This window comes from Semicossyphus pulcher, unplaced genomic scaffold, assembly GCF_022749685.1.
Source record: "Semicossyphus pulcher isolate SPU_LCO1_2020_fin unplaced genomic scaffold, fSemPul1.0.p SCAF_12, whole genome shotgun sequence".
NCBI lineage: Eukaryota > Metazoa > Chordata > Actinopteri > Labriformes > Labridae > Semicossyphus > Semicossyphus pulcher.
Window position 1 is genome coordinate 6081988 of NW_027211626.1, and position 72089 is coordinate 6154076.

The 72089-nt window shown below is 40.9% G+C and overlaps 1 protein-coding gene across 1 annotated transcript; it reads left to right on the top strand.

The window, feature by feature from the left end:
• The first annotated feature begins 28636 nt into the window (after positions 1–28636).
• On the top strand, positions 28637–36429 carry cxcl12a (chemokine (C-X-C motif) ligand 12a (stromal cell-derived factor 1)). The gene is made up of 4 exons (XM_069658490.1): positions 28637–28741; positions 30290–30407; positions 31463–31549; positions 35038–36429. Exons 1-4 carry the CDS (start codon positions 28675–28677, stop codon positions 35063–35065), a joined length of 300 nt encoding a protein of 99 aa, XP_069514591.1. The 5' UTR covers positions 28637–28674; the 3' UTR covers positions 35066–36429.
• Positions 36430–72089: the final 35660 nt, after the last annotated feature.

Sequence of the window (72089 nt, forward strand, 5' to 3'; positions counted from 1 at the left end):
TAAAAAAAATAACATGATGGCATATTAAAGAAGACTTAAAACTAGCAGTGGAGACCATAAACTCATTGTGGAAATGATGAGGAAATAAGTCCACTGAAAAACAGGCTCATTCAGAGTCGCCCCCTGCTGGCCACTTCAGAAACCACAGGCTACATTCACCTCTTTTCTACAGTCTATGGTTTACACTCGGGCTCAGGGTTAAGGTTAGACATGACGACAGGGATGAATGTTATGTTTTAACTAAAAGTCAGATTTTCAGGGCATACAACAAATAATGTAACAACCTCGGTGTGACTTTATCACATATTAAAATACTGCTGCAAATATGAGTATGATCAGATGCAGTTAACAACATTTCTCTGATAGAAAAGTCTTTACAGTGCAACATAAGAAGACTCCCACAGGCCCAAATTGAGGTGAGAAAGGCGATCCTATTGTGTCTGTTTAAGCATCTATTTAAGCATCTGATGAGCATGATATGCACTAACAGATCAACACGCATTTAAGCGAAATTAAAAGGCTTGGTTAGAAAATGTAAGGAGTAGAAAGTTCAGATATTTGTGTAAAAAATTAGGGAGAAAAAGTCAAAGTTTCCAGAAAAAATTAATACTCAAGTGATGTACAGAAACCTAAAAGCTGTACTCATTTAATAACAAAGTATTTGTCCCTTGTTATCTCCCAGCCCTGTTTGAGGTGAACTCTTCAAAATATATTTAACAAAATAAATCAAAAGCAAACGAACAATTAAACATGTCGAGGAAGTCATGAGACACAAAAAAACTTGAAAACAGACAAATTGTTTTAGCAAGAACATTGATGAGTTAAACTTCACCTACAGGAATACAGTGGACATATACAGAGCACAGTACACATAAAGACATAAAGACACCTGGCATGTACATCCTCATTTATTACGATTTAATAAGTATTTAAGCATCTACGTTTGTCTACTTCTGTGTATCTCTGAAGGCCAAAAATCAGGAGTTAATTTATCAACCTCAAAGGTCCAAACAGAGATCAGTTCTTTTGTCTCTCTGTTTTTGGGCCACTGGAGACCAGACGGGAGAAAGTGCAGCTCCCGTTTGTCTGGCCTTCACAGATTTGGATAAAAACATGATTAGGGAAGGTAAGGAATCCAAAAAATGACATATTTTGGCCTCTTTTTTGTCCTTCAGGAGGGAAAAAATACCGCTGCAAAAACACACAATCTCATCTTGGTCCAAAGACAGCTGATAAATTGGACGATTAACTTCAAGATCAGTTTAAGAGATGGAATTATGTCTCATTATAAACACCGTGTCATTAGTCGGGCCTAGTACTCTCATACTGGATATCAGAGGAGAAGCCATCATCCTCCGATCCTTTACATGTGGTTGTGTTTAATGAGTGTGTGGTGGTCAGGGTGAGGGTCGTCCTCCAGCCCGTTAAATGTTTCCATAAAGAAGCGCCTTGCTAACAGCAGCTGGTTGCCCAAAATGAGGAGGCTCCGATCAAGGACAGCCTGCGAGGAAGATCTCTACGGCTGATAGTCTGCAAGTTTGCCTTAACATTCTTCGTGCATACGTGCAAATTGAATATTTTTGTTCAATTTTAAAGTGGATTCAAACATCATAACGAGACAGATTTGTTAACTTCATTATAAGATCAGTAAAAACAAAGAAGAAAATTGGGCTGCAGTTCAACCGAACCCTCTGAGGGTACTGTGAAATTCGGCCAACATTTGAATTCCCGTAACATGAATTTAAATGACTTCATAACAAAAGTAATTTTCTGCAGTGTTATGAGAAAAGACAGATTTCATGGCAGGAATTCAAAAAGTGTTTATTTTGGCATCCAAAAACTTGTTGGCCTAATGAGAGGAGAGCGAAGGTTTTTTTTGGTTTGAATATGACTTTCACTTTATGGTAATAAAATCTACAGCCCGTCCTGAGTGTGTGTGAACACCTGTCACACACACAAATCACATCAGACTCATGAAAGGACACACAGGAAGAGCGATCTCTAATTACTCTGTTTCCAAAGATCGGTCTGCTAACATGAGTGACAACAGATGGACCCTTAAAGTGCAAGAACATTATGCATTATTAATATCATGTATCATTTATGTCGTTTTTTTGTCTTATTCAAAGATTAAATTCCACAAATCCAAATAAAAATAGATAAATGATACTTAATATATTTCATGTGTCTTAATGTGGCTGTAACAGGATCATTTGTACTGTTATCTCTTATCTGTCTTGTTCTTAAAATTACACCAAATATACCTGCTAATAGTTTATGTCAGCTCCTCTTCAATTTCTTCTTCTATGGTACCTTCTATAAATCCCTTGCTGATAGCTTAAAGATACAGCGAAGTTACGTTTTGTGTATTTATAAATCCCTACAGGATTTAACAGATTTTTTCTTTTTTGGATTGTTGCAACTTAAAGTAATAATCTCGAAGACTTTCATTTAAATAAACATCTGTTAAGTCACTATCTATCACCTAATGAGGCAACACAATAGTGATTGAGTGAGTGAGTAAACAGTAATCTACTATGGCTGAACAAACAAAGAAAAGATGGATGACTACAGATACAACTTCAACAATAAGTGAAAATCCAAAGAAAAAGAAACAAACTCGACGCTCAGATGAAGGCAAACAGTCTGAAAGGAAAGCGACCGTCAGCGAGGAAAATCAAGAGTTACAACCGGAGCCAACCGTGGACGTCACACATGCAGCACTGTCTGGATATCTGGGAAGTGTGCTCCTGTAATTACCGTTTATCCCCACAGGTGCCGCCAAAGAGAACGAAACTGAGATCTTCAAGATTACAACTTTCAAACGCTTCTTTTGCAGCAGCTTGATTCAAAAGTTGCAATACAAGTTGCCCTGTTTTTGCAATGAAACTGTTTCATCATATAAATACAGCAAAAGTAGTTGCAACAGCTGGGAATGTTTATAGTGACCTTGCCAAAAATATGTTTTATTTGTAGATAAAGAAGTGCCCCTTGGAGGGATTCCTCAAATCCTTTAGAAGATCCAAATGTGCAAAGAGAATCTACATGTTATTTGTTACATTAACGTGTTCTACTAGTTATTTGGGTGCCATGCTAGTGCAAAACAGTTGGACAATTCCTGTGTCTGAGAAGAGTTGGAACAGGCAGCAGAATTAATTGTTTTACTTTGTGTTTATCAGAATAACTGATGGTCAACCACAGAGGTGTCACGCTGTCTTCCCCACCTAACAAACACAACACAGAACTCCATCAGCTGCATGCCCACTGAGCTAAAACGAAACAGGAAGTGGGGAATAAAAGGAACAACAAAGAGAAGATGATAAGTGGGAGTTTGAGAAAAGATGGATGCTTGAAGATTGACGTGTTTTGCTCTGGCATCAGATGGATGTCCTGCCTGTATGCTGGCATCCTGTCACTCCTGTTTAACCTTTCACTACCCCTCTGTGAACCCTGTGACCCTATTCGACCACACAGAAGCCCACCATCAGCAGGGTCATGGCCGCACTTTAACCCCCTCTGCTGCTGTGTTTGTAAGACATGCGTGGAAGTGCAAGGATGTCCAAACAGGCTCCTGGTGACCCTGACATCACGGGTCAAACTTGCTTGGGCCGGTTGCGATGGCATTAAGAGTTCACGGAGGAGGTCGATGGTTGTAACAGATGATTTAAATATTAGATTCTCTAATGCAGACATTTGTAAATTAAAATTCTGCTGCAGACTTTGGAATACAAACATCTGGGGCTGACCAAACTCAGATCAATACGTGAGCACCAAGGGGCTGCGGGCCACACTTTGGGAAACCCTGCTCTGATGTTAAAAGTGCAGCAGAAAAGGGAGGACAAGATGTAAAGAGAAAAATCGAAGACGGAAATGGAACTAAGGATCAATTTTAGTGATTGGTGGAGGGTTAACGGCGAGGTCAGGAGGATTTAATAAAGCAGAGTGTGAAAAAGGCAAAGTGCTAAATTTGAGGTTTGAGTAAAAGTGGTGAATATGAGGTGCCAGATCCCAGGAGTCTCTTTCCAGCCGGGTCATTTGTCTACATGGAGAAACTAGAAACAGTAATAAGTCATATGTGAAATGTGTTTATACTTAAGAAGACACAGCAACAAAACACAAGAGTTTAACGTGTCCTCAGTGCAAGGAGTTATATAAATATGAAGAAAGACGATTCTGTTGCTGTATAAACAAAAGTATAATGACTTTAATTGCTTCAGTTTGTCCCTTGGAAGTGAAAGTTGGTAAGTGTTATGCACAGGGGGTGGATGACATAACCTGAAAGCAAAAGTGGTTTCACTTTAAAGAAAACAAAAGAAAACATTATATGAATCTTCAGAGCAGAAACATCAGCGCCTGATTAGAGCAGCTCTGCTTTCTGTCCAGGCAAACTGTTGCGACTTCGTCACCTCTGGGCTCCACCTGCACTGAAATATCCTCCTTCTTCCCGAAAGCAAGAGGCTGTATTTCAAGGTGCACGAACACCTGATGACTTTATAGTTTGCCCTCTTCCCAACCTGCTCGGTCCAGGGTCGGGGTCAGAGGTCGGCATGTGATTCAGCAGAGCCGTTAACCCTCGCATCTGCTGGAGTACACATCAACCTGACTCAAAGCTGCAGGAGCAATAAACATGCCTGAAGGCCAACAGGTATATGAAGCCTGAAATCTACTTAAAGGCAGTGTTTCAGCTGAGCTCCAACAGTGCTTTTACAAAATGAAACATGGGGGTTGTTATATCCTCTGATAATACAGCATCTCAGCATTTGGGGCAAACAAAAGTGTAACATTTGGTATGCATGCAGTGAGCTATAACACTTTTTAGGTACTTTTAGATAACCTAAGTAATATTTTATTCTACTTTATACTTATATTTCATTCACTATATTGAGATGAAAATACTTATTCGGTCATAGGAGTGAGGAGTGTCTGAGATAAACACAGCCGTGCTGATATGCGGTATAACTGCACGGCCTTGAGTGTAATATTGCTTTTATACAACAGTTCTAAAAACAGCATAAAATAGTTAGTAACTGATAGTATAAGTAGTTGGTAGTAATAGTAATGTAATAAGCAACAACAGATTATTATTTTTTGAGTATCTAATCATTCATTCAGGTCCACCAACAAATCTGGTTCAACAACTTGACTGGAACTGGACTGTTACCAAGCAACACATAGACATTGATGTCTACATGTTACCGCTGACCAGCTACTTTCTACACATTTATCTGTATTTCTATTTAAAATGCAACAAGGGGAGTGACAGTTTGGGCAGCCTGTGATTGATCTAGACAAACACTGTTTGCTTTAATGTTAATTGACCATATGCAGAACACCTGCACGTTTCAGTGCTGTTATACTCTATATCAGCACTCTTAGACTGTCTCTTGACCAATCAGATTACTTGGTCGAAACTTACTGTTGTATAATGAACTTTTGACTCCACTACATGAACTAACAGTTGGTTAAAGGTTCCCATTCAGATTTAATCAAACAAATATATGTTCAGTTTATAAAATATAGAGCTTATTGTTCGATAAAGATACTCAACTGTCAAGTAGCTACAATGTAACTATTTTACAAAATGATGTAATGCCATTAATTATGATACAATTGCATACTGACAGGTGCCATTCTGCACAGGCGTAGTTTAACTTTTGATACTTTAGATACATTTTGTTGCTTCTTATGCACTTTAATTTAAGTCCAATTTTTAATGTATGACTTTGACTTGTAATGGAGTGCTTTCAGTGCTTTATACTCTTACGTCAGTACATGAATTGAATACTTGTGCCACCTTTCCATCTAGCTTAATCTAAGGGTTTGACAAAAAACAGAGCCGGTTTTTCAAAATACAGAGAAAAAATAAACATAATTAAATCAAACTTACAGCAGAGCTCTAGTTTAGGTATTCGACCTAAACAGCGAAGAATTCCTCGACATGCTCGGGAAAATACTTCCCATGACCTCAGCAAAATCCAGCGCGCTTCATTCAATCTCCACATACCACACTCAAGGAAAAATTTGTCGATTAGCTGAGCAGCGATGCCTGACATGCACCTTGTCCAGATTTCATGGTCACTTTATCTGATGGAGGTCGCACAATGATAGATCCCCACAGTCCTGACCTTTAGCACCGCGGCCTCTGGCGACCGCACACAATCTCCCAACACGATGCGGGTTTACAGCTGGAGGCTCGCTGTCGACAGCCACAGGCTTCACATCATGACTCACTCTGCTGTGTAACACCGCAGGAGGTCTGACTGTAATAGGGAATAATGCAATATATACCATACCTGATACGTGTAGAATTGCAATACAAACATCACAAATACATACATTATGTGAGTCAGGTCGACCCTGAGGGGAAAAAAGAGATTGCACTTTTATCAGCACTAATTTCCACATACAAGACACACGTAGAGCCCCCCTCTTTCCTCATGCACACACCAACATGTGCCAGAGGTGTGCTAACTGATGCGGGGGTCATGGTTTCTCTTGTAAAAACACACGTGCTAATTGGTGCATGCATCATAGCATTTGTCACACATGGGGGAAAAACACAGATTATAACAAATTGATGTTTTAAAGCCCTGGAAAAACAAATCCACAATAGTTTTCTAACTATGTAAGGTTTTTATACATAACAGTTAGTATTGAAAAACTGTTGTCATTTAAATTCCAATGATATCGTGTTGAAGTGGGCATGGTTATGCTCGGGTGTTGATTACAAAAACTATTCAATCTGTTCTGAAAACTTTTCTGATGTTCGGTTATTATTGACTGTGGTAAAACTCCGATTTCTTCTACTAAAATTCTGCAGCAAGTTCCACGACCCACTCGTACAAAAAGTCACATGACAGCTAATCGGCTGTTAACAACCAGCATTAGCGTCGTCTGTGGGAAAATTGTTAATTAGCCGAGGTTGCTGAGTGTCTGTTTCGGCTGCGAGAAGTTCAGTCACAAGTGTTGATGATCTAATTTGTTTTGCAACGGCACAGGGAGTTTATCTCTGTAGTAATTACAGAGCCATCATTTAGCATTGCATTCATAGCTTTCAAAACAAATTGCATGTGTTTGTTAACTGCCAACTATTATACGGACAGGATAGCATTTGCATAGCACCATTCAGTTTCCAGTTGAAATCAATAATTTTCAGATGTCAGAGCTTCTGCTTCCTCCTCCAAAAACTATTTAGGGCTGAGCTACACCAACGGTCACATGTGCTTGCTGCAGGTGAGTCAGGCGGATGCAGATGTCAATCAAAATGTGACAAGCCACGCCTCCAGTCTTGAGAAATCTAAACAGCAAAAGTCAACTGTTTTTTTCCAGAGGCTTTTAGGTTTCTGGCCTTAACGAGAAAAAAAATACCACTTTGTTATCTACATCGTAACACAAACAACTTTTGCAAGCCTGATAGAAACCGACCGAGCTCACTGTCTGACGTCATCATCATAAACAGGGGTTGCTTTGTTAAAGGTTCTGTGTAAGTTAATTTTCTGTTGAATGTACGCCATGCACCAACTGCAGCTGGCATTAACCGAGCTGCTGAACAAGTAAGATAAGTCAAAGACATCAGACTGCTTATGAATACATTTCTAATCTGCTCCTGGTGTGTTCCTGCCCTGAGTGTTTACACCCGTGTTTTCTTCATAAGTCTGCACGCCTGATGGAGACCGTCGCCCACGCCTGACAAAGACCAAACACTCAGAGAGGCAAACAATTCTCCTTTATGTGAAAAAGAGCAGGATTGCTTCACAAATTGAGTCTGTGTTTGAGATGTTTCCCCGAGGAGCCTCAGAAACGAGCCCGACCACAGTCTAAACAAAAGCCAGACAGATAAACCTGCAGCGAGCATCTCTCTCTCACACACACACACACTGTACACACATGTAGAAGTAATATATAACACATAATTACATAAAGGCTACACAAAAACACACAATACCACAAGTAAATTGCACAATGAACAAAATAACACTGTTAATAATAGAGGCAATAATAGAGACTTTCACAGTTAACAAAAGAGACAAAAGAGTCGGTCCTCTTTTTGTTTGAAATTTCAGCTGATTTTTAACTTTGTGTCAACAATATAAAACACATTTTATTTGTATTTTTATGCTGCACTTGTTTTTAATCCAATTTGTAGGCATTTCATTTTAAACAGTTAATCAGTGGATGCAAATAAAAAATGCTCAGGATTATAATGGATAAATAAATAGCACTGATTACGACATCGTTGTATAATCATTAATGTCAGATGTACAGTATCTCTAAGTGAGGCTGTTTTTTCAGGCCTTTTAGACAAAAAGTTTAAATGTTCTTGTCATTCAGACCGCTTAATGCTGCTACGTTCATTTCCTGCACTGCTACGTCCACTAATAATAATAATAACCTTTATTTATAGCGCACTTTTCAAAATAAAAGCTACAAAGTGCTTCTCAAGGCAGCAAAATAAAAGAGGCAGATCATAAAATCAGGTAACAGAAAATAGATAATTGGCAAAACAAATATTTTAGAAAAATATGAAAATTAAACTCAAGTAAAATCGGGAAAGACTCTCGAATAAAAGTTTGTTCAAAGAGGAGACTTAAAGGGACCAAGGTGACAGGAGCATTCGCTGTCAGTTCATGCAGAGACTCCCCCGTTTCCTTCAGGACGCTCGTCATAAATGATACAGGAGGGGACGGAGCTGTGGCCCTGAGCTGTGGCCGTGAGGCCGGGGTGTGATCCCAGAGGCCCCAAACTGCTGCACGTGTGTGAAAGCTGGGTTTGACAGCGCTGGTCCTAAAGGACATGTTGGATTATGGCACGAAAAAATGTCCTCGGGCCGTCTTAACAAGTCATAACTGCTCGAGTGGAGCGCTTACAAGCGTGTGTGTTTCTTTAGGGGGGCAGGAAACCGGCCTAATCCATCAGGATCAGATCATTAAGCCCCAGACAGATTCAATTAAAGGAAAAAATAATCACATGTGCCACAATAACATAACACAGCAGAAAAACAATACGGTGACACTTAACCTCCCGCAGCCTCAAACACAAGCAAATATTTAGCTTCTCTCCACAGTTCTTCCTGCTGCATGCGGTGGGGTCCTGCATGGCGATTGCGATTTCACGCATGAAAATGTAAAGCCCGTCTCCTCAACAGAAAACAAATGCTGCTCTCTGCGCCTGTTAAGCGTTGAAAACATCTTCCTCAACCCGAACCGAAGCAGAATGTTAATAGGTTTCAAATTAACGTTGTTTAGTTGTCCAAATACTTCTTAAGTCTTTCCACGCTGCTCCGGCCAGCTGAGAAAATATGAGCGATTTCCCCACAGGGAGTATAGTTTTCATTTCATACAAGAGCCCTGTGGCAGACACAGACAGCCAGCCAACGCAGATAGAGTTCAGACCGTAGAAATAAAATATGTTAGAGGGGACACCTAATACATCAGCACAATAGAAAGTGCCAAGTAGAGCCTCGACCGCAGAGATGGAACCAGTAAAGACTCTGTAATCTGTTCCAGAGCGAGCTGACAGGCCGCCACATGAAATCATTTCAGCTTATGTTGGAGGGAGATAAAAGAGATGCAGATATGATAATGAGGTTTAATGTCATAGGATTTTGAACGTACTGATAACTGGATCTCTTTAATGGAGATCATTCTGGACGATAAGCGCTTATTTGATGCGTCATTGAAATTTCTTAAAGTAATATTTCAAGATTTTGCAAAATACGCCAAGAGTTAGATAAGAAGATTGAAACCACTCTAAGTCTGCTAGCAGTTAGCTTAGCTTTGCATAAAGACTGATGACTGGAAATGTTCTGCACCAGATATAACACATCCAAAATGGAAATTTTGGGGCGCCGGTTTAGTTCAGCTGTTAAATCGCACGTCCCCTGTGCAGAAGCTACAGTCTGAAATGCGGCGGCCCCAATGTTCGATTCCCACCCTTGGCTTTTGCCGCGTGTCATCCCCACTCTCTCTTCCCCTGTTTCCGACACTATCCACTGTCCTCTCTCTCATTAAAGGCACTAAACGATTCAAAATGTTGCTGCAAGGCTTTTAACAAACACCAAGAGAAGCGACCACATCACACCAGTCCTGCTGCCCTTCACTGGCTACCTGTGAGTTTTAGAATGGATTTTATTGCTTGTTTTTAAAGCTTTCATTTTAAATATCTGTGAGCTGCTAACTCCCTATGAGCCTGACCACTGCAGCCTGACACTTCTGGCATAGTGGTAACTAAATCTCGAGCCTTGTTTTTATGGATGTATGGGATTTTGTCAGTATTTATTTGTTTCATTGCTTTTATTATTAGCCTTATTTTAATTGTAAAGCACTTTGTAACTTGTTTTTGAAAAGTGCTACATAAATAAAGTTATTATTATTATTATTAAAGGCCCCAAAAAATGAGAAAAAAAAGGAAATTTGTCTCATTTTTACACTTCTGTCCAACGTGTTAATTTGTGAGATTCAAAGTAGCTGGTTTGTAGATATTGTAACCTTTAGAGAGAGCCATGCTAGCTGTTTCCAGCTTTATGCTAACCTAAGCTAACTGGCTTCTAGCTTCATAGCTTGTTGATTGGTGTATGTGGTATTAATGACTTATCTTACTTTTTTTGCTAGAATGAGAAACAGTAAAATTTCAAAATATATATTCTACATGTACGTAATTATACTGTACATACTCTTTAAAAAGGATTAATCAAAATCTGATTCAGATGCATAACCATCACAGACTTCAGCAAACAGCAGAGATCTCTTTGTGATGTGTCGGCAGCAAACAAGTCGTTTCTATGAGCCGTTTGTTTTAATTAAAACAAGACAGAGTAACGATGGATAAGGATAAGGATAAGGATGAGCCTTTCTTTATGCCAAATGTGTTTAAGAATTGTCTCACTTTGGTTTTTAATCTCATTTACAAATAAAGACAAGGACATAAGGCAACAAATCACCCAGACTGTGTTTTACTTGCCAGTAGGGAAATTTGCAATTTGTTTCCTTGACATTTTTATCGGAAATCATATCACACATGAAATCAACTACATGCAGCCTTGATTTTATTCCCACCAAGTGTCTTAAAGAGGTTTTTAACACCAGTCATAAATCCACACATTGTTGAATTAGGCTGAATTATATAAGACATACCGGTACTAAATGAAGAGCTATTTTAGGGCCTAAAGAGAAGGCTCCAGGTGAGTCAAGCCAAATGATCTGTCTCAACTTAAGAGCCTGACTTCCCATCACTAGCCTAATTGTCTTGTATCTTTATTTAAAAAGCCCCAGCAGACATCACAGCCTACAAACCGTTCAGCCGTGCTTCCTCTGTATCCTCTCATTACCCGGCACACAGAGGGTCACAGAGTCAGCCCCGCTCCACAATGCTTAATCATCCCTTTTATCTCCCTTTAACCCTTTTATAGCTTCTAAAAGTGTGAAACTGTCTTCCTCTGCCCTCTCCCTCTTGTTATCAGCTTTTATAAGGTTCGAGATAGCGCCTCAAAAGCTCAGAGGTTTCCCAGAAGCCCCCTGTGGGTGCTGAGGTCTGGTTAGAGGCAGATTGACAGCAGGCGGCCAATCAAAGGTTACCTGCATGGAGCTTCTCCGTGCAGGCCTGGGAACAAGACATGTCTTATCAAAATCACAGCGCGACACGGACCTGCTAACCAGCCTCACCTGATAACAGAGATACAGGACGAGCAGAGGAGGAGAAGAGGGGATGTAAAATATGGAAAGGAAGAGACGCATCAAAGAGGAGGATTAACACCGAGGGTTTTATCTGGGTGCTAGATTCTTCATTTGATTATTAGGTGTTAAAATGCAGGTAGAATGTTTTCGTCACTACACCTTGCCCAGTGAAACAAAAACAGTGGTAATGGCGGCATACGAAGGCCTGCTGCGATTGTTAGACATGTCTGGAAAGCAGATGGTTTTAATGTGTGCATGCTCACTGCGGGGTGCCTTGCAGTAAAGCCTTAACATCATCCCCGGCCCATTACAGCCTAGTTAGGATTTACACAAAAACCCCTGTTAGGATGTCGTCCATGCAGCTCTACGCCTTATATTTTGTACTGAATTGTGTGTGTGAGTCTTATAATTGAAGAAAATATGGTGTTTTCCAGTTCTGTATCATTGTCACATAATAAATGTAGAAACGGTTGTTGCATGTTTGACCGTTATTAAGTGTTATGACTAAAAAAAGGGGTGAAAAGTAGAGGTACGCGTCACTGATTGGTCTCTGTGCTTTTATTCTGAAAGTCCTCTTTAATGGGACTGAAGTGAAAGCGACAGTAGCTGAATAGCTGCCACACAGACCCACATTCAGACAGACGTACAGTTCCAGTCAAAGCTCCGATTTCAGCCAACATGTGAACAGCGGATTACCGCAGCTTCTTGACCATTATACACCTCCTGAATAGTCCTGATTCCTTGTTAATGGCATCCAGCGAGGAGGTGAAAGAAATGGTTGCTAAAAAAAAGAAGAAAAGAGAGAGAACCTTATTTCACATTCACCTCCTGAAAACCTTTTCAGGGCACACACAGACCTCAGACACAAAGGTGCTTTTGTGTGGGGAGTCTGGGGTTAACAGAGGCAGGGACACTGGGAACCTCCGCGGCTTCTCACACACACTGAGAGGAAAACTTAAAAATATTTTTCTTTTTAATTCTCTGCTTTGAAATTTAGATAACTTACTGAACCGTCTCCAGACATGTTCATGTACATCTTTGTTATCTGTCTTTTTCAGGGTGCATATTTCAGTATAAGATGTGTATTGTTGAAGAAGAGAGGGATACTGAGAAGCAAAGGGCATCAAGACGTGGAATTCACTGCAGACTCCATATGCTCTCTGTAACTGCACAGTTATAAATAAAGAATTAAAGAAAAAAAGGTGATATCAAAGCTTAAAACAGATCCATTAAAACATATATAACTATTGTTTAAATATAACCTAAATATCAGTTTTTCCTTTACTGTTTGGTTACTGTTTAAGACCATACTATATGACCACTCTTCTTATTTAGGTTTCCTACTGACTCCTCAGCTGCAGCCTTAAAGTTGTAATCTTGATCTTTCTCTTTGGCGGCACCTTTGGTGATAAACGGTAATTGTGGCAGCACACTTCCCAGATATCCAGACAGTGCTGCATGTGTGACGTCCACGGTTGGCTCCGGTTGTAACTCTTGATTTTCCTCGCTGACGGTCGCTTTCCTTTTTAGACTGTTTGCTTCATCTGAGCGTCGAGTTTGTTTCTTTATCTTTGGATTGTCACTTATTGTTGAAGTTGTATCTGTAGTCATCGATCTTTTCTTTGTTGGTTCAGCCATAGTAAATTACTGTTTACTTGCAACACTTGCAGAGAGGGGAAAAGTAGCCACTTAGCTCCGCCTACCCTCTCTGCCAGACCAACCACTGCTGGCTGATGGAAAACGCGTCACTAACTGGGCTCCGCTTGTGATTTTTATCACGAAAGTCGCCACAGACACCCAGTCTGTAATACTGCAAATGCAAAGGCTTTCATCAGTGGGCCATAGACTTAACAGACATTTATTTACATGAGAATCTTCAAGATTATATCTTTAAGTGAGGTGGACACATCAGGTTTGTCATTCCTTAAACCTGCACTTTCTTTCTCATTCCTATGACTGAATTAATTAATTAAGTGAATGGAATATATACAGTACATGTAGAGTAGCAGAAAATATTGAAGTTAAGTAGCAGTATCTGAAATGTACGGCACAGCACATGAATGAATTGGTCTTTGGTAAAATGCTTTGAATGTTTCGTTCCTCTTTCTTGGTATAAAATACAGACACACTTTAAAGCTCCTGTGAGGAACTTTCGGTTTGTGTTGATTTTGGCGCCCCCTGTGGACAAAGCCGTACCTCTTATCTCTTCGCTGAGTTTGTCCTGTACATGCTTAAGTGGTGTTTTTTAAAAAGTAAGATAAATCATTAATACCACATCCATCAGTCAACTAACTATGAAGCTAGAAGCCAGTTAGCTTAGGTTAGCATAAAGACAGGAAACCGCTAGCATGGCTCTCTATAAAGATTACAATATCTACAAACCAGCTACTTTGAATCTCACAAATTACCACGTTGGACAGAAGTGTAAAAATAAGACAAATGTCATTTTTTTCTCCTTTTTTGGGGCCTTTAATAATAATAATAATAATAATAATAACTTTAAAAATCTCATCCTGCTTTCTTTAACAGTCATATGTATCACTCACTTAAACTCAAACAAAGGCAGCTTGCAGTTTAACACTTCATCTGATACCTACCCCCCCGCCAGCAGCTTCAGGCATTAAAAATAACTATATAGAAATAATCAATCTTGTCGCTGATGGTCTGCTTTGCTTTTGTAGGTCATAAAGAGTCATCAGAATTAATTTCAGTCTGTTTCATAACCAGCGAAAAACTCCTCACAGGAGCTTTAAACTAGATTATTCTATTAACAGGGAGGAAGATTAGACAGAAAAGGGATTATGACCTGTGAATGAAAAGCTGCTAATTCAGTGTTTAATGTCATTTCTGCTTGTTATAATGTTTGTTCCTTTTCATGCTGCTGTCTTGACCCGGACGCCTTGCAAAAGAGATTTTTTTTTATCTTGATGTGATTTCTGTTAAAATAAAGGTTTAATAAACAAATATAAGAGGGTGTTAATGTGTTAGAAGTTTTGTTTTCACATTAGCCTTTTTACATTGTTTTCCAAGCCATTGCCATCCCCACAAACTGAAAGCACAAAAGAAATGTTGTACTCTTTCTTCTTTCAGTTCATGCGGTTGGAAAATGCCTAGATGGGGAATTATAAGTAAGAAATGGAAAGAACCATGACCAAACGGATTGGACGTGTGACAAATAGGAACTGATCTTTAAACCTTCGGCCTGGATGAAAGCTCTGTTTTCTGTCTGTATGTCTGCAAACGTATATAAACGTATCAATTAAAAAAAGACCTGAACGTCAAGGCTTACAATGTTTTAATCTATACCAAATTTACTCTTCATGTTATCATAATATAATTATGTTGTTGTTGTCAATAGAAATAACTCTTCACAGAGAGACCCTGAAGCTAAAGAAAGTTGGCCTTCTTACAGGTACAGAGGCCAAACTGGAGAGAGAAAAAAATCTCCACATTAATAATATCATGATCTGGAACTAATTACAATTAAACCTTAACCCCCAAAAATCAGATCAGAACAAAACAGACTGTCCTGATTTGAATTTTAAACTCCAGTGGTCTTCAACAGTGCAGAAAATGCAACAATAAAAACGAGTAAACACAAAGCGCGTGCACGTTTTACAGAGAAAAACACTGTGAATGCTGTTAGCACAGTAATACTTTACTTCTGTGTAGCCATGAGGACATGACAGGAGTGTGAAGTCATTGTTGCAGGAAGATGGATGAGGAGGGAGAGGAGGTAAGCTCGTGAATAAGCTTCTAAACCCTGTAAAGCCTCACTATACTGGTTCTGTTTCTTCCCCTGTGTGAAAAAACACCCCCTTATTGTTGTTTGGCAAAGAGAACGCAGAACACCAAAGACTTCAGAGCGTTTTAACATCGACCCTCTGTGGGTTTGGGAAGTTAAAAGCAGAAATCTGACTATTTTTCATCCGTCATTTTGTCGTCTGAAGTGTAGAGGGAACTGATCTTATTTCACCACCAGACAGAGGAACTATTCATCTGTTTCTATTCCAAAGATGTGTACCAACCTTTCGAGTATGGACTTCATTCTGACGCTTTTCCTGCCACAACAGAAGCAAATGAGCTCCCAATTAAAGTGTAATAACTACGTAAAGCACAGTTTGCCAACACCTGCTGATTCGAGCAGACCACTGACTCCTTGGTGTGTCAGCCAGGGCAGGCAGGCTGAGAATAGGTGTGAGGGTGTGACATGTTAGCAGTTTATGACCTTTAAAGCATAAAACTTGTGGTCAGTGTTGCTCAAGTGGTCAGGCCACATGTGGAGAAAGTTGAAAAGAGCAGTTGTGGTTGACTACTTCAAAGACCACCCTGGACTAAACCCTCACCATGAACTTTCTTACTCTCATTTTTGACAATTTAAAGACTTCCTTTTTCTTATAAATAAGAAATATTCTTCCGCTAAAGCATGACATCAATCCCAAGTTGCGCTTCGCAGTGATTCTTTGCTGCTGGACGATGATTTGGATCCTCTGTTCCTGCAGGAAAGAATCCCCTGACTTGTTTTCGGCTTGACGGTAATTTGTTTCTTCATGGCTGCAGAAGATGTTACATGAGCCGTATGAAACTCCTGTAGGTTAAACATGGGCTTACTTATCTTACACTATAAAGAAGCAACATTAATGCTTAAAACATTCCCATAATGCAACAGCATCCATTGGTCCTGCTGGTTTCTCTAGATTCAAAAATAATATCTGACATTGTGGATTTTTCTAGTTTCTTAAATGATAAAACAGCCCACAGTTGTTCAAAACTATTTCCAGAACAAACATGAGTCATATTTTGGACATCATTGTGTGTATTTATCAGAGTGCGTGTCTGTGAGCACCAAGGACCAGAGATCATTCCCCTGTTGAGCATTAACTTTCTGTAAACTACCCAGCAAATATCGTACCTCAAGCCAATATTTCCTAATGCAATTATATCATATTTAATAACAGTAAAATAATCCGATCCAGTCTGATTGCAGTCCTACCTGGAAACAATACTGAGTTCACATATTTAAAGCCATAACAGGCATCAGGGCCTGTGTCCACTTATAAGGTTTTTAGCGCTGGCAGCGCTCACGACCTCAACTTCAGAGCGCTTCTTACCGGTTGCTTACTGTTGCTAGGTTACAAAAGTTTTCTTGTGGCACTTCCGCTTCCCTCGGTAGTGACAGTTGGACTGCTTTAAATCTCTCTGTATGCTTAATACTAATTCAAGGAAATTTTACAAAGAAGACAAAAACAATAGAGGAATCGTGTCCTGGCATCAGCAGCAGCTCTACACCTGGAAATTGCATCTTCGATAGAACAAAAGGATTAGCTTCTCCTCCACCATTGTTGTTGACAAAGTTGATATCGGAAGACCCGCCCCTTCTTTATTTTGATTGTTCAGTGAGGGAGAAGTGACACTGACGAGCGTAGTATTTTCAACTGAGAGCGCAGCGAGCACAGCGACAAATAACAGCTGACACCGAGGGCGTTTTTGAGCTGAGGTTGAGCTGGTTTAGAGAAAATAGGTGCTGCCAGCTCAAAAAACACAGTTAGTGGACACAGGCCCTGATATTTAGACGCAGCAGTGCTTTGAGCTAAATGCTAGCCTGAAAACAGCCGAGGATGATGGGAGTGTGAGTACATTTTTTTGTTTTTTGGTCATAAATCAACTGGTTCAACTCGCATTTTAATGTCATTATGACACTAGAGGAAATTTGTTTTTTTGGCTTTTTATATTTTATATCAACATTTTTATGGAAAATGGAGAATGTTTTTTTTTTTTCAATAGCTTCCATGTCATGTGACCCAGTGTCCTCAAATCAATGTCTGATGTTAATACTCACCTGGACAAAAAAGACACCTCATCACAAGGTATTTAAATTCCTCCTCGGGGGAACATGAAAGCCTTTGCTAAATGTAGTGGAAATCAATTCTATAGTTGTTACGATATTTCACACACAATCACAGATGTCAGCCTCATAACAGCTCTACAGGAAGTCAGGCGATCGCCAAAGTCATTAGAAGTTATCCTCTGGAGACCATGAATGTCTGATAAACCCTGTAAACGTCTTTAAATTGGTCGTCTTACCGACTCATGTGAAAAATATCCTATTATTGTAGTGTGGTGAACAGAGAGCAGAACACAAAAGAAATTAAAACCTTAATAGCGTAAATAAATCTCAATATTTCTCTACAAATGGAGCACAGAGGAGAAAATAAAGACGTCTTCGTTCCAGCCGTTTTGCCTCATTGATGAAGATACCAACACATCTTACAGCAGGTGAGGCCTTTTAGCTCCCCGGTGAAGATCGCTTTATTCTAACACACATATTTTACACCAGTAAAGGCCGTGAATCCCACAGTGGATACACCAATCAGATCAGAAGCTGTTGCTGAATTATGGTAACCTTAGTTTGAAGGATGAATTTAAAGCAGGACAGGTCTCTGATTCACTCCCAGAAAGAGCCCCCCCTCCCCCGTCTCTCTGCTTCACCTCCACGCTGCGGCGTCTTAACGAGGACCAGAGCCGGTTACAGCCACTAATCAAATCCAGCTCTGGAAACAAACCTTTAGCTGGCTGCTCGTTTCTCTCCCTCACCTCTTGTTACTTTGTCTTTCCTCTGCATCATCCGTCCCTCTGCCGTCCTCTCTCCTCACCTGTCACCGACTCTGCTTCCTGTTTTTGTCCCTCCTCTGACATGTCTTCTCCTTCACGTCCTGCACTCATTAGTCATCCTCTCCGCTCCTTGTTGGAACATTAATGACGTACGTATGTTGCTATCAGCGAGCCCACAAGAGGCCTCCAGGATCACACGGCCCATTAAGAATGAAGGGGGCAGAGGCAAATAACTGCAGGCCAACAAACCACCATGTCAACACACGTCACACAAACACACATTAACAGTTTCTAACGCCACAATTAGTTTTTCATAAAACAAATACAGATTTATCTTTATCTTTAAGTATTTGCCAATTTGGAAAATAATTCACTCAAAGTCTGTTACAAGTTAAAACGCAGCACAAACTCTTGGTATGTGTGATAAACATGTTCATGAAAACGGGTTCAATCATGAACTGTAAGACTACACGTTAAAAATGGTTTAAAGTGTGTTCATCAATGTTTAATTGATTCTTTATTGTTTAGTTTAAACTGCAACAGAGTCTGTCTGAGCTTGTTAAAGTGGTCTGATAGCTTCTGATCGATTGCTTTTGTCTGCACACGTAAAAAGGTGAAATCATGTTTTTCTTCATTTGACTTCTGATGTTACTCACAAAACATCGCCTGTCACTTCTTCCTTTTTTCAGGTATGTTGTCGAATTTTACTAGTTTGTAATAACTGCTAACATCTTAAAAGTGTGAGGAGAGTGCCAAGGTAACACTTTGAGTATGTTAAAGTTCAGTATAAGCAGAGAGTTGTAGCCTAAAGCATGCGTGTGCTAGCAGAGCCCTTGCGCAGTCAAAGAGGAAACCCTGTACTTGGGTCGAATGCAGCTACTTTTGAAATAAAGATCACAATTTACTGTAATAAACTGTGCATGGAGATCACAGTAGGAAAACGAAAACAGTGCTCGTTTCTAATACAGCAGCATTTGTTAGAGTGTACATTTTGTTTTTAGACAGAATTCACATTCACTCAGATAGTAGTATAATTTGCACAATCTGTAAAACGTGTCATACAGAGTTGAAGCTACTTTGAGCTACAGGTATGTAAAAGTGAGATTCATGTTTCAGGCATTTTCTTTGTGTGCTCTTTTTGCTCACCACCCTCCTGTGTTATTTTTTAAACGATGTGCTTGTATACGTACATTAGACTCTGAGGAAACATCATCCATCAATCTTGTGATATGATGTCATTTTAAACACTTTGACAGTTGTAACATTTTGAGTAAGTTAAAGTTGCAATGATGCAATCAATGATGAGCCAAAAGTTAGAAGGCATGTACATGTGTGCGAGTAGAGCCCCTGCACGGTTGCAGAGGAAAACCTGTAGCTGAGCTGAGTGCAGCTACATTTTATTATTGACTGTTAATTTCCATTCCTGCATATTGAAATATAATTTGCACTGTTATCTGTAAAATGTGTTCATGCAGTTTGGTGTTTAGTGAGTATTTACTGAGTTTACTGTAGAGAGAAAGTGAGACTATGTTTGAGGTAAATTCTTTATAAATTATAACTGGAATTGGATTTGTTTTTTCTGCCCTCAATCTTCCTGTACATGTGTTTTTTTTGTCACCATCTTCTATCACATTTTTCAGGGGTGTAAAATAAACATCCCTTACTTTTTTTTAGTCTTTGTGTGTTTGCCTGCACGTGTACGTGTGACTGAAAATCAGTGCACATGCAAGCTGATCCGTACACATAATCCCTTTCATGTTCATTTACGCCTTAATGAAAAATCACCTTCTACATCCCAGCTGGGGGAATCACTTCAAAGGCGCCGTGCAAGATGAATAGCATGTAACAATATCTCGTATTTGTCCGCGTGAAAGGGGACAAGATACTCTGTCTTCGCTCCTCTGCCGGTGCCGTTTCCGCGCTCTGATTAATAGACCTTTGATTGCAGCGTCAGACCTGTGCCCGAGCACACTGAGCTGCTGTAAAAGCCTGCTAAGTTACAAAGAGTGCACGTAAAAGTGACAGTCACGTTAAGCTGCTCTGACATTCTGATTGACAGCTGTAGCTTTAACTCTCTCTTTAAAGGCTCTTTAGGTGTTTTATGTAATGACCTGGGCATGGAGAGCAGTAAAGAGACAGCAGCTGTGGTGTTACGGCTCAGCGGACGACTGAGAATAGAAAGACGTGGGGGGTTGTCTTAAAGAGGGGGTGGCAAAGGGAAAGGGGAAAGATGAAGCTACAACTGAGGGAAAGGGCTTTTTTTTACAATTACACCACGAGTCCAAGATAATTGATCCGTCTACGGAACATGAGATGAACAGTGTATTTGGTAAATTCATTAAGTAATGATTGATTGAACGATCGATTCACGCTAAGCTTTCGTTAGTCTAAGTAGATTCAGGATGGATTATTTGCAGGTTCGGCTGGGAGGAGAATTGTGTTCTTTTTTTCAGCAAACATCATTTTTCTCGACCTTTTCTTGAGCCTTTATGAGTTTCTGATCTTTAGTCCAAAATGTAAATACATCTCTCTGTAGGAGTACGAACATTTGGATAGCTTTAGACGGCGTGTTAGTGTCACAGAATACGGCTAAATTTAAATGGCTGAATGTGGTTATGGCCAGGGAACGTGTTCTTTGTATTTCCAAATATTTACTGCGAGTTTCTTCTGCCAAAAAACAGCCAAGACGCTTTATTTTTGGAAAAATAAACAGGAAAAAAAGCTGAGGTTAAAGAGCCGAAAACTCACGGGTTCAGTTGCACGTGCAGAAATATTTGTGTGCGAATGAAACGACATATCAAACGGTATCAAACTAATGGCGCCGCTGTAGACGGCCTCTCTCTGATGCTGCAATTACTAGAAATGACTTGCATTGACAGACATGTTAAATATCTCCAGGACTCATCAAACTATGTTGAATGAAATTTCTATTAAATGGTTTTTCTTTCATGCAGCGATGGTTGGTATTCACTTAGCACATGGTGATTTATGTCTGCGTTGGTTTCAGCTGTTTCTGGCACTCGCTCACCTGTCGCAGCATCTCTCCCAGCGCTGAGAAACCAAACGTTTCCACAAACCAGTCGATGACAGACACGATCACTGCAGTGGAAAACACTTGTGCAGTTTGACACATGAGCGAACGATTGATGAAATATTAACAAGCTCCATGTGTCTTTAACGCGTATTTTTATCGCACAAATGGATCGGGGGTTTAAGGACAAGCCAAGAACATTGACTGTGTGCGGACGCTTCGATTAATGTTCGAGCCAAAGAGGCTAAAAAAAGAAAAGAGGGATAAACGGAGAAAAAGGAGGTATTGTGTGTCACTGCCTTTGTCGAAGATTAAACATGTGGTTGGGACTGAAGCCCGAGGCATATTGTTTGTGTTGTGGTTTTCAGTTTCAGTGACAAAATAAACTGCAGGAGCTTTAGCTTGTGAGAAAAAGTGTGTTTGCATATGTGCATCTGTCCTGGTATTTAGAGCGTGTTTATGTACCATCGCAAACTGCTACAACACTCACGTGGAGAGAGACGTGTAAGTAAACAGGTTCACGGTTCGCTGCGTCCAGCTTATGCAGAATTGAGAAACGACAATAAAGGAACAAAACCAAACGAGCGTGCTTTTTAGTTCAGACTACACTCGAGACACTTGAACTCAAATTTTATGTCCTGTGTCTTCTAAATGTTGTCAGAGTGACTCATGTGTCTCTATGACCCAACGAAAAAGCTTCTCCGGAGAATCACGATGATATACCGCAAAAGCATTCCTTGGATTTACTGAACCCGTAACTGCATGACAACAGTATATCATCAGTCCTGACTTCAAAAAGACGATTCAGCAGAATCTTAACATGTCTCCGGGCTGCTCCTCGCCTCCTCCTGGGCAACACCACAGAAGCAGCTGTAGCGTTTTTGTTCCCGTGGTCGGACAGCACCAGGTGTCAAACTCTGCGGACCCATCGACAACCTCCCCAGCTCCTGCAGCTCCACACCAGCTGTGTTTCATGTGGCTCATTCTGGTATAAAATCACAGCTGAAACCATAAAAAACTTGCACAACTGACGTTAAAATTGGACTTTATGGTGAAATATAAAGCCGATTTTTTTAAGAGAACCTGGGAAAACTATTTTTTATGCTCCGTATCTCCGGGATCTTCTGACTGCACAAAGCCGCTCTGCTGTTTGTTATTAAAATGACTTCAGAACAAGCTTCTTGCCTGCAGTAACATTGTTATATTTTGGTGCCAAACAAGTATAAAAACAGGACACTTTGAGTCATGTGTGATTAAAAAAGATGATTTAACTGTTTTTATGACGACAAGACAAGATTCTTGTGGTTCACAAACTATTTTAAAAGGACAAAAGAGCAGATCAGACTTGACATGATTTAGTTCTTGTTTAAAATAAGAAAGAAAGAGCAGTAACTGGAGACGATAGTGAGGAAAACTCTATAAACAGTAGCTTAGACTGCAGGAGGATAGGACGATTTTTACCCGACTCACCCCTCCTGACATGCGGGGAGGAATCCAGTTTGGCCCCCGGTCGGTTATGATGTTAGGCCCAGATGATCTGGGAATGTGAGGGATCCAATTTTAAACCTCCCGCAAGGTTTCGTGACTCGTCCCGATAACACTAAACAGAGTTCATAGTTAAGTCTTATAAGTCTTAAAATCTAGATGATTACTGTCTGAGCTGGACCACGACAGCCAATGAGAGAAAAGAAAGCGCGGCAGAGAAGGATATGGAGCTGCTGACTGTTTCATAGCAGCTGTAAACATTCTAGCCCTGAGGCTAACGCTAGGGCTGTGACGGTAACTGCATGACCGCAGTACCACGGTTATGTGACGCCAACCGCGGGGTGGACCCAGTGACTGTCATCACCACTTTTTTATTTTTAAACCCAGTGATGTTGCGAGGTACCCGTCCAGCGTCTCTGGCGCATTCAAATCTAAAGGGACGCAGTAAACTCTCCATCCATACGTCCCAGGGATGCACCTCATCTTTTCCAGGATGGATAGATGGATGGATGGTTGGATTTTATTGATCCCTAACTGGGAAATTGATACTGTTCATAATGATACATTATGAACAACAAACTTGTTTTAAAAATCACAGTAATTAGCAAAAGAAACCTGGCGGTCAGAGGCCACTGTTTCAACCCTCTGCACATCTAATCGGTGCAGACGAGCTGTGCGCAGACAAGCCGTGTGCAGTCTCACGGCATGCTTGTTTCGCTGCTTCAACAACAACTAACGTGTGAACCACCGATTTCATTTCAACAATTAAGGACACAAACTTAGTAGTGATAATAAACCTGCGTTGCCACCACTCATGCTGTGTTCACTCATGTGGAATTATGTTGTACCGTCTGGGGGATACGCTGTGGTGAAAAAAACAAAACATACTCCAGCAGCGGGCTGAGGAGGCGGTTAGTGTTAGCGCTAGTGTTTCACTGCAGCAAGAAAAATTCAGTACCGTCACAGCCCTTGCTAACGCTAGCTAGAATGCTACTGTTGAAAGAAAACTAACTGGTACAATCTCACCTCCAGTTCTTGCTAGAGAAAAGACAAACTGTGTTAAACGTGTCTCCTGGACATTTTCTCATCCAGACATCCAGAAGTGGGTTGCAGTTCTATCTGCTTCTTTGTGAAGTCACGTGTGACCATACAAGATCATGTGAGGTGGTACGATGCTCCCGCTTCACGATTATCTTAAATATATCCAGCAGTGAGTGACATGCCATACGCTCATATCTTGTAGCATTTTTGAGATTAAGGAGAAGAATACCTGTAAAGTTTCTCCTTATGTGCATCATTAAAACTGGATTTTAAAATTGCTGTAGTCTGAGTCTGTCCTTATCTAATGTGGGGACTCTGCCCAGAAACAAATAGGGAAAATATGCCGTGTAATTTGACCTGGAAGCTTTATTAGATGTAAATTAAGACACAAAAAGTCTTTGTTTTTCTGCCATATTTGAAGGATCTTGAAACCTCCAAGTGATTCTAAAGCCATTATCCAGCTCATTGTTCCTCCCTTGATTCAACATCTTCTCCTAAAGACTCTGTGGACAGGCCATTGAGGTGGTCCATATGGTGCAGAGCTCGTGACTCTCTGGAGGATGTAGAGGAGAGCAGACAAAGCCTGAACCAGCAGGCTCTCAGCCTCACAGAGCCACAATGCAGCAGAGGCGGATACCCCACTGGGACCAGCTCCCTGTACGCTTTCAAACCAGTCCGATCTATGGAAACTGGCCACTCCGACATAATACGCCCAGCCATCCATACGCCGGCCTCCTGGGTCACGAGCTCTCTCTTTAAAGGTGAATAGTCCTAAAGGAATGTCTAACAATCTATAGTCATGTGACAGATTCAACTCATCAGTGACAGCTTCAGCAACATTAATGTATTTAAATATCAAACCAATAAAGAAAAGTGAAAGACAGAAAACAGAAAAGAGAGTTGATCAAAGCTGTAGACGAATGTGTTCTTAAAAAAACCTTGAGGACACCTGCTACGCCTTCAGATCTTCAGAGAACAACCTGACCTGTGATTTACACCCTCTGTCAAAAAAGCACTTACCACGTTCTTTAAAGTGTGGTAAGAAATGAGTCTGCAGAGGGAGAAGATGGACCCCCGGTGTGAGACCTCCCAAAACAGAGAGACAGACAGATGGGCTGCAGAACACGATACCACAACTCTCGTCAGCGCAGACGGATAAACTGGAGACAGAGCAGGTGTGGGGAACACGCAACAGGTAGCACCCAAACGCCTTTACACCACCATTAAGCTTCATGTACACACGCATATTTATTAAAGCCAACAGAAGCTAATTAAGGGTAATTTAGGGTTTTTTTACTGACAGGACAGATGAAGACAGACAGGAAATACTGGGAGGGGAGAGTGGGGAATGACATGCAGCAAAGGGCTGCGGGTGGGAGTCGAACCTGCGACTGCTGGGGGGAGGACTTTAGCGCCTGTAAATGAGGCGCCTGCTGTACTGACTGAGCTAGATCAGCCCCTCCTCAGAGATGTACTATGTAATTATTTCTGCGATTCCAATAATAGGAAAGGTCACACTGCAAAAATAGGGCTTTTATATCTCACCATTAGCATCGTCCTTAAGCAAAGTAGGCTATTTAAAGCTGGTATTTTTATGTATAAATGTTTCTATGTCCAGTGTAAGATGTGGTGTCTTGACTGTGATTGAAGCTGCTGTGACAATTTCCTGTAAAGGGTTAAAGTAATAAATTAATAATCTATATCTATTGAGTGGCCTCAGGTGTAGAGTGTCGACCGCCGTTGTCTATTTTTGGCGGTGGGAATTTAGTGCAGGCCGTTTATTGATTTATTTTCACCAGTGGGAGTTGAGCAGGAGTTCAGCTTGTTGTCATAGCATTGACAACGAATAGAAGCATCTCAGCTAATGTTGCGCGTGTATGCTAACTGCTAACTCTTAGCATTTTGTCACCCAACATTAAAAGACCAATTGGATGAATATTTTAAGGCTAGTGGACTTCTACTTTCTTCTCTGATTCGGATTCAGACGACTCTTAAACTTGTCACATGCTCCACTGTGCACGGAGCCAGGCAGATGTCAATCTTAACGTGATTGGCCACGCCGCCACAGATTTGAGAAAATGGTATTAACAGCTGACTGAGCTGTTTTTTTCTTATAATTATGTAGGTTTACTTAAACTCAGATGTTTGTGGATGCTTAATGAGAGTCTCAACTTGGGTATCATTTATATTTATATCATCATAGCTTTTTTGCAGGGCACCGGTTTAGCTCAGCGGCTAAATCGGCGGACCATGTACAGAGGTAATAGTCCTTGATGCAGCAGCCCCGGGCTTGACTCCCACCCTCAGCCGTTTGTCGCGTGTCATACCCCATTTTCTCTTCCCTGGTTTCCAACACTATCCACTGTCCTCTCTATAAATAAAGACATAAAAGGCCCAAATAAATTATCTTAAACTATCACTATACGACCCTGAAACACCGTAGAATCTCCTTCTTTCACTTCCTATTTAAAGGAATACTTTTTAAATAAACGATTCCTTCTGAGAAAAGAAGTGATGCCTTTATTGTGGGAAAATAGGGACCCAAAACTTGTTGATGCAACAAAGAATAAAACAATTGGGCAAGAAAACGTTCTGCCAAATCTACTTATGAAAGCACACAACAACAGTCCATTCACCTCAGTGTGAGAAAATAAATCTTAATAATTGTTGCAGAAATGTTGAAATACTTGGATGTTCTCCGACCTTTTTTCTCCCACGACAAGTCACAGATTGCCCCTATTTACAATTTATGTGGGTGTGTGTGTTTGAGACAAATTAGTTCAAGTTGTATATCACTGCACTGCACACGTTTGTTGTTTGTGCAGGCTGGTGCAGGTTAGGAAAGGGATAGAGTGTAGTGTGAGCGCGGTGGTCCATGAGCTGTTGTGATCGCGGCACTTTGATCTGAAACCCTCTGAAGTCACATTTCACTCCAATCTGAGAGAAACTTCCTCAAATACTTTCATACTGCGCTTCTTCTTTCTCTGCTTGTTCTTCCTTTCTCTTTCTTACGTTCACACACACACACACACGGACACACACACTTACCGAAGCCTTTGTTGCCTGTGAGAGAAGTCAATATGTGTCCATTCAGCTGTCGGCGGATTCTGCTCCGTGTGTCCTCTCCTGTCTGTCTGGTCTCCATGGAATCATCTAGAAAGATTAACATGAAGACGTATCGGTTGTTATTGAACCCCATAATCTCACATGTACAATATACAGATTCTTGAGACTGATATTGCCTATTTAACTGACACAAAGGAGGACTTGTATGTAACTTATGCTACTCGCTAGATGATGTAAAAGACAAGCAAAACACTGTTATCCTCCTGGAGCGACTATTCTCTCCCCCTCACTCATTTCATGATAAAGCCGGTTGTCAGCAGGTGGTTTGCTTTCCCACAGCTGTGCGATGAGAGAATATGTCTCCAATAAATGGAAAAAAATAAGAATCAAAAACACTAAACCAGCCACATATGCACATTATTCATGTTGTCTGTGAAAATGTGGCAAAACACTTCCTCGGGTGTGTAAATACAAGCTTTTGTTTTCCGCCTAGTAAATGATTTCAGGATATATTTATGCTGTGGGAATGTATTTGGTTCATATGTGTGCATTCATCTTAAACAACTTTGAAGAAGTATTTGAGGTATGAAATCATTGGAGTAATCGTGTGTGTGATCAGTGCGGAGGAAAAGGCTTATGCACACTCACTGAAAGCACACGTTTAGTCATATAATCACCACACACACATGCACTCGAGTGTTTGCTCTGGAAGAAGATGAAGGATTCATTTCTGCACACTGACTTCACATCTGCTTTCTGTTAAATATGTTAATAATTCCACCAAACACAACAGTGAGGATTTGCACGTACACGCACACACTCACACATGCATTTGAGGGTTTCAGCCGGCTGTATAAAGACAACTGTTTGGAGAGTCACTTAAACTGAGAAGATTTTACTCCTCTCCAAACACACGCTGGGAGGTGTGTGTGTGCGTGTGTGTTTCTGCGTCCCTCTGGTCTATTTATCTGAACCATAAACGTAACAGCAAACTTTACACTCATGTGGACCGTCTCCAGTTACTCCTTTAATTAATTTGGGTCCCTGAAAAGACAAACCATGACTAAAAACAAACACGTGCAAAAATGTCTCCTGTTTCTTTTCTGCCAGGCAAATTTTGTGTGTCTTAATAAATTACCTAAATATCTTTAAAGCAAATAAACCTCTTATGAAATTTTTCTAATATAACAATTCTATAAAAATAATAATAATAATATACATTCTTATTTAATAAGACAGTTTTGCTAGATTACACCTCATTATATGACTTTTTAAATGACACGAATGATTAAGGAAGGCTTTGAGTGAATGTGCCGCATATGTGTGTGTTTGTGTGACTGTGTGTGTGTGTGTGTGTGTGTGTAGTGGGGGTCGAGATGGTCAGTAGATGAACGCGTCTCCATTGGGCGCTGTGCGTAATTTGGCGGCCAACAGGAAACAGGGACGCATCCTTTCAAAATAAGAGCAAAAACAATAAAGCATTATGAAGATCGCGTGGTCAATCCTTTTCACAGGCTACTTTTTTAATATATCCCTCGTCGTATATTTTTCGTTACAATGTTATTCGGTTACATTACACGATAAACTTAAAATCAACATACACAGACTGTCGGTTTTATTCTCCTATTCACGACCGGAAGTGTCATATGTTCTTCCCGCTGGCTTGACATTGGTGCGTAATTTAACACTCCACCACCGTGCCGTCTGTCACAGCTCCTCTGGACTTTACTCTGAGCAGCATCAAACCTCGGACACTCAAACCGCAGAATGGATGTGAAGCTGCTGGCGGTCGTGGCTGCGCTCGCGGTGCTGATGCACGCGCCTCCATCACAAGGTAGGAAGATATTTTCTGATTAGCAGCGTGTTGTTTTTAGCTTTATTTAAACTTTTTTTTGCAACAGAAAAATGAGTGCCAAGATTTTAGAGGTTATTAGCAAGATATTAGAGATTATTGACAGGATGAATGATATGGATTTATTTAAATTATTGTTATTTAAAAGGATAAAAAACATCTGTATCGTTGGATAGGTTTTAAATAACTGTACAGTGCATAAGTCTGTCCAGCTGTTTTCTTTTACTTACATATAGAATGACACATGTATACGCTTGAAGCCAACCGAATTATGTTATGTTTATATTAATCCTAATTTCCATGAATGGTGAGGTAAAATATCGACGTATCAAATCTATCTAAATGATTGACAGTTTTATTCATATGCTTAATTCAAATTTAAACGCAAATAAATGTCAGCTCCTTCATTTAATATCAAGATAATATATTCCTTCCACAAATGGTATTTCAGTTTATGCATGAGCTTGATCTGCAGTTGGGATAAACACTACCCGCCGTGCGTAAAGCACCAACAGGCTGCACATATGGCTCCCTGCGATAAGGCGCTCCGTGTCTGATCACCGATCAACGTGTGTATTTGTTCCGCGCTTTGTTTTCATTGAATCGCGCGCACGGAGCTTTAAGACAAAGCCACAGCTAGTCTACATGGCGACATCACGCACCCAACTTGAAGGTGTTGCTTCTTTTCTCATGGTAATATCATGTGTAAAAATAATTAGCATAAAGTTAAATCTATAGCGGTGCTTCTCACCATGGTGTTTTTTTTTACGTTTCCCTTTTAAATAGTGAGTGACAAGAAAATAAAATAACACGGTTTTGTCCCTTTTCTCTTTTATTTGTTCTTAAACACTTCAAATCAACCGACAGTAGACCGATTCATGCATTTTAAACACTGTTAGCCCCGAGTGTTGTCTCACAGGATTCACGAGAAAAATAGAAAACACGCTGTGTTTATTTTCCACAATAATCAACCGTGATAATCTGGGGGAACGAGCATTAAAGCTGTGGTTGTAACGGAAAGTATTCACAGCCATCATGAAGTTTTAGGGACCACACAGTCCACAGTTGTGTTTGACTGAAAGAGCTCAGTGTCTGTGAGTCTTTGTCCTGATGTAAATGACAATATGTGAATTCTTTGGGATAAGAAACAAATCTTAAAATCTTAATTATGCTTAAATATGTATTTGATTTAATGGTGGTCCATGTTGGCTCCATCCAGTGAGACTTTGTAAAAGATAATTAGTGGACGGATAAAAAATGCACCTGCAAATAATGAATTAAATTGTTAAAGGCTATGTGTGCCTGCTTCAAGTGATTGATCTGTCAGAGAGGATGTTGAATAAGGATTTATTTGTTTTCTTCCAACTCATTTGGCTGTCGTAATAATGTTCAATCTTTTTCATATTCAACAATAAATCTATCTGTATCCCAGTTTCCACAGGAGATCATTATCATTCTTTAATCTATAGCTTTCTTTTAAGTCATACTTTGCCACCAGTGTCTTACATACACTCATGTCTTCTCTCTCAGCAAAGCCCATCAGCCTGGTGGAGAGATGCTACTGTCGCTCAAACGTCAACAACCTCCCACGATCCTACATCCGAGAGCTCCGCTTCATCCACACGCCAAACTGCCCCTTCCAAGTCATGTGAGTATTGTTGTTTTCATGCCGCACAAACACACTGAACCGCATGTTTTCCTCTCTGGTCTTAAAAGTTTCCTCCTTGTGGGACATTTCTCACCATCAATCTCCGAGAGGGGACAGGTCAGAGAAAAGAGCTGTGCACGCACACGCCCCTCTGTCACTCGTATAACACGCACACACGCACTGAAGGAAAGACGTTTGTACCACAGTCACAGGAAGTGCTCGGTTAGAGTATGAGTGAAGGTGAAAGAGAGGCGGAAATTGGATGCAGTTTTTTGTTTTTAAAGGGAAAGAATTAATTATGTTTTTTTAAACTGAGTTTGCTTTCATTTGGTGCGCACACAGCGTTTCCTGCTCATACTGTGTTTTAACCTTTAGCCCTGATGTCCTTCATTGTGACGCCTCAAATTTAGTTGGTCAAGATAGATGGGAAAGCTTCAGCAGTACAAATACACACACATAAAGTCCTAAAGAATAAAAGTAATCAGTCAAAAGCAGCACAGGAGCCAAATGAGGCCTGATCTTCCACTTAGAGACGAATGATCCAGACTTGACCCTTCCTGTAAATACCACAGGGTTATACTGCAGCTACACTTTTTACAGCACACTAATTAGGTAGTTCATTTAAGGGTGACAAATCAAACTTAAATGGATCTGATCTGTGACAACATGAATGTGAATATTCTGCAGCTGAATATCTGTAGCAGCATCACACCAGGTTTAAAGAGCGATTTGTCACCGCTGTGAAAGAGCTCTCTGTGAGTGTCAAACTAACAAGTCAGTGTTAATTCAGTCTGTTTAATATCAATGTATCAAGACACCTGATGCTCTTTGCATAAACCATCCTTTCATCTTCAGCTCTTATCTATTCTTTGAATCTATTCTGCACTTTCTATCTATTCTCCACGTTGTCTTCCTTTAATGCTCCCCCCGAGCTGTTTAACTCAGCACCACTGTAAATAAGGCTTCACCCTCAGTGTATTTTCTCTTGATTTAAATAGATAAATGTTTAAACATAATTGTTACGGGTATTGAACTCACTTCTTTTTTCCGTTCAGTGCCAAGCTGAAGACAAACAACAAAGAGGTGTGTGTGAACCCTGAGGTCCGGTGGCTGAAGCAGTACCTGAAGAACGCTATCAACAAGTAAGTTGCGACAGAGTTCTGTGTGTGTTCGCTGCATTACAGGGATTTGTTCTCTGCTGTCTGTTGTTAATCTTTAACAGATAACTCATCAGGAGACCTGTAGAATCACTTCCACTTAACAGAAATTTAGCGTACGCATTGCAAAAGCACAAATGCGCATCTGTCAGTGGCCCATTGTGAATGTGACAACTCTTAATTGCCCAATTTATAATGGAGGCCCAACATGTTGGTACATGACCGAGTGGGAGTGCAGACTGAGTCCAGTTTCACACTGGTTTTTTTGTGCTACATGACAAAAACTTTAATACCAGCTTTAATCTGCTCCTACTTGATTGTGGTTATACGCTCATCCCTCGTCATCGCTACTGTTGCAAAACAAAGTAAAAAAATACAAACTTACACGTCATTTAAATAAATAATGTGTATTTAATATATAACTTGATAGAATTAGCTTGAAAAGAGTAAAAATGTATTTAATATATCATATAAAAGTAAACCTTCATGACTACCTCGATTAAAAAAAAACACAAACTCGGTGTGGGCGTGAAAGGTCGTGTTTTGATTGACACCTGGCCCTACGCACAACAATGGTGCATATGAAAAAACAAGCTCAGTGTATCAATATTTTTGTGCTGTCTGAGTCAGAGTCTAAAGCCGTGTCATCTGAAAATTCTTCTTTCATTTAGTAACCGAATGGTGAGTTACAAAATGTTTTGCTAACTCTATGTTAGTTAGCGGTTAGCACCCCTATTTGTTCCCAAAGCTAAGAATGCTAGGCTAAATAATCCCTGTGTAGCTTAAGTTAGTGCCATATTATTATGAAGATAAACTCCTGGGGCCGAAGCTCAGAAAAGTAGATCGTCAACCGCCTGCACAAAACTCCCACAGTCCAAAATGGACAACTCGGGTTGACACATCAACAATCACCGCGCCTATCAACAGATGACACTAACTAAGTGTGAACAGTCAAATAGCTGCTGTGTGACTTTGAATATGCAGACTTAACTACATAAAATATATCCAAGCTTAACCACACCAATTCAAACCCACTATCAGGAAAGTTTACAGAAAGTTTAATAACAATATTTCACATTTTTAGATGCTCACTATTATGTATATAAGACCCTAAATTACATAGTAGGAAGGCTATTGTAGATTTAGGTTTCCAAGGGCGTTGGCATTCTACTTTCATGTTAAAGTTTGTCTGAAATGTCGAGAGCTTAAAGTCAACGCCAAAATCAACCGTCTCCTCCTTCCTGCCCTGAAGACACTTTTGAAAAACCTTGTCACCATAAAGTTTTTAGAAGGGATCAAGTTGCCATCCTGAACTCTGTGCAGCTTCTATTTCAAAAGGACAGAGAACCCCTGCAGCGGTCGGATGAAACAAGCTGTACATACAGTACATATACACTAGATGTGGAGACAGATGAAGAGTCTGGGGATGCAAAAAGTGACTTCCTTAGGACATCCATCTTTATTCTTCAAGCGTCTGATAAACACACTGAACCCCCTCTGACTGACCCCCCCACAGCGCCGCAGTCAGACTGTCTGTCTCAGAGATGACTGTGGAGCCCTTGACGTGTCGAGGTGTGAGCGGTCTTCTGCATAACAAAACGGCCCATGTAGAGAGTAGACGGTGGTCATTCACAATGGATCAGACCTAATGTGTTTCCAATTACACATCGAATGAAAGGGGAGGGGGCAAACTGATTTCAAATGTGTTTAAAGGGACGCAAATGTAAGTCATGCATAATGCTATCTTTAGTTTGGTAAACTGAACCTCATTTACACTTTTTGTCAATTAAAATGTGGCGCAACATTTACACAATATCATTACAATGTCAGTAACTCAACTGCCCACCCATGATTAGGTGTTTATATACAGTTTGTGCAGCAGTATGTTTATAACATTCTGTAACCGCTTCAAATTAATCTTCTGCAAAATTACATCTTCAGATCTACGATTCTTCGTATTTCTTACCAGCAGAGTTTACAAAGAGCTCTGCCTGTAATGAAAACTGCCAACAGACTAAATGAGGACTGATTTACAAGCCAAATCTGAAGCAGGATACATTTAACTTCAGTGGACTAAAATGTTAACGTCTTGATTACAGGTCAACAAACACGTCGGTCCCGTAAACTCGCAGCAGCTGGTTTTGTTTGAGAATCCAGGAACTGAATCAATTCTTTTTGGCACCTTGTCTTTGTATTCCTGGCAGTGAGTTATAACACAACAAATGCTCATTAATTTTAAACCACGGTGTTTACTACACTGTAAAAACAGTCTCTTAATAAAAGAAGTAAGTTAACTCAATCCTCAAACATATTTGACGTAACTCATCCCAATGAATTAGCAGCGACTCAAAAATGATTACTGTGGTGCTTACTCATTCATTCAGTGATACTAACTTTTAGAGCACTTTAAAGTTGCAATAATTGATTTCAGTTAGTTACATTAACTTATTTAGTCTAAGAAGTGTGGTACCTAGCGGTAGCTGGCAGCCTACGGTTATGTTGATTGTTGTAAGCATGACGGCTGCAATGGCGATCATGACGGTGCATGTCCGTATAAAAAATAGAAAAAAAACCATAAAATTTTACTGACATTGATTTGAGGACACTGGGTCACATGACATGGAAGCTATTGAAAAACTATATAAATTTTCTATAAACAGATGAAAAAAAAAGTATTAAAAGTACATCTTATGGGGCGCTGGTTTGCCTCGGTTGGTAGAGCACGCGCCCCATGTACAGAGGCTGCCGTCCTCGACGCACTGATCGCAGGTTCGACTCCCGGTCTGCCGATCATTTGGTGCATGTCGCCCCCCACTCTCTCCTCCCAACATTTCCTGTCTATCTTCAGCTGTCCTATCGAATAAAGGCAAAAAGCCCGACAAATAATCTAAAATAAAATAAAAAAGTACGTCTTATACACCGAATGTTAAGGTATTTGTTTTGTGTTAATGCAACGTAAAAGGTTTAAGGTAATCGGTTTCTTCAATTGAGAGGAGTCGACACAGGAGAGTTTTAAGTTGAGATAAACTACTTACCAAGTTCATCTTACTTAATTGATTAGTACAAAATACTCATTTTAAGTTCAATACACTGAATGGAACGGGGACTGTTTACATCATTTATTTAAGTTATCTGAGCAATAAATAAAGAGTTAGGTTTCCTCAAATGGTTTGAGTTGAACTAACTGATCAGGTTTTACAGCGTACTTGGACGCATTAAGCACTCACATCTTTAAAAAAGTACAGCTGACTCAAACAACGCATGTCCATTCTAAACACATAATCATTCAAGATCTTTTACTTGTTAGAATTTACAGTGTCGTAACATTTTCACAGCCTAGTTTTTGCCCAATATAGACATGATACAGATCGTTTTACAATCAGCAACAAAGAGTGAGAACAGTCAGCGCCAAATATGTTGAACAATTCTGACATTTGACCTTAAAACTCATCAAATTTTCTTTTTCCTTCCAGGATGAAGAAATCCAAACAGGCCAACTAACAGCCCCTGCAGAGATCCTCCTGAGCCGTCACACACATATCACCTGTCATACGAGATCATCTGGTCTGTTGTTCAGCACTTATCCCGGCTGCCACGCTGCGGCCCTCTGCATGAGATACACCGACAAGTCTTCACCGTGAACACCGACACCACCAGCTCCGTCAGCATCTCCACCATCACCCCTCTCACCAGTTATAGAGATCGTAGATGCTTTTAGTGCGACGTGCAATTATATCTGTGAGCGTATGTTTTTCTAACTGTAATGTAGATACTTTTTTGTTAATGGACATCAACAGTAAAGAGCAGATTTTCTTGTCCCTTTGGCCTCTCTGTCACTAAGAAAAAAAATGGATGGACATGAGTCAAGATTCCTGCAGACCTCTGAGCCAGGAGATTTAATGCAACTAATCCTAAGCATGGCATCTGCTTATCCTTACCGTCTCTGATTCTAATTGTACAAAATGACTTACAACAATGTAAAGTTTCTGCTTTAAAAAGCAGAGGAATGGGCAGAGTTTGCCAAGTTGTATTTCATGTTTCGCGTTAATTGGCAGCTTGGAATTTCGATTGGTGCCAGAAACCCCCAGACTGAATAATAAGATGTATAAAAGATCCCTGTAAAAATGGCAATTACAATGCTTTTGTGATGGAAGTTTGGATGCCAGAACGAGCTGGAGTGTTCCCTGAGCTGCGATTACTCGAGCCCATTCTACCTAACATGTCTGCTTTTTTCCATTCCTTCAGAAAAGGTTGAACATCTGGAGCCAAAACTATTTTTACACGGCGTTTTACAGAACTTTACTGGAATCAAAAGGCTGTGTCACTTTGTTAACGAGAGATGCTGACAGCAAATCATGACACAGCTGTTTCACTAAATTGGTGTCAGAAAGATGACCTATTGTTAGCTGGATTCTCATTGAAATCTTAGTACGAATGTCCATTTCAAAGAAGGGTGTACAGAGATTTGCCACATCAGTAGTTAAACAACGTTATTCTGGGAGCAGCAGTAGAGAAAGTAGTTCCATTACTGACAATAATTACATTGATGTGACTACCTACAACTGTCATGCAGATAGCAAAGCACTTTATATCGGATGTATTCAAGTTTTAACAATTTTACTCTAACTCACCTAGTCTGATGATTACATTCTGTCTCCTGTCTTTCTTTATGTTAACCGTGCTGTTTCCATTCTGTTCTGATTGAATGTGTAGCTGCATTTAACTGTTAAAGCCACAGAGATCTGTTCATGTATTCATCTAAGTCTCCTTGTCGTATGTAAAATTAATATTATACAAATGTTTTATTTTTGTACTCTTATATGCATTTATATATTAAATCTAAACATTAAAATGAACGATTGTACTCTCACAATTACGTCTTGCAGCCCACGTCTTATTGTGAAACTTGTGTGCAGTAAAGGAACATTTACAGTGGTATGGTTACTATTTTAATGCATGCTTTTCTAGCCATTTCATCGCACACACTTAAAGCCACATACACAAGATCAGTTAAGGGACTCTTGACTTCTTTATATTTGGTGTAAAAAAGCTTGACCCGGCCAGCTGCTGTAATCTCACTGTACTGAAGGGTCAAAGGGTAAATCTACTTTCAGACTTTGATGTGAGAACATGTGTTTAGCTTTAAACCATCCTGCCTGTTATTTAACCATTAGCTCAACAAGCGGCCATTAGGAAAATATTAGGGATGAACTTTTAACTTCCCTTTAAGGGCATTACGTGAGGCGGAGCACAGTAGTGTATGTGATGAGAGGGGTCAGCTGATTGAAACATCAGAGAGACACAAAGGGCTGTGAAAAGCAGGGTATAACCCGTTTATGCTGTGTGTAGTGGTTAGCTTTGAAGTCCGGTTTAAAAGGAATAAAAGCATAATTAGCAGCATCTTTGTAGGAGATAAAAGGATTAATTTAACCACTGATTTAGCTCTTTGAATGATTGGAAATTGATCAAATATAACAACAGTATAAACTAATATCTGTTCACTGTTGGAATCTGAGAGAGCAAGGAGTATTTTCCTCTCCAGTAAAATTGGGCAGCTTATCTTATGGGACATTTAATCAGTCTTATAGCGGAGCGATCCTTATCCACCAGTGTTGCTGGTACTAAGAGTAAAGCATTTCCAAACCCTATGTTTTATAAGAATATTTCATTTAAACCTTAAATATATAGACAAATATCTCACGTCATTTGCTTTCTTTTCTCCATATGTTACAATACACTTATCTAAATGATCTGTGGGGTGGCACATAAACATACAAATATGTCATTTAATAGAAAACAGTTGTTTCTAATAGCCCATAACTCATTGTTTTCTTGGGATCACTGCCAACACCCAGCAGTTAAGCGTTGCAGGTGGTGTGACTGGTGCCATGAAGCCTGAGATGTAGTGATGTATGGGGATGTAAAGGGTTTAAATGTATGTTTTATGTGCACATTAGGTTTACGCTTAAAGGAAAATGTGGAGAAAAGTGTCTAAAAACATCACACACTGCTCGTAAAACTAGTTAATTCATATAAAATGTGCTGCATCTGAGAAACAAAGCAGCTAATGTAAACATATAAAGAGGATTTCTACTATAAAGTCTCCAGTAAACAAGAGGCCACAGAGTAAATGAGACGTGTTAAAGCATTACTGCATGCGCACATCAAGTTTACTGAGGTGTAACAGAACAACATGATTAAATGACTTATTGGCAGATTTAGATGACTGATCTTCATCAGTGTTGTGTTGGTACTAGAGGCGCGCAGGGCACGGAGCCTAAACAAACACAGCAGAGATCTGCTCACCGCGATGTGTTTCACATATTTATCACCAAACCTGACAGACAGAGAAACCCTAGATCCAATCAGCCGTGACTCACTGCTACTCTGGAGGTAAAGAAAATCCCTGAAAAAGCAAATGTTACACAACACAGGAAAAAAGTGAAACAAAGACTATGTAGGGCTTCATCCATCACATTTATATGGCGGCCATGTTGATGTCACACTCAAGGTAAGAAGCTGTTATAATATAGGACTGTCGCATTAGAGGTTTGCTGGTTGTATGGACTGTAAGAGATACTGACAAAGTTTCATCATTTATAAGGGGCCATATTTTAAGTTTAAAAAATGTTGGTAACTCATTAGCTTCCATTAGAAAAAAAGCTAACATAAAACGTTTGTTATGCTAACACATAGGCATACATTCCTAGCTAACAGTTATTACTTACCATTTGACAGCAGCTAGCAGTAATCGTTTAACCCTTTCTAGCTAAAACTGTTTGATAGTGTTATAGAATACTAATTAAGGCAAAAATTCCAAGCTAACGGTTATTACTTACTGTTTGACAGCAGCTAGCATTTAGCGATCAATTCTTTACAAGCCAAATCTACCATTTACTAGGATTACGGAATACAAAAGGAAAGACATAAATTCAGAGCTAACAGTTATGTTTGGTAGATAGAAGAAATGTTAGCTTACAGTAAAGTTAGTGAGCCAAAGGTTATGTTAGCTAGCCAATGGTAATGTTAGCTTTATGGCATATTTCAAGTTAAAACAACATATTTGATAAACCATAATGTACTGAAAGCTTACTATGGTATTTTCAGTTTTTAAGCAATGGAGAGGAGCTCAAATTTTAATTCTTTTTATATACCATACAGTTTGTTTTGTTTGTTCAACCTTGACTACATTTTAGCATTTAAGCTTCCCGTCCTGAGTGTGATATCAGAGGAAAATGGCCGCCCTGTCATTATGGTCAATTGTGAAATATTCTGAGGAATGAGAAGGCGAGGAGGCGACTCAGTACCTTGGTATGAGCTGTCCAGACAGCACTGTACTGATTTACTCAAAGGCTGAGGAATGTACAAGACAGGAGAAGACATATGAAAGTCATATCCTGCATTGCCTTCATAATACAGTCGGGGTTTCTAGTTCAACCGCAATGTCAGACAAACAACTGACACCTTGACAGATGAGTAAAGATCTGTCATGTGAAATGCAAAGAATGACAGAAATAAGGGACGAGGGGAGAGTATGTATTCATTTAACTTACAGTACATGTTCCCTCCATCTTTAGCTGTAAGGGCTCCCAGATGTGCAGCCTATGAAACTCCACTTAGTGGTTATTCATCATAAAAAGCTGAGCATGGAAATATACAATTTTAGTGTGTGTGTGTGTTTGTGTGTGTGCATGTGAGGGTAACAGGGGTCATAGAAAGCCACTTCAAGAAGGTCCCAGTGAACATTGTTCTCTCTGGTCGGACCGTTTTTTAATACAAACTACAAGGTGGTAACGTTAACCTGGGGTCACTTTTCATGTTTCCATGTGTGTGTATGTGTATTTAAGTAAGTACGTATATAAATTCAGATGTGATGTCACTTCCTAACTCTACTCCAAGACCATTAACTCTGCTTAAGCTCTACACCTCCTGCCATGGGGGGAGCTGAACACAGCAATTTAAAGGCCCCTTGAGTTTGTCACCACTGAAATGTCAGGGGATCATGAAAGTTACCCTACGGAGCGTATTAGGAGGTCGAAACGCAGACACTCCATCATTGCGGTTCGACTATGAATAAGTCAAGAGCTGAGACACAATAATAATCTCTGAGTCGGAAATGGAAACTATCAGGTACTTAGCAGCTGTGGTCTAAAAATTGTGAATAGTTTATGTCAGGATAAAGATGTGAACGCACAAAGTTTTTAAGTTATTCAGTGCTTTGTGGTCAGCTACAGGTCTGACTAGGTTCTCACGAAAAATGACTAGGTAGATACCAACTTCCTTACGCATAGTGATGAATGCTAACATAGCCACTTTGATGTCACCCATTGGTTTGGGAACTGCTGTTTTGAGTTTGTCACTGTGGCCGTCATCGTATTGGCGTTCTGGAGCCAGAAGTGACCATATTTAGACAGAGTGGCAAAGATGGAGCGGAGCCAGGGATTGGCAAAAGATGCGTTATCCAACTTATACAGTAATTGAGCCTGTTCTCGATGCTAAATCGTTAGCTAGAAAGATAGCTATAGAGATAGATGAGAGTTGTTTATTTATTGGACTAGAAAAGCGATGAGATCTTTTAGAAACTTTGGCTTCAGTTTGCCACTTGAAAAAAATAACACACTTATGAAATGATGTGTGTGTTTGTATAAATAAGAGAGAGAGAGTTTTGTAAACAGATTTGACCTCCAAAAGGAAGAATTCCAATTCTGTGTTTCACCCCCTCCACAATTAGCCGGGTGCACAAGGTCACCTCCTGCGGGGCAGACACTTGGCTGTCATGTGGGATTGATCTGTGGTTTTTCCCGGTTGAAAGTTGAAGGCTTAAATTCCTCGGCATCCAGCTCAGGAATCTTAACAATACAGAGATATAAGAAGGAAGTGGCATTATTCAAAATGAATGATTAGAAACCTGTGCACCTCAGCCTAAAAGAGGACATTATAATCTAATTTACTGGTGAGTCTCATTTTCACAGTAAATAGTCACACATAGGCTGTGATCTGGCTTATTCGTCACTACACCCGAGAAAGAAAGATTTTTTTCTTGTTATTTACTAGCAGTTAACTTGTAGAAAAACAGGCTGGGAAATATTATTAAATTTGCCAAAAGATTGTCAGCATTAACTTTAATGATCTTGGCCATGTTTGTCAAGTACGAGCCACTCTGAAGGCAAAGGCCATCCTGGAAGATGCTCACCACCCTCTTCATGCAGAGGTCAGACTTCTGCCAACACGGAGGAGGTTCACTTACACTCAGAGGGCCAAATCCAACAGATATCTTAGGTCATTTGTTCCATCAGCAGTTGGGCTCTTAAACAAGCTGTGGACACTTTTACCATTGCACATACCTAGGACTGTTGGTTTTGTGTCTATCATGATGACATCCATGAGAGTATGTATGTATTTATGTCTTTTATGGTGTGTATTGCTTGTGTGTGCTACTGTTGCAAACCAAATTGCCTCTTGGGGACAATAAAGTTTTGCAATCCAATCTTTAACCCTTTTCACACTGCGTTTCCGCCTCAGTGCCGTAACGAAGCTCCACTGTCGGCGCTAAATTGGCAGTGTAAAAATGGCTTTTGTCGAAAAGCAACATCATGATGCAGATCAGTAAAAAGTAGAAACGCAAGCTGTCTGCAAGTCCGCAAGAGGACAAGAAAACTACTTTTAAAATGCTCGTTTGTTGAATGGAGGTTGGTTTGCTGTGAATTTGCGTCATGCCTTTAACCTTCTATGTAATTTGGTCGTTGGAAAAAAGTCTACTCGCTTTTGGCCTGAACACTTAAGAGACAAAAAGTTTCCCTCTATACACCGAAACTTTTCAGACATGATGTCAACTAACCTAAGTTTATTGCCTCATGTAATTTATTGTGTATTATTTATCTATATATCTTGCATACAGAGCGGTCTGTAATATTTTCCCTCTCTTAGATATGATGCCCGTGAGAGCTCATTCTTATTTCTCATCAGAGTAGACGTCCAGATGTTTTATATCTTTCTGCACAAAGAGAATAAACTTGCACAAAGTTTCTTCTACAAAATCTATTTCTCTGAGAGGTTGTTGGTATGTGTGTGCCTCCTGCTTTCTCCCAACCATAGCTCCCCCCTTCTGTTGTTATTTACCCCCCCGTCCCGGACCAGGCCACTGCCTTTGGGGCTTCGTGTGCACAGAATCAGTACCCCAAGGGAAACATTAGCAGAGTCATAGCTGTGCCGGTATCAGATGACCCGTTGCACATTTCCACATGAGCACACTGTGACTCTGAAAAATCCCATGTAATGATTTGTAAACGACTTGCGAGGGGGGGGGGTTGAATTAGTGTTGTTAATTGCCTCAACACTGCCAGTGACCCACCGGAACATTAATCACAATTATGGCAAAATTACTCAGCTGACTGTCTCAGAAGGGTTGGTTGCTGCCACGGATGTTGAAAGTGACCAACATGCAGTGTGTAATAACAGCGTCATGTGTGTGTCTGTTGACGAATGAATGGGAGGCTAATAGAGGGGCCCATATGAGCGGTTAAAATAGCCCTCCTGCAGCGTATCTACCTTTCATGTGCTAATATGGCCGAGGTTATGAGTCCCAACACCATCCATCTTTACACAGATGTTTGCATGGACATGGGGCCTTCCTTACACACAACAACACCAGCTATAGTCCAAATTCCTTCAGTGTGATTCTATGTTTCAGGAGAAACATAGTGGACTGTGGGTGTTACTTATAGATGAGACACAAAGGAGTCACACACTCAGGGGGACGGTGTGAGGGGCCCAGAGACGCTGAAACACAACCAACTTTAAACATCACCCACTGCGCTCCCCTTCATCTCCATTCCGCTCAGGATTATCACCCGCATCCTAATTGGTTGATGTATCCGTGGAGCCTCCATGAATGATGTGTTTAATGTCTTCCCATACATAACTCTGAGTGCCATGTGACACGCAAAGAGAAGACCGTTAAAGATGTGACAAACCAGAAGAAGAAAGACACAATTACGCCATTATCTGAAGATGAAACCGATATACTGTACTCGCCTCATCGCCAATACCACAAAGTGTTTTTTTTTAACCATGAGACCGATCCCAATAGAGACACTTCTGTTGGGCTACAGGGTGACTCAGTGCTTGAGCACGCTGTCCAGATGCGACAGACATGGAGGTCTGATGCCTAATACCATCAACCGACATGGTTCATCCTCAAACAATTACAATTTTCTCGAAACAAAGCAAATAATTCTCCCGCAGTACATCTGAACAGCATTTTGATGTCACTGATAGCACAAAATATTTGTCTTTATTTCATTAGGTAGTCGCTGTTTTGCTCTAACCAGAGATTAAATTTGACAAATATCATTTGATCTTTGTTATTTTTTAAAAGAACTTCACAATAAAAGCTCAGTAGGTTCTACAAAGGACATGACTCAGTGGTGGATTGGTATAAATTAAGTTTTTTGGGTGGGGAGATTTTAGATTAGTGAAAGTCTGTCATATCTGGAATGTAGCATGTCAGGAAGCTCACTGAATTAAATACTGATGCCTCTAAATGAGCTACAAAAGCAAACCAGACCATCAGTGAGAAGATCCTTTGTTTACATGTTCCCTGGCAAAGTCTCACAGTGATTAGTACCAAACACAGTTAAGAAAGCAGGATAACATTTTTCCTTAGAAGTGCTGAACAAGCATGTAAAGGACTGGAGGACTAGGAGCTCGGAGATCCGCGGGGGAGCTCGGAGTACAGCCGCTTCTCCTTCGCATCGAAAGGAGCCAGTTGAGCTGGTTCGGGCATCTGGTTAGGATGCCTCCTGGGCACCTCACTTTGGAAGTTTTCCGGGCACGTCCAACTGGGAGGAGACCCCAGACCCAGAGCTCGCTGGAGGGATTATATATCCCGTCTGGCCTGGGAACGCCTCAGAATCCCCCAGGAGGAACTGGAAAATGTTGCCGGGGAGAGGGACACCTGGGTCACCTTGCGCAGCCTGCTGCCACCGCGACCCGGCCCCGGATAAGCGGAAGGTAATGGATTGATGGATGGATGGAGATTGTCCTGTAATGACATTCCCATCAGTGTCGTCTGGACTTGTTTTTAATGCTAATTAATAAATCTCATCATGCCAAAGCACTAAATCCTGAAAATGGTACCATCCCAACTGGTAATATAAGTTAGCATTGTCATTGTAGTCACGTTCACGTAGCATGCTGCTGTTAGCTTTTAGCTTAAACACCTACTGAGCCAAAGTACAGCCTCGTAGAGCCACTACTGTTTTTAATTTAAAGCCCCTTTTACACTGCCAGTTCATGCTGGGATTATTATGCCGTCGTCTTCTATATAAATAAAACCCACTGAGGCGGAATGGTTGGGTGAACTCGTTCCACCTCTGAGCCGGCATCGGGGGTAGTAACAGAGGCGAGGTCTGTGTAAACGGCAGAGCTGGCAGGGTGGAAAAGCACGTTGTGTGTGTATGTAGCCCCTTTTACACTGCCAGGACAAGGCAGAATTATTACACCTCTGTTACATTCTGTCTTCTATGTAAAATGCATGGAGGCGGAATGGTGGGGCGATGATGTTCAGCCTCTGAGCCAGCATTGGAGGTAGTATCAGAGGCATAACATAGGCGTAACAGCATCAGTGTAAATGGCAGAGTCTGCAGGGCGGAACCGGGTTGTAAAAATACACTGGGGCTCCCTGCCGGCGTTGCTTGGTCCAATGTAAAATGGCAAAGGCTGCATGACAGCTGAGCTTCGTTACGGCGCTTAAGGCGGAACCGCAGTGTAAAAGAGCTTGCGTTGTTTACACCTTGTGCATGTTTTGTTTCCGCAACACCGGAATGCTTCAGAAAACACACACTGGGGCGGCTTTAAGCTGGCATTGCTCGGTCCACTCTAAAAGGGTAAAGGCAGCATAACGGCGAAGCTTCGTTGTGGTAGAGTGGCAAAACTGCGATGTGAAAAGGGCTTAAATTCAGTATCAGTATAAGTTATCATCTTTTAGCACAGTAACCTGAGAAAGGCAGTGTTTGATGATGTTTAGCTGTGATCAAGAAACTAACCCAAACTTAAATGCAGTTCAGTAGAAAGAGTATCTTATATTTACTAAACAATCAGTCGGTCTTAATAACACAGTAAGGTCAGAGCAACATCATAGCAAAGTGTTTAAATGTATAATATTTCCGATCCTTATCAAAAGCTGAGCCAAGTAATCCTCGCCCGCTCCGGCTGAAGGACAAGAAGTGCAACATCCGAACTAAACACGGTGTTAAAGATCCTTCAACTGACACTCTCAGGAAACACAACGTAAACAGCCACAGAGTGAAGTTGAGTTGTTTAGCCAAAGTCATTAGCACAGAGGAACATCAAAGACCATCCACCTTGCAGTTTGTGTGGTGCATTCGTTTCCATCCATCTGGCCAATCCAATAAACCCTTCCTGGAATCACATCTATTGTTTCAGGAGAATGTAACCCTCACAGACAAACCAGTTGTCTGCTGCAGTTTATATAAAAACACATCAAAGAGGCCAGAACAAAGGCTTTCTAATACCCAGACTGAAAGGAATTCTCTATCAATCTGGTATGAATTGTGCGATACATAAAGGAGATCTTGTAAGTTGACTGTTTAGCGGCGTCAGTACAGAAGAATGGTGATACCTGATTAAAATAGTTTATTTTAAGTATCTCACAAATTCCATGTAATCCAATCATAAGAACAGATGATCATAGTATAGGTGATCTTCTGTAGAGTCCAGATTGTACAGCTAAAGGAACACGGCGTCCAAGTTGAGTTGAGAGTCTGAGAAATGAATGGTGGTATTACAACACGGCTTTGGGAGCCAGCTAAAAGGAGTTTGACATGACAGAGACGGACACAAAGAGGCTGTGGAGGAGTGTTTTCCTTCCGTTGGCCTCGTTATGAGAGCTCACAAATCAGGATGCAGCTTTTTTTCTGTTTTACTACGGGAGTTATTTTAATGTATAGTAACAGGGCCTCCTCTAAAATTAATACTTACATCCATTTGTCCAAGTATAGAGGCTGTGTACATTGGCACAGTGACCAAACAAAACCAAGAATTCAATGTTTTTTTAAAGGAAAGAAATATAATTCAAAACCCATAACTGTAAAAAAAGTACGGTAACAGCTGCAGCATTGTTAACAAGCTGCAGACACTTGACACAGTTAGATTTAGAATCAGTTAAGTGAATCATTATATTGTTATAAATAGGACTATAAACAACTTATATCTGCTTTAACCTTAGCTATAATTATCCTTCTTTAGGCTACTTCCTGGACCTCACACATGGTCTGGATTCATGCCTAAATACTCATCATGAAACACCCTACCTTAACTGAAAAAGCAGATATTGACACTTAAGGTTGGTAAGGCTTCAGGCAACAGCATCAGCATCGTGCCTTTAAAGAATTAGTGACCTTGAAAAGTTCACAAAGCCAAGTGGGAACAGTTTTCACTTGAGCTTCTTTCCAGGCTTTAAATGAAAACTTGACTTGTTTTAAATTGAAAATAGATTTTTAGAACAAAACCATCTTCCTTTGATTCAAACTAAACTGTGCTGTCATCAAGTAACAGTTGGAGATTTTGATAGTTTATTGTTAATACGAGTACCCCCTTAAACACTCACACAGCAATCCCTCGCGTTCCCATACTGAACAAAGCTGGCGAAGCAGCCGACACGTGAATTCCTGCTCCCTGAGTGTAACTGAAGACGCTTCTCCACCTGTGACACGAGTTTGAACTGTCATACTGTTTCTTCTCAAACTAAAACTGTGACATGCTTTTGAGATGAGCCACGCCGTCCGCTCTTTATTCACTCTTCCTTATAAAACCACAGCTAGAGCATCCACAGTGATGAGTGTACTTTTTCAAGCGATCAGAGCCTGCAGTGCTGGCCTCAGTCAGAGGCACCAAGAGTAGGACAGTAAGGTAAAAGCAGAGTACGAGTCTTCGGAGCTCTTCAGAGGTGTAGACAGCAAAACATCCTCTCTAGAAACATAACCTCAATAAATTAAATAGTAATAGTTTCAAGAGTTCAAGATCCACATCAGGCTGGTTGGACACATCCTCTCATCTCATCTCATGCTTTCACATGAATTAAACTGTGTGCCTTCCCTAGCCCATAGATGTATGTCAATTGTGTTGGACTAGGTTGCTAATAAAATACTAATTTATTCACACAAATTAGGGGCTGTAGGGCATCAAAGTTCTTTATGTGTGCAAACATAATGATCTGTTCCCTTTCTACCAGGTGCTGGCTGTGATGCAGTTTTGTTGTTTGCAAACTGAAAAGACGTTTCAGTATCGTTCAAGTGTTTCACTCTGAGCAGAGGTGTCAACAAAGACTACCTGGAAACGGCTCAGTGTCGACATAATCTAAGACGTAAAGATAGATACAACCCTCATACGGGAAATACAGCACACACGATAAACAGAGTCCGTTGGAGATCACCGATATCTCCTATAGGTGCAGTAAACAAGTCCAGGCATTACTCCCTCCCGCTGAGTGGTGCTGCGTTCAGGAGCGCTCAGAAACGTGAGTGATCAGACACGTTTTTACACATATTTTTAAACATCGATCTCTGGATTTATTAGTCGATACTGGGTCTTTCAAATGAGAATCGATTAGATTTTGATTTTTTAAACCCAGCCCTACACGTTAGTATCAGTTTTACGTTTTGGTTTTTGTATAGATTAACCAAATAAGATAGAAGATCAAGAGGTGCTTGTACGCATATTTTTTGTTGTTTGCAGCCATTATGCTAAGCTAAGCTAACTGCCTTCAGCTACATATTAACCACATGAGAATTGTGTCAATTTTCTCATCTAACTACATGCAGGAAAGTGAATGAGCTTTAAGTCCTAAAATGTGGGACTATTTTTGTAACAGATGATACGGTATAATCTAATGCAGGACATTCACAAAATAACATTTCTTTTTATCCTGCCAAGTGCAGCAATGTTCTCACTGAATGGTTTGTGTCTGTGTCAAACTTCCACCGAGCCAGAACTGTCTTTCACTAACTCTCTGCCAGCTTCTCAAGGCCACTTACAGAAACAATCATGTCAACAATGACAACCTCCTTCTCAGACACACTCACAAACACACACGCATGCTCACAGGGCTCCTTCCACCTTCACAGGGTCTGCAATTTTCACAGTTGTGGACAAATCTCTCTATTCTCTCTGTGCTTGAGGTTCCATTGAGATTTTTTGAATAGATCTGCTGTGACATTTGTTTCTTTATTCCCTTTTGATGGTTAGCTCAATACACAATTGCTTATTCGAGCCACCGGCCCCATGCAGAGGTTTTATTACTTGCACCCAACCATCAAGAGTTAATAAGAAAATGCCTGCTGTCAACATGTTGTGAATGAAATTTCAAACACAATAACTCCTGACACAAAAGTGAAAGCGGCGGTTAATATGTGTCAAAACAAAACAAAACACAAATCTGATGAAAAAGCTTTTTATGTATGGAAAAAAAAAACAACTGACGGATTTAACTGCAGTTTTTTGTCGTCATCTGTGTCCTGTGATGTGAGAGGGCAGAGCGCAGGAGGAGTGTGCTCACACATTTGAACATGGCAGCTCGTTTCATGATTCACATGCTTATCTTTGATACAGAAATCACCTCCAATACTTCCAATGGATACGGACGGGTATCTAGAACTGGTAATTTTTGGTACCGGTACGTGATTGGTCAGTACTGAAAGTGCTGATAAGCTCATGAACAAACGGTACTCCTATCGGTATTTAATGTTAACATTCTGTCTTATTTGATGCCGTTTTCAATCAATCGTTTCATTCTAACAAGCAAGCAAGTTATGCCTTCCGGCTGTGAAAATGTTGTCATTATCCAAGGACCCGACCTCTAATGTGTTGATGTGATGTGGTGGAGAGTAAGGAAAATCTTCTGTGTTTTTTCCTGCAAAAATAGTCTAAAATAGCCTTTGAATGGGAGAAAAACTAATCAGAGAAAAGGGAAAAAGGAATAAAAGAAATGTGGGATAAACCAAACGTAACAGAGAGAGAAAGTAAAGCAAGAAAAATGTCCTTTTGAAAATGTGGTGTTACTAAATGTGTGTGTATGTGTGAAAGAGATGAGTGGCTGCATTGTGTGTAATTTCCTCTGAGGTGAAAGAGCATCTCACACCTTCTCGGGCCTGTTAATCTCACTCCAGAGATCCGTTCAGTTATTGCAGTCCCATTCAGTAATTACACCGCGGTCCAGAAAATGCTTAAGGTTACATCCATGTGATCTTGCATCCTGTCCTCCTCCTGGGACAAACCTGAAAATTACTCTCAGAGCTTCTTCTTACAAACTTATTACTCTGGCTCTAAGTGAATCTACTGAAGTGCTTATGAATGTGAAACTGAATCCATTTGGTGCACAAACACTGGAAACAGTATGCAGAAGACATTTATAACAGTTTACCTATAACTTCTTATCGTTCATCTGGGACTGATTTCACTGTAATAAAAGATACTTTCTGCTCATAAATGTGTTTGGTCCTAAAAAAAGTGACTTTTTATCACTCATGTGAAACTCAATACAAGTCTGAGTCTGACTGAGACTGTTATGGATTTTCTCCCAGCACTTTGTGTCCACTAAAGCATGACCTTTCCCACATAACATCAAGACAGACTTCACAGTTCACAGACTGGTGTAAAATGCTTGTTGCTGATTCAGTGATAAAAAAATGCTAAATAATTAACATGTTGGTGTGATGAGAGGAAAGGTCAGGGGATAACCAAAGCTGTTATTAGGATGAATCCTCTGGGCACCATGAACAAGTCTGAACAAATGTTTAGGATATTATCCAGCAATAAAACTAAGACAAGCTGTGCAACAAATTGCAATTTCATTGTTCTCGCAACAAGAGCATACGCAATAAACACGTCGCAAAAGTCTGAGTCACAATAAGTAAGAAAAATTATTTTATGTGAAAAGCCATGCTTTCTCACAATGCATGCAAAAATCTAAGCCATGGGTAAAATGGCTGCGCTTTCACACCATTTTAATACAATCAGATGAAGCCCAAGCAGCTATCAGCTACCCTCAGGTCAATTGGTGTCAATTTAGTGGTGAAAACCCCCAGCTATTTAGATTTATGATGGATAATCAGAATCAGAATCAGAAATACCTCTTTACTTATCCCTGGGGGGAAATACAGGAATGACAAGGACATGTTGCAAACACAGGTATTATGTTAAAATGCACAACAGCAGATAGACTGATACCACTTTCCCACTGAAATTAGTGCGGTGACACAGGTTTTTCAGACCCGCTAATAAATACCGATTGTCTCTTTTCCCATTGCCAGTGAAGTATACTCCTGTCTGTCTCTCTGCTGCGTCACCGTCTGATGTCACAAACATGCCTGAAACAGGGTTAGTAAACAGTGAAGATGTTACAGTGGTTAGGTCTTTATTTTATCTATTACTCATTCAGTCTGTTTATCAAACTCGGCGCCGACAAATTTGGAACAATGTTCGAGCACTGGACGGAGAGGGGGGGATTTGTAGCTAAGATGACAAGGAGTCGCAGAAGTTACAGACGGAGCATAGCATCGCGCCAGAAAGGGGGCGGAGATTAGCGTGTCAACACGGGTTTTGTGTTCCCATCAATGCCAATCAGTGAGGCGATAATTACCCGGGTCTACTGCAGAGTCATTTGACCCGGGTCTGAATGCAGATTGTAGCCTTTCCCACTGAGCAGGAAAAGCCAGGTGTTAGCAGGTTTTTTGACCAGTGGGAAAGGGCTATAGAAACTAAAGCCCCTTTTACAGCTAGTTCAAGGTGGGATTATGACATATGTCTGTTACGCTTCATCTTTTTTGTAAAACGTATGGAGGCAGAATGGTGGGATGAAATTGTTCCGCCTCTAAGCTGCTTGGTTCAATGTAAAATGACAAATGCGGCGTTTTTTGTCAGGCAGGCCTCATTAAAACATCTGTAAAATTATGGACGACTTTTCCGGGGATAAACCATGAAAAAAGATCAGCAGATCAGCATTTATAAATAGAAATACAATGTTAACCTTAACATTAAGTGGTGTGAAAGTGAAATTTTGCGTTTACAGTGACAATAAGTGCAGCATACACGTAAATCTTAGGCTCCCAAGGGGCTGAATATTCACCTATTTGTTTCACACATGTAATGTTATATGTTTCAGCTGCTCATCTCAAGCTTCACCCAGTCAGTGAGACTAAATGAAAATCAGGTGTGGAAATGTACACTGACAGATCTCTGAAACATACACTCTGCTGCTCTGGAAATGACCTGTTCAGCTTCAAAGTGCAACATGCTGTCGCCCATTAGAACCACATTACAAAGCCACATGTCCACATGTGTTGTATTGCGCTAGCTCCTCATGCAGGCCGTGATATGTGCATGTGTGACTGTGGAGAGCGCAGGAACAGGACTCACCGTCGCTCCAGAGGGATGAGCTCTCTGGGGAGGCCCGCTGTCTGTTAAAACAGATATAGAGTTTGTTATTTCAGCTCCGGGGGGGGGAGAGGGGATCTGTTTTCAAATGTAACCGCGGGGAAGCTGCTGTGGATGTTTATTTGTCTTTCTCAGTGACAGAGGCCGTTATCAGTCACTATAGTTAAAGTCTGAAGGAATCACCAGCAGCCAGTGATCATAATCCAATAAAACATCTCAGGCAGATGGAGGTCAGGCGCACTGGCTGATGCTTTTACGACAAATAAGAGCTGTGATCACGTTAAGAAAACCAACGAGAGGTGATAATTAGCCATCAATGTGGGTCACACTGCACACCAGGCGTAAGTTTTATGGGCCAATTTGTAACATTCTAACCTATTAATGTCCACATTTATTTCATAATTAACTTTATAGCACTTTTAGTATCATTAGAGCTAAAAACAAATCCATTGGAATTTTTTTAAATCGGTCCAAGTATGAGGCTGCAGCGCCACTTTTTCTTAAGTGCATACTTTTCGTGTTTCGTCACATGGTGTTGATGGTTTGTGGATCTTTTGCTAAAAACACCTCCAGAACAAAAAGTTAGGTCTTTCAGATCTTTATAATTCTTCATGCACACACAGTCTGGACACTTGCATTCAAAAACAAGCTTTTTTCTTGCTCCAGTATTTATATTATGCAAACCTAAGACACATTTTCTATAGCGTTCTTTAGTGTTTCTATACAGTATTCCTCTGGGGATTTTAATATAATAAAATGAATGTTTTTATCTTAATTTGTCATCCTAAAACAAGATCCCTGACACTCTCTCTCAGCCTGTCTCTCTCACACAGACATACAGCTCTGGAAAAACACAAAGAGACCACTGCAAAAATATGGTTTTCTCTGGTTCTTCTATTTATAGGTTCATGTTTGTGTAAAATGAACTTTTGTTTTATTGTAAACAACATTTCTCCCTGCTTCCAAATAAAATATTGTCCTTAAGATCTTTTATTTGCAGAACATGACGACTGGTTAGGAAAACAAAAAGATGCAATAAAGATGTTTTTCAGACCTCGAATAATGCAAAGAAAACAAGTTCATGTTTAAACAACTGAACACTGTTTTAACTCAGGAAGAGTTCAAAAATCAATATTTGGTGGAATAACCTGGTTTATAATTACAGCTTACATGCATCATGGCATGCTCTCCACCAGTCCGTCACAGTGCTGTCGGGTGACGTTAGGTCACTCTTGGAGCAAATATTCAAGCAGCTCAGCTTTGTTCGATGGCTTGTGACCGTCCATCTTCCTCTCGATCACATTCAGGAGGTTTTCAGTGGAGGTCAGATTAGGGATGGGGATAAAAACTTGAACCTGAGTACTTGCGTACTCATTGATGTCATTATTCGAGTAACGCTACACTACTCGCACACGCGTAGTTTTCGGCTAAAGTAGTTTAACTCAGTTAGCTTACATGCACCACGTCAGCCGTGACCAGGAAACGTGATGTCTGGAGGTACTTTGACAAAAAGACGACGATAACGTGCTGTGCAAGATGTGTGGTGTTAAACTTGTAGATCATAGAAATACTAGTTTGATGCTTAATCACACGCGCTTAAAGCAAAAGGAGAAGCCGGCGAAGACACACAACAGGCAGTCTCGCATCACATCATTTGCTAGCCCTGTTAGCACACGTCGTTGTGATGATACCAGAGCGGAGAAGATTAACGAAAATGGTCACTGGAGATATGTTCCCGTTAAGTGTTGTGGAAGGCGAAGACTTCTGTGAGCTGAGCGGAGTACAAGCCACCATCACGCCGGACAACAGCTATGAAAGGGGATAAAAATGAGTTATGTGTGAACAGCACAGAACAGAAGTCCATACAGTCCGCTACCGCTGCGACGTTCAACTTTAATTGAAGGGCCTGTTAAGGTTGTTTAATAAATGCATTTGCACTTGCTTTCCATTGTTGTCTATTTATTTGCATTAATGTAAAAATGTTAGATAGTAATGTTCTCTTACAGGCACATAGTCTACTATGTCCGGGGCCGGGAAATAAAATATATATATAATTTGCGAGTACTCGATTACTCGTTCATGTAATTAAATTACTCCAATATTGAGATGACTGGAAATGCCCATCCCTAGTTCAGATCTTGATTGGGCTGGCTGTGACATGTAGAGAGAGATGCTGATTTAATGAACACTTGGAGTGGTCTCTTATTTCTTTCCTGAGCTGTAAGTCCGTTACTGTTGTGGTTCTTTCCCTTAAAACACTAAATTTAGTCGATAGTCATTAATGGATTAACATGCAAACATCGACCAGCTTCAAAAGAAAATCCTACATTAGATTGTCACACATAAAAGCTTCACTTAAATGTGTGAGGTTGACAGCACATGCAGGCAGAGTGACCTACAAATACTGGCGAAAGAAAACCAAGAAACACTTTGTTTCAGGGTTTGGAGGCTGTTTCAGAGTGTTCAGCTGTGGTCTGGGACTCAGTCATACTGGCAGGGTCTTGCCACATGTGGTTTTTAGAAGAACAATAAATTGCAGAATCAATATTTATTGTGGTTTATGGGAGCTTTATAAAAGCCATCACAAAGGGAAATATAAAGGAAAGTGTTGTATGGTGATACCACAGTGCAACCTCTGCAGCTTTATGCCTGAGGAAACACAAACACACAAAGTGGACCTTAAGGCTGATTCAAACTGTTTGCATTAGAGGGGATGTTTAGATGTTTAGTCTCAGGACCCCCCAAACCCTTCAGGGAGAATTGGCAACGCAGGACCTCGAAAACCCCACATGACCTCTGACCTCTCAGAGGGGCTCTGAAAACATGCACACTTGAGCATCCTAGCAAAAAGATAGACTGAGAGGAGAAGAGATCAAGGGACGCCGAGGAGGAGAGGCAGCAGGAACCAGAGGACGAGGACAGGAAGGCAGTGTGGCCTTCAGTAAGTGTTAAGGATAATAAAGAGGAGCTTAAGAGGCTTTAAAAGCTGTCGGTGGATAACAGCAGGACAAATGAGAGATCCTCTCTAACAGCAGCAGCACTTCACTGTCCACAGCTGAGTCAACAACAACTCCACGGGAAATCCGACTACCTGGACGGGCAGAGGAGTAACGTGTGAACATTCCTCCTCCTCATAGATATGGCTGATCCTTCTGCTGTTTTATGCCCTATTAAAAATGACAAACAGTCCTAATGAGATACAGGAGAAAGGTATCAATGTGGAGGAAGTGTTTCTGAGATAGTTTCATACATCATCCTTATCTGTATTAACGTCACATAAATGTACAGTCAGTGTTGTAATTACAGTCAGTGATATGTTAAGAGTTTTAGTTTTTGTATCCAACATTTCAGAGTATTGAGGAGCTGGTAGCTGGGCAGAGACTGTAATTTTCTCTCTCTTTTTTCTCTCAGAGGTTTCGAGTTATTGAAGTAAATGCAATTGTATTTGAATAGCAAACAAACAAAAGGCTGCTGTGGCAAATTCAGTGCACGCCACGCGTAGGAATCATAGACTGTATAAAAAGATGGACGACGTAACGGCTCCTTAAAAGTGAAGCCAAAACCTCTCTATCGCCCCCTGCTGACTAGCTGCAGTAAAGGTCATAAAGTCCGCCTCCTCCATGTTAACAGATGGGACATGAGTCAAACTATAAAATCAAAATACACGCCAAATAAAAGTTTCTCAAACATTGTTTCTGTCATTATAGTTAGTTCTTATCATGCAGATTTATGTCCAAGTGTTCATTTTTCTGACAAGTTTAGATTTAAGTAGTTATTTGATGCTGTAAAAAGGATGACTGACAGCTCTGTTGACAAATACGGCTCCTGCAGCTGATCTTTTCTGGATTAGCAGTAGAAGAGGAGGATTGGCGAGAGGAGACGTAACAAAAACAATCACTACAGTCATTGAAGTTTCCATATCTGTGAATGTCTGCTAAATATAGGGACGTGCGGGATCTTTGCCATTTTATTGGTAAATTAAATGTGTTTTGTTTAGCGGAAGTGGCGTTATGTCAGTACCGCGGCTCCACCTGCTAATCTCAGGCGCCAAAAAATGTCGTCGACCTTTATATACAGTCAGTGGTAGGAATATGGTAGTTGCATGGTTAAGAAAGTGTAGAGACAAAGGAGAGGACTGTCTGACAGCAAGGCGAATCAGTGCAAGTATAAAATTCACTATTCTGATTTAGCGTACACTAAAACAGATATTATGTTTTTAGGTGATATAAATACATTAAAATGTATTAAAACAACAGGTCAGCTTTAGTGTCCAACTATTTCTTTGCTAAAACAGTTTCCTGTAGTTTCTCACACATAACCACTTTAAAAAAGGCAGAATGTTTGTTTTGTGATTAAACTCACTGCTGGTAGTCAGGTTTTTTAACCGCAGAACAGAGCCAGGAAAACAAGGAAAACAGATCCAGTAAGCTAAGCTAACTGATGGCAAAGTTGATCCTCAAAAGAAAATTTGATTTCTGCATTTAGGCACTGAAGTATTAGAAGCAGCGGGACTACCTTAGGGACTCTTAAGTTACATGATTTTGGAGGGGAACCCGGTGCTTTCACCTAACACAGGGAAAACAAGCGAAAAAGCCGCGGCTGGGATCCAAGGCCAGGACCTTGTTCCTGGAAGGTAACATTGCTAACCACTGAGCTACCACACTGACCTCAAATTCAACAAGAAGAAGATGATAAAAGCATATTTTCCACCGTCAAACAAATATTTTAAAAACTGTCATCCGACCAACCTTTAACAAAAACAAATAGGCACAGTTTTTCTGCTTATCCACGCAGGTTAGCTCAGAGCTAATTGCAGTCTTTCCCTGATGACAAATTTCCAACTTCAGGCGTCACTGAATAAAAATCCCTGTTTTTTCTTTATGAAAGGGTTTTTACTGGGCAGCAGTGCTTCCTGTGAGAAAGGCGGGTGATCAACTGTGTGTTGGACGACATCATGAACACTGAGTGCCAGCAGCATGAACGTGCCAACATTGACAGACATTCAACTTTGTGTTACTGAGTAAAATATGAGCAGGATGTATTAGATCAGACTGAACGAGAGCAAATAAAAAGAAACATCTGTGTTTCATTTCTCTGGGAGCCAGAAAGTAGTGCGCTTTAGTAAAAATGTTTTGCGTCCAAACAACAGATGTTTGTGCCGTTAAATCTGCTGCTTTTACCGGTAATTGTCAGTCACACACATTTCCATTAGATCAGAACAGAACGAGCAGGTGAGACCTCACACAGTCATGTTGATGCAATGAAACCGTGGGAGTAACAATAAATAGAGATCTATTTACCTGCGAGTGCGCTGCTAAAGCAATTTTCGGGAATAATCAGCCCATTATTTATTTATTTTATTTTGTGTGGTTGCTTGTGGCCTTTTAACAGAGCAATAACAAAGAAGAATGTGCCCGAGTAGTTTGTCATTTCAAACTGTTTGTTTGAAAGTTCGGACATAAACTGGCGTAATTATCGTCTATGCATGAAGTCATCAAAAATGACAAAAAAACAGGTATTGATAGAGTCTCATTTATGCATCATTTAGGACATTTCTGAGACAAACAGAAATCTCCTTTTGCAGATTTTGTTGGCTTTAAAAGAAGGTCCAGAGGATAAAGTAAAATAAATAAAGCTATATATTTCCACAGAGCAGAACTGATTTTCTTCCTTATGCTTCATTGTTTTTGGCAGCACCTCTGACTCTGGGGTGCAGACTTTTTATATCTTTTAACAAATAGGATAAAATATGTTGAAACATCCAGGAATGATCTGGGAGTCTGGTTTTTACGCTGACACAATTCTTATCTCTTTCATAAATCATTCACAATTATAAGGGCTTATATAAATAAGAACATTTTACCTACAAACTACTTAAAATTATATATTTATAAGTTACAATAAAATGTGTCTATTTGGTAGAGTCATATGTCATTTTGAAACAGGCATTTGAAGACATGAAAAAACTTGATGCTAACTGAAAATTATGAAGAATAAATATCAAATTCTGATACTTCAGAATGAAGTAATGATGGTAAATCTCTTAACAGCACGCAACATGAGCGAGTGAGCGAGCATCAGCGATGATATCAGCTTAAATCCATTGTTTCCTATTGGAGTCTCCCAACCTGCCTCGCACGGCGCAACGCGCTGTTTTGACTCAGACGACACTGATCTTTAGTAAAAGACACTTATGCTCTAATCTTGCTTTGAAGTACACCCTTATGGTCTCCAGCGCAGAGCTGACAGGAATGTGGTTTGTTTACATGACGTAACAGAATTGTTTATTTGACAGATGAAGGGTGGACAGCGATTGCCCGTGGCTACACGATGCAACACAATATCTGACACTCGCATGCCGTTAGGACACTAGTGCTTTCAAAATTGGCCATAAATGACGTTCACTTATTCCTTCTAAAACAAGAACAGGTCAAAGCCTCGTATGTGGCTGACCGCATCAGGTCAATGTGCGCTTTTGTGGGCAATGTGTTCCAAGGACTGTCCTTATGAGGCCGATGACAACGTGTTTGAAAGCAGGTGCGCGCTGCGGATGTAGGTGAGGACAGCGGAGGAGCAGCCCCGCATACTCCCCGTACAAAGTATCCAGAGCCGTATAGACAGAGAGTCGCGTCAGTGGAGGTCCAATATGCTTCATGATCCGCCATTGCAATGTTACAACTCTCTCTCTCTACTGCTGTGAAAGTACTGTCATTCAGTCAGTCAGTCACATAGAGACCCATGTGTAGGGCTGACCCCGGCGGTCAGCCAAAAGCACATAGGTTCGAACTGTTCAAATATCTATTTTTGCGCTATATATTCACAGAAGGGCATACCGATACAACGAGAAACACATTTACTTGCAAAAATATATTCATTTAAACATAAACATGCCCTTTAAAAGATCAACATAAGCTTGCTACACCTCGCAAAATAAACAAGTAAAATAATTTAGTTACGGTAGAACGCACTCCGAGTGAGCTGTGCGGTGACGGGTAGATTTATTTAACGTATAAAGCGACGTGTGCATTTAAAGATGCTCCGTAACCAAGAGAGTGCGCACAAGGACATACGAGAACGGGAGTACACGAGAGACAGCCGATGTTTTTTTATTACAATTTGGTTTTATATTCAAATTTAGAATATTCATTGACAGCCCTATAGGACACGGTGCCATACTAAGAAGACATTCGGAACAGTCCTTTAGCACAGCTTTGTAGTTTCCATCGATGTTTCTGGATACAAACTCCACATATAGGATTTAGGTCCCCGGCTTCACTCTCACTTTGAACGTGATGAAGTTGATCCTCTCTTTTTCCCTCTTCTCATTTTTCACCTTCTAACTTTATTATGCCTAGGGAACTTTTAGATGGCGGTCGACCATTTATTTGTAATGAAATATGCTGACTCTGCTGAATGAAAGTGCCCAGAACATTTCCTCTTCTCAATGTCACCCTCGCTGTTAGATTTGTTTCCAATCACCATTAGCACGTTAACCACAGCAGCTGCAATGTACTGTTCAGGTCCAATACAGAAGGCCAACACAGCCACCCACAGAGAAATATGAAAGAGAATGAAGTCATGGAAAAAGATATACATTGTACAAAAAACTCTCCCAATGTATATATAAAAAATAGATCGATTTTTACGCAGCAGAGATCTTGCAACCGTCTTCCGAGAATCTTTTTGTTTACAATGTTTAAGTGTTTCATTCTCCCGCTGGTCCCAATTTTCCTGTTTTCTCCTCACACCATCTCTGTCCTCTGTCAGGAGTTCCCCTGCATGTCCGCTGTGAGGAGACCCCGGGTCATCACAAACATGTGGCAAGATAACAGAACCTCCATTAACCAGGATCAGGGCTCCTCTCAGGATGTTACCGAGCCAGGAAAACCCTATCTGGACAATAAAAAATGCCCCGTCACAGGAAACACAATAGCCTGTGCTGGAAAGTGACAATAAAAATGGCATGACCTTTAACACTCGCTACTAAACTTAGACTGCAGGGGAACAGTGGATGGATGCTGGGGTCAGGAAGTCTGACATGAGAGAGTTCAGTGCTCGCACAACTGAAACTTAAGCAAACTAAGAGGACAGAAAAACCCTTAAAAACATCATTAATCTCAAAAGAGGCAAAATGATAACAAATCCCTACAACAACATTAAAAAGCAGGACTGGGAATCTTCTTATTATGAAAGATGAAAAGTGTCCATGTTACAGTAACACTCTTGTTGACACTGCAAAGTTATTACTTACAGGAATAGTTTGATAATAAAAGAAACGAGACGGTTAGCCTTGCCAAGTTTCTCTGCTGTGTTTACCAAGAAACAGTCACAAAATAAAGCCTTCCATAAAACAACTAATTGATTACTGATTTAAGATATAGGCCTAACATGTTATTTAAAAAGATGTGGTTGTTTTTGAACTCTGGACAGAGCCAGGCTAGCAGTTTCCTACTGCTTCCAGTCTTTTTCCTTAGCTAAGCTAATCGCTCCTGCCTCCAGCTCTATATAATAAAAGCACATACATGAGAGAGAGGTGTTCATCTTTTTAGCCATGGATGGATGGATGGACAAACGGAGAGATAGATAGCCTAGATACTTAATTGATCCTGAGGGAAATACAGAGATGCTATTAAAAGGTACAGTGCAAACAGTAAGGTGCAAATGTGCAGATTTATAACCAAATACGTTAACATTATAGCGTCTGAAGCAAAGAGTTATGTAATCAAGAATCAAGAGTGTCTCTATCATCATTGTGCAATGAACGCTTTTAGTCCAGGAGCAGTTCTCAGTTTGTCTGTTGCTATCACCGAGAGGAGATGCACAGTCGCATGGCCAGGGGGAGAAACAGCTCCTGAGTCTAGGTGGAGCAGGACTGGGACAGCAGTCTGCTGCTGAACACGCGTATTAGCATTTGACAGGTTTCATAAACTACACTATGCAAAACCCCAACTCTAAACATTTTCATTGTTGCACAGATGTTTTCGCTGTTATACAGCTCATGTATGAACAAATATTTTAAATGAGGGATAATGTATAGTGAGCAAGTTGTTATCGCGGAATGGGACCTCGGCAGGATGAGCAGGACCCTGACGTGAAGCTTATTGCACTGCTTTTTACTTACAAAATGAATTATAAATCCATATATTCATTCAAAAATGTTTATATTTCCTTTTTCTGTAGTCCGTTACACTCACAGTAAGAGCTGCGTCCATAGCAATGGTTAACTCTGTAGCCTTCTTAAAACGCTAATATTACTCACGTTAAAATGAGCTAAGCTAGCTTTTTTTACTCACATTAAATGGAAACATTTCCACTGATGGTGAAGTCCGACACGGTGCACCGGACTGCATGAATCAGCGCAGCACCTGACTGAGGTTATCTGTCTCGTCACTGTCAGAGTCTGTTGACATTTTCTTTTCCATTCACTGTCTTTAAACACTGCCGTATCCCGTACAGTGTTTAATGTTTACTTTATGTGCCGTCATCAGTGTTGTGGATCTCTCTGTGGTAGCCTTCAGTTTTTGCATTGTTTAACCTTTATTGCTTTCTCTCCGCTGTGTAGTCTCTTTTCTTTTTTCCCCTCTGTAAACAAACCAACGTCAAATTTACCGGACTTCTTTCTGTGGATTAATACGATTACAGTTTGTCCTCCGGCTTGTGCGATTATCCCTAGCAACGGTCTGTTCTTCATAACAACGGTCTGTTATCGAGAAATAACAGACCTCGGAATGCCGCAATTAGAACCAAGTATTTAACACAGCCGCGTAATAACACAAAATATTGAAACTGAACTGAGTATGATAATTGTTAGCATATTTTAATTTAGCAGGTTTCAGCACAGGAGCTACCACCACTGGTGACTGTTGCTCAGGTACAGTATGTTTCTAGTATGTCTCAGTGAGTGAAACATAACAGATGCTACCTTGTGCGTTTATATGAGAAGCAAAAGGGATTTGAGAAAGCATCAGTATTTGATCACCTGGGATGAGAACGTGTCAGACTGTCCAGAATGAGCAGTGGTGTGTTCAATTATATTGAAGGGTATTTGAAAAGTGATGTGACTACTGAGCTAAGAAAAAAGTAGGGATGCACGATATTATCGGCACGTTATCGGTATCGGCAGATATTGGCTTAAAAATGAACTATCGGATATCGGCCAACACGCCGTTATCCGCCGATGTAATTGACCGATAAAATAATGGGCTGCTGCATACTTGATTAAATGCCCGACCTCGGCGCAATGTCCCCGCCGCGAAGAAGACCTGCGCGGCGCAGCGTGATGACGTCACGTGTGTCTACCTGCAGCATGAGAGAGTTAGAAGACAAGTCGTCCTTGGTGTGAACGTTTTTCAAAGTGTCCGAAATAGATAGAAAAACTGCTATTTGCAATGACTGCTCAGCTTCGGTGATGCGAGGAGGAGCCAAGGCAAAGTCTTTCAACACTACAAACTTGATTAACCATCTCAAGACCCGTCACACCGACCGTTGTAACAAATGTGATAAGAGTGTAACCATTATACTGTACGATAATTCCAATACAGAAGAGAGTTGATGATCTCTGCAATAAGGTGTGCGGGAAAAAAATATCGTTATCGGTAATCGGCTAAGTGAGTTGTAAAATATCGGCACATCAGATATCGGCTAAAAATCCAATATCGTGCATCCCTAGAAAAAAGGAAACAATCTGAATCCTCTCAACTGAACCACACAAAGCCATTGGAAACAGGAAAGTGTATAAAGTGATTGCTGCCCACTTATTCTGTTAGAAATCCCTGATAGAGGAAGCCAAACGAGCTGAGTGAGTGGAGTCAGGAAGGAAGGACAGCTGTGGGTGAGCAGAGGAAGGGGACACGGTTGGCAGCAGCAGGGAACTGTACTTTCCCACTGTTGGATCCCTTCTTTGTAATAAAAAGACGGGTACAGAGGATGTGGTGGAAGAAAGAGAGCGCACAGAGAAACAATAAGATGGAGAAGAAAGGCAGGCATTTCATGGTTTCTATATTTGTTCATTCGCTTTCTCTCTCCCAGATCTGAAAGCTCCCTGCTGACCTGTTACACACACAAAGCATTTATTTTCCCTCTCTGACATGACTCCTTTGCTGATTCTTCGGCCCAGAGCTGATATCAGATTGGGTTTCACAGCGGCTAATAGACTTTTGGCTCTAAGGCATGGCACTTTATCCATCCCAGAGATGGCCTATAGCTTTCCCAGAAATCCTCCTCATTTATCTGGACATGTCTTTGGTGCATAAACATAAATCTGCTGAGCGAGAGTCCTGTGCACTCCTGGCAGGAGGAGGACAGTTGCCTCAAATGCTATGAAAAAAGGGTCACATGATGGTCACAACCTCGGTTCCTCTCAATCAAGACATAGTAGATTTTGTGCTTATCCTGCTAATTCAATGTACTCTCTAGCATTTATGGGACTCGAGCCATTTGTAATCAGAGTCTGGGGTGCAGCGGATTTGCCAAGTCTCTTTTGAAAGTGTAGAAATCAGAACATGAAGCCTCGTGAATCCTCATCATCAGCGCACTGACTCACAGCTGAACTGGGATTTGATGCTCTGTAAAAAGGATTTGGTGCTGCACTTCATATATTCTTGTAATGCACTGGCTTGTTTTACAAGATCGCTCATCTGACTCCCACACTTGATATCTTTGTGCAGCTGGAAATACTTCTGATACGTAATTAAGATTTGGTCTCAGAAGACGTCAGCATGTTTGATTTGGTCCACTAAAGAGATCATCTTGTTCGTGCTCTTTGTTTCCCTTGTCGGTTTTTCTCATCACATCGTTCTCGCAGCAGATTAATAACCGGGTAACTATAATTACATACGTGTTAGAGATTTAATTGAGTGCATCTAGAAGTGGATTTTAAACGCAGGATGAATTGGAGTTCATCTGCACACAAATTGCACGACAACAGCTACAAGCCGCGTGCAGCAAGTGTGATGCCGTTTCTCTGCCCTTCAGCCCACTGGGGAAAGCCAGGAAGCCAGTTAGGCCTTCCTGTTCTCGTCAGCCACTGCTACACACCCTGCGGCTCTGTTTGCTTGTGGCCGCATGGCGTGGTGCATGCTTCTAATCATGCTGAGTGAGGACAGAGGCCAGGTCGATGGGGATAAAAAAGGGTAAGTGTGGCAGAAGGGCGGGAGCAGAGGAGCGAGCGGCTAACAAAGCTTTAGGCTAATTTATGACTCCCAGAGCAGACGGAGGTCTGGTCCCAGCTCCATGAGGGGCACCCTGCCTGGGCTCAACACCCTGTGATCCGACCCTGGAGTAAATCAAGCACTCAAAAGCATGACAAATTTCGGAGCTGCCCGAGGAGGCTTCGGATCCCTGTTCTACACACCACAGGCCTGGTGTAAATCATCAGGGCATCAGAAAGAGGGCGAGGCAGACGAAGGGGGTGACGGACAAAGGGCCCCCTTGAGGCCGAGGTCCTGGGAGACAAAAAGCTCTCTGCCTCGTATCAATGTGGGGTTTTAGTTGAGATTTCTTGGGCAGACATAAGAACTTACTGCCCTCCATCTTACAACTGGACAGCATATTATGCCAGTTTCTATTAGGCTGAAAGGATCAAACACCAGACATTCTTTAAGTCCAATAATTCTTGTTAGTAATTTTTGTCTAATCGTCGGGTTGTATTGAAAAGGCATTCACTTGTGACTGTATAGGTGATGGTTTACTAGTTGTGATGTCACAGGATGCTCCACTATGCTTAATACGTCTTTACGGTCTTATTTGAAACACAATTTTGCAGGTGGCCGATACCGATGTTTTTTTCAATAACTGTAATTTTTGTCATTCCGATTCCGATGTTTAGCCGATGCATCGACGCATCCCTGATAAGAATGCTGCAGACCAGTTTAAAATCAAAGATATTCTGGGGACCATCCGAACAACTCTGATCAACACCTAATACTAACATGTATGCAACTATTTCCAATTAATTTTTTTACATAAACATAAACAATCCTACATAAAAGGGGGCCAATGGCAATGCAGTGCAAAATAAATGAACTCAAACATATTTTAAGCAACAAAATTTCCGTTCTCGCAGCCTACCTGAAGTACCTTTAGGGACCACCATGGGGGCCGTGGCCCACACTTTGGGAATCACTGTGCTATAGAAATAAATTGGACCTGGTTGATGGAATCCCGACTCCTCTTGTTCTTGAATCTCCAGTGAAAATCAAATTGCATCTAAAACACTGTCGTGTAATAAAATGCCTTTGTTATTGCTTGAGCATACATCTCCTGTTAAAGGATTTCATGGTATGTCTGAGAAGGTTCTCAGTCATCCAGGTCATGGTAATTGGATTAGGCCATCTTTGAATTGAGATCATTTGACCTTTGAGCTCCCAAAACCCTTTAAAATGTCTTAAATCTACTCAAAAGTCTTCATTATTGTTCATCTAAGAAAGATCAGGACACCTTTAGTAGCTCCTGGAAAGGTCATATTTGGGCAAATAAAATGATAAAACTGAAATTTAAATTGCACTGCATGCAAGCTCCCGAACTGTTATACAAGACAAATGCTTCCACAGTGGGTTTCTTCACATACATTAGCTGTGAAAGAGTACATTCCTGTTAAACAGCCAAAAATACTGCTTCTACTGTACATGCTTTATTGCGAAAATCTTTTTTTCTTGCAACCATCGTTAAACACTCGAGGGATTCTGTCTACAGAACGTAATGTAAATGCAGAGTTGGCGAGAAGTGTTAGTTGCTTCCTGTTCCCAGAAGATACAGAGTATTTCTCAATTCGCTGACAGGATGAGGGCTTGAACCTCAAGTTTGACTTAACCTTTTGTCGCCAGTGAAGTCCAACTCACTGATCCGCCTGGCCTCAACCTCCATGTCCAAACTCTGATTTAGTATTGTTTAAAAGAATGAATCATATCTTTTCACCCCTGTTTCGGGAAAAGGTTTCAACACTTCAGATTTTACATGACAAGTTTATCTCCCTGGATTATTGTTGAGCCCCTTTTGAACCCCACTATGTTTACTTCAGCATTGTACTTCTTGGTTCGGCACTTCATCACCGCTGGTTCCTGTTGTTCTGCGCTCCATCACTCGGGTTTACTGCAAATCTGTTTTTATGCCCATGAAGCTAATTGCCCAGTGGGCGAGGTCCCTGGTGTGCAGAGGTCCCCCAGTAAAAGTTCTGTGTGTTCAGCACACATTTCCGATGATGGTGCACATGTTTCTGATTACACCGGGAGAACAAACACACAACAAACAATAGAGCTGTTCAAGTGCTCTCTATAGATGTATGCCATGTGGGCTAAATAGCATCGAACCTATCTAGCACCACAGGGTAGCGGCGCAGAGAAATGTGAAGAATCCGAGTGTGAGTGCTCGCGTTGAAAGGCATGGAAAATCACTGCTCACAGCCAGAGAAGTCAGAGAAGCTGAGCACTATTGCTTCTGACATTTGGAAACGTTTAGGTTGTGAGAGAGAATAAGTAAATGTTACAGGACTAAAGTCGGGTGATGGATTTTGTCAGTATTCATTTACCTTGAGTCCCGATTCTTGTGTGGTTGAAGAAAGGCCCATTTACACACTGCTGCAGTTTGTTATGAGAATAAAGATATCAGGCAGTGTAACGACAGGAAGACGCCCGAGGGGAAGAGGGATGGGAGACGCAGGAGGCGGTGATGGTAGCATCACTGTGTTAGCAGACAGAAGGCAGCAAAACATAGAACAGGTGGAGTTGGGGTGTAGCACTATATTCTGGGCCTCATGTAGATGCATTCTTTATGCAATCATGGCTACTAATGCTTGTTTCTGAGCGGGCCCTTCTCACATTAGGGCCCTCTATATTGAGCACTCCTTCTACCCCCAATCCAACGCTTCTTAAAAACACTTGTTTACTGAAGTGAAAGTGAGAAAGTACAGGCTCTGAAACGTACTCACAGTATGAAAGTAAAAGTAGCCTCTGAAGGACATTTCTTCCGGCTGAACTGAACCTCACGACATATTTCGGAGAGTATGAATTTAAATCATTCTCTCTTCAAGTAAAATAAACAATATACTGAAAAAAATCAACATTAGCTTTGCTCCAATTTGCAATCTGCTCCTTTGTTGCTTCACTTTCATTTATGTGGCTACAAGTTCCCATTCACCAGATGCCTCTCATGTCAGTTCCGTCCTGATGGGTCTTTTACCCAATTTAAGTCCGTAACATCTGTTGTGCGTGAGATGCACTGATAGATACGCTAGGGGAACGAATGTTGTGTGTTACTGTCCCCTCCATTAAGGCTGAAATCGGTCTTCATGTTGGGATGGCAGCATGCATCGATACAGAATGATAATAATGATTATAATAATACTCTCCTCATATTCATTAACAATTTCAGCATTGAAGCTCCAAAATCTCATCTGTTCGATTGCAGACATCTTTGCAACTATCTTCTTGTTAAGGATCCTTCTTCTTCAACCTCTTATTTTAGCTCTGGTTTCGCACCGGTCGCATGGTACAAACGTCATCACCCCCACTCGCTCGTGGTGGATGTTTCTAACTGTTACCTGCTGCATTCACACATCGGCTAACCCCTACTTCTTGCGGACATTTACTAGAAGGCTGTCAGGAAAAAGTCTGCATAAAGTCGGGGTGAGATATTTAGCCGTTTGCGTTCACACATGCCAGACAAAGTCGGGAACTATTCAGGCGTGCAGTGCATGTGTGAAAAGGGCTCATGTTTTAAGGCCCCAGTTCAGGATGTAAAGTCACCGACCCTCCCACTTCTACATCTGTTACACTGTTCTCTCTCTGCTTGTGTCAGCTCATGTTTAAGGCCGAGCTCAGTGTCCGGGCTCCGCTGCCACTGTGCATCACCAAAACAGCTCTGATTCCACTGTTGTGGTCGACAGCTATCACTGACTGGAGTCCCCTAAGCCACATCTAAGACAAGACTATATTTATATCACTGGAGAGCAATGAATACCAAAGCTCCCTCTCACACTGAAACTCAAACACACACTCACACATATAAGCATGCATGTACACACACAGTAAACTGAATCCACATTGTGGTTCTGGTGGTTCCATGTGACACTGCACCACACAGGCCTGTCCTGAGTCTTTGTGCTGTGGTTTGTTCCAGCTGTGTTTGAGGTCTGCTAAATACACAATACTGTGTGAACTCTCAGCCTTCATGAGCTGACCCTGAAGAGGTAGACGTTGTGAGGAAGTGTTCAGACCTGGTCGTAACCAGGTTGCATGCAGGTGTTTTCCTGTGCACACTAGGACACTTGTTTTATTAAGCGATAAACATTAAAACTTATTTCCTTTAACTCAACACAACAGTCCACCTCCGAAACTCATTCTCATCATCTTGTTTATAAGGGCACAGTAGTGTACGGTTGCCGTGTGGTTTCGTGCCCACTAGCGCACATAAACACACACCTGCTGCTGGGTGAAATCACAAGCAGATGCATCAGGAACTGCAGCATGGCAGAGGTCGGATGCACCCGAAGAGAAAGCAGCCCACCCCTTAAATTACTGTCAGACGCACAGACACAGACATGTACCAAGTGGGACAGGAGAACACATGGGAGACATTAGCACTGACATTACGGCCACACACGTGTAAATTACAGTATGGCTTGAGCGTACATTATTATAGACATGATGATGCTTTACTCATGTTGATTTATTAACCAGTCTGTGGCTTAAAAAACGTAATGGTTCTCGTCTCTTCTCAGTTAGATCTGAGGTGTTCTGTCAGCACAAAAATGTTCCACTTAAAGGGCCAGTTTGCTGATTTTCAATCTCGGTCCTATCATGCTATCATGGGGAGCTAATGCCATTATGGAAGGAAAAAAAGGACGCTATCCGCTTCTCCAATGGGCCCTGGAAAACCTCCACCAGACTACGTAAAAGGGAGCTTGCTAAACTACACTTCCTCAATCTATGACGCCCGCCTCCGATGTCATGTCTCGTTCAAAATAGTCAGGTTTGAAATGTAGACTGCAGAGCAGAAGATTTTTTGACGATCCACCGGTATATTCTGGTCGCATTTCTGATTCTGTCCCGCTGTGAGCCATTGCCTGCAGCGAAAACGGTAGTATTTCACTCCAGCGTTTCTCGCTGCTCAAAGGGAGGGGCCCAATGCATGCTGGGTGTTGTAGGACTGTAGAATGGGCGAAACCACAAGCTGTTTGTACAACTTTCTCCACAGCTATGGCGCCAATTTCAAATATTATTGCTTCTATCGATTACAGAGAACAGCAGCTTTGACTGACAGAGGCTTTTTCCAGGGGTGATTTGCTCACTTTTCATATATTTTTCGAAGGAGTTCCACACAGAACTCAGCTGCAGAAATCTCTGCCTTTTTCTCCGACTCTGGATCTCGCAGCGCCATACCCGCTTTACTGGTACCTGGCACCAATGCTTTCTTCTTCTTTTGTTATATTAATGCCGGTTAGCAAACAGCTTCTGAATGCCCTTTAGCTACCACCTGGCGGCAGTATCGCAATACAATCAGGCGCCGATGAAAACAATGGAACAAATATATTTTTAAGACGAAATAATAGTCGTATGAACTTTTCAATTTTTTATAAATTAATGACTATTTGGATATTCGAAAATCATGACCCATCCCGAATGCATATGTCTGCAAACCCACAATTATCTCCTGTTTCAATTGAGACAAGGACACTGGATGCGTGTTACAGATAGTAAAATACATATTTTATGGCTGTGAATAACTTTAATCTGCTAATAATCTTATTGATTAATTGATCAGTTTTGCGGTCTATAAAATCTAACAAAATAAAAGACACACTGATCGCAGGCTCGACTCCCGGTCTGTTATCATTCGGTGCATGTCATGGTGCAAGTAGCTTACAACTACTCCGAAAATAATCAAGAAAAATACACACATAAGATACTAGCACTCACATTAATGCTCACTTTCTTGTTATAGGAGGCACACAGCACAAGACACAAAAGCACTTCAGTAGAAAAAGTTTTCATTAGACTGTTAAAATAGTGAAAGTGCAAAGATGCAGAACAAAAAGAATTCAACAAAGCAGCAAACAAGGTCAGAGGAGAGCTGTCCATGTGGAAATCAGTCAGAGAGGACCCACTTGAAACTGTTTATTATAATCAAAAGCAGTAACAAACAAGTTTGGAATAAGATCCTTGACCTAAGAGTTCATCTGAGGCAAAAAGAACCCTGTAGTGCCACAAATATAAACGGTTTTAGCCTCTTTCCTCACAAAATTCTTCCTAAATGATTTCACCCTCGAGAAATTTTTAGACTGATGAAGGCCATGCGGACTGAAACATCCATTATCCAAACGAGGAGAAGATAAGAGGTGAAACATTACTTCACACTCCGTCTGTACAGATAGACGATACAGCACATATCACCTGTGGGAGTGTGTTACAGTGTGTTACCTCACTTACCCCTTCATGCACACAAACACCCAGCATGTCGTGGAGCCATTTCTGCACAGAAAGCCTCTCTATGCTTTGCACATGTAAACACTAAACACATAATGTCTTTAAATCCTGCTTTGCATCCTGACAGTAGCATAACAAGTGGTTGTTATGCTACTGTCAGGATGCAAAGCAGCACAGGGCCGCAGTGTTAACATCGCACCACCACACCCTCTGGGATTTGCTCTCTAACCTCCTACACCATATAAATCTTCTTACCCCCTTACATACAAAGAAGAAGGATTCATCATCTCCCACACGCTCATGCTCCCACATGAATGCACACACACATAAAGTTAAGATGGAAAGCTCCGCCACCCACTAAACCCTGCGCCTTGAAAATTATGATGTGTCGAAAACCCAGTCATGTACATACACATTATGTCCTCCTCCTCCTCAGTGATAAAAGTTGTTAAGTATCGCTTAAATAAACAGAAGATGGAGGGCGAAGACAGACGGGAGGTTTAAATTCCTCTCTGCAGATCAACCTTATAGTCACAACATGGTGTGAATGTTTCAGTTCATTTCCCACCTTCATCAGGAGCTTAATAGTTTATTTGACCTTTTCTTACTCCTATCTGTGGGTCTTTATAACAACTCCCCCAGTTGAAAACCAACAAAGAAAACACTGTGTGTTGGCTACCTGATCAGAGCTCTGCACCCTGGAGGTCTTCTGCTAATGTAACTAGTTAAGCCCTACTTCTTACTGTGACACACTTTCTATTTGGTTCATCGCTTTTTTAACTTAATATTCCCATCTTGGTTGTCTCTAGAGAGGTTCTACCGAAGGTGACCCACATTTACTAGCGAAGCAAAAAAGATAGACCAGTGTCTCCATCCTCCAACACTTTCTGAGTCAAGGGTGACAGCAATGCCTATCCCTATATAGAAATGTCTGTTTACACAAATAACACTGTTTGGAAAGACTGCTGGCCTTTGCTCAGGCACAGCACTGCACGGCGTCGAGAATATTTCAATTAAGTCCTTCATTTATTGTTTCAAGACAGTGAAAATAAACTTCCTATGGGAGCCAGTCCTTGGCAATGCTCGTGTTTGTGACATTCATGATAAGTGCAGGTTTTCTAAACTAAAAAAAAAAAACTCTTTTGCAAAAGATGAGGTTTTGAGATTTGGATTGGTTTATAAATCAGTGCCTGTATATGCACAGTCTGACGGGCCTTTCCCCCCGATTGCAACAGAAAAACTTAAACATACTTTCCTCTCTCTCTCTTTGACACATGAATTTAGCTGGTTCCCAATCTGACTGTGCAAAACACAAACGCAATGGGTTACATGTCCAAATGAGGTCCAGCACATCTTCATTGGAGAGCGATGGTTCACTGAGTTCCTCCAAGGTTAATTTTTTTTTAAACAATGATTGGTTTCATGGCGCCATCTAGAGGAAAACAGTCGCTGCTTCTGTTATCCAGCAGAGGGCGCTGCTGACAGCACTGAACAAAGAGCACAATGCCTTCCCTTTCCCTGTCTGGTTGCCAGATCCTCGATAATTACAAGCAAACGTTGGCGTTTTATGTAAAGTGGCTTTGAAACACTGGCAGTTTATTTTTTGTGCTTATTTTCTGGGTGTGATGCAGACCTATCACACACAGGACACAACCATTTCAAACGTCTTCCCTCTGGTAGGCGCGAGAGAGCACTGCACGCCAAACCAACCAGACACAACAACAGTTTCTTTCCACAGGCTGTGGAACAGATAACACCTGTCACACAGTGTCAGGAACAATACCTATGCAATCACCCTGTCACAAAAACATCCACTGTGCCTGTTAATAATGTTTTTATACTGTATACTATTCCACCTAACTGATACACCTAAATAAAGCAGTATGTTACATAACCTACATAGTCAGGGAATTGTGACTGGGGGAGCTATGGGTTATTAATAGCTATTGTAAATGATTATTCGACAAAACAAACAAATTGATATAAAAAACGAGACTGAATTACATGCAATGCAATTAAAATGCACGTTACTAAATGTACAACCAAGCACAGAAAAATGCTTATATCAACAATCAAAAAAAAAAATAACGGTCAAAATCTTAGTCACCACAGAGAGCGTCTGTGGATTTACTGAATTACGTGAGCTATGAGCAAAAACTACTGCAGCACTGGCTCGAGTTAAAAACTCAAGATCCCTTTAAACATTACTACTGAAACAGCGTTATACAACTCCAGCTAGTTAGCAGCTGACCGCTAGCTATAGCTAAAGTTAGCCGGAAGCACACAGCACATGACAGAAGTAGTTTAATTTAGGCAAACTTACAGTATTAGCGCAGCTCGTTCTGACAGTCCTTCTCTTCACCGTCCACATTATCCAACAGTTTTAGCATTGTAATGTGTCCATTGCGTTAGTATCCTTACAGCTGGAATCAGCAGTCTGTCTATTGTAACCACTGACGCCATCCTATCTACCTCGATGACAAACGTGTTAGGTCCAGAATCAGCTGATTCGCGCGACCTTTTTTTTAAAAAAAAATTTCTTTCTGTTTTTTCGATTCGTCACTGTTGTAACTCCTAGCCTAGAAACTGTTGGGGGTACAGTTGCTAGGATACAAACCCACCATCAATTAGCAAAAGCAGCAACAGCAAAGTTC

Bases quoted from the DNA above. Each gene is read 5' to 3' on its own strand.
- cxcl12a (XM_069658490.1), top strand. From the start codon at position 28,675: ATGGATGTGAAGCTGCTGGCGGTCGTGGCTGCGCTCGCGGTGCTGATG. The intron at 30,408-31,462 runs GTGAGTATTGTT...TTTTCCGTTCAG, and splicing joins AACTGCCCCTTCCAAGTCAT to TGCCAAGCTGAAGACAAACA. The intron at 31,550-35,037 runs GTAAGTTGCGAC...TTTTCCTTCCAG, and splicing joins CTGAAGAACGCTATCAACAA to GATGAAGAAATCCAAACAGG.